Below are 72,089 nucleotides of genomic sequence, written 5' to 3'. Positions count from 1 at the left end.
GTGGACAGGCAGGGCCCCTTGCAAACTCCTCCCTCAATCTTCCCAGCACCGTGGTCTCAGGTGGTCATACTTCTCACATGACCACCTGTGCAGGAGAAGGAAGGGGGAGGCCAGGGGCTAGATCCTGGGCTGCCACCCTTTCACTTCTTCCTCATCCTCTTGGTTCAGGTTTTACCAAAATCTGAGGAGGTGGAGAGATGGACTCTGTGGGAGGGAATTGAAGAAAAGCATGAGGTCCAGGAGACCCTGCCCTCACCTGTAGAAAGTGGAATCCACCACCTGTGTTTTGTGAATTAGAAACCTCATCTGACCAGGCAGCCACAGGTTTGCCACCGAGCCAACAGGTCACCAGAGGGGGGTGTGGCATAGCACTGAGAACAAACATTAAACAAGCATGGAGTAATGGGCAGATCTGTTGGAGGGATTTAGAGAATCAGTTACATTTTTTATCTGAGTCAACACCAATGGGTAGCCTGGAAGACCTATCAACAGGTTTGTTTTCTAAACTCACATTAGGAATTGTATTGCATTAGCTTTACAAATCTCAGTCAAGACTTGGCTGCAAAGAGGGCTAGTCTACAGGCTCTGCAGTAACATGGTGTTAGACCTCCTTCCCACATGGGAGTGAACATGCTGCTGACTGGGCTGCCGTGCCCCTCTCATGGCCATACTGGAATGCAGGTGACAGTCTCTTCCTAGAGGAGAAGTGGGACCCCAGCAGCGGCACTACCCTATGGTTTGCTAGAAAAATATAATAAAATAAATAAAAATTTTAAAAAGTCACAGCCAACATCCAGGACCTTTCACCTGCCCCAGCTGGCTTCCTCGTGATCACCTGAAGCCACGGGCACCTGAGCTGCCTCTCCATATGGATGCCTGCTGCAGACACCTGGTACCTGAGTCAGACTTGCCCATGCCTTCCAGAGGACATGGTGGACCAAGAGGGCCACTGCCTCACTTGCTGTCCCTGTAACACAGAATGGAAGGGGTCTTGTCACTCTCTAAGAAGAGGATTTTTCCTTTTACTGGCTGCTTGCTCTGTGAGACACTGGACTCAGGAAGAAGAGGCAGGTTGGATTTCTCACCTCCTGTGTGGGCACCGTGTTACGCTGGCGGGAATAGGCAGAGTGACTTGGGACTATGCCTCCTTGAGGGGGTGAGTGAGTCACCAGCCAGCAGGGCCCATCATGAGTTCAGAAATGGGTCATCAGCTCTGAAAACCAGGGGACGGTAGGTTCCATCCCTGGGTGGACAGGGGCACAAAGAGTTGGCAAAAAAAAAAACCCAAGCACAAGCAGACTCTGAGGTCAACTCCACGGGGCCCCGTGTCAAGTTCAAACTTTCAACATCAGAAAGGAGTGAGGCCAGCAGGCAGAGGAGGAGAAAAGACGTTTGGAGGGAGACAGGAGCCGCCCCAGTTCCCATAGAGCACGTGATCAGCTGTCTCTTTCCTGCAGAGCCCCAGTGACCAAAAGCCACATGCAGGCCTCTTACCACACCTAGCTGAGCACCCAGGACTCTCAACACAGTGGCTCCAACTCACCTAAGTTGGAGGGCAAATGACTTTTGGATCCCTTCTCCTGGGATCAGCCAAGATGCTGTGAGGTCACTGGGGGGCCACCCAGCCCCCGGCAATGGAGACTTTCCCTGAAGACATGAGGACCAGTCCAGCTGAGTTCTTCTGTGTCGCTGGGGTATTTTTAATCCTCTCCACTTAATCTGATTTTCCGTTGGCATGCTTTCAGGCAGAATTTCCTATTAAAATGTGCTAAAATTGTGTCTGAAAGGCATGATTACTGTACATAGAAAACTCTTCTCCAAGGCCCTGGGACCCCTCAGGCTGCACAAGACTCCACAAGCACATGAGTCTGGTCAGTGGGTGAGAAGCTCTGGCAGAGAAAAGAGGAACAGAAGGAGAGCAGGCCTTCGTTATTCCCTCCCTTGGGCCAGGCAGATGCAGGGGATGGTGGACATTCCAAGTGACCCTAATGCTGCACGTTCTACCCATTCTTTGAAGAACATTAAAAGAAAATGCTGGAGTTTGGATAGACCCAGCTGGACAAGCCATTCTTTTTTGACGTGGATAATAAGCCCCCTGCTAAAATGTACAAAGAGAAGGGTATTACCATAGCATTGAATCAAAGCAATGGAGTGAAAAGAAATATACACTTTGTGCTCAGACACAGGTTCCTCATCCACCCTCAGGTTTTATGGCCAGCAAGAGAGCTGTCCCCAAGTGAAGGGCAGTTCTCAGATCACTCAGGTAACAGGTGGTTCTCAGCTCACCTGAGTGCAGGTGGTTCTCTGTTAGCCAGGTTAATAGATGATTCCCAACCACCCAGGCTCTAGGTGGTTCTCAGTCACCCAGGTAACAGCGTGGAGCTATGATGTCAGGTGGGGGAGCCAAACTCTTAGGCAGGAAGGATCTGATAGCAGCCCAGCTCTCTCTGCCCTGCAAAGGATCACTATGCTCAATCTCTAATTTTAGAGCTCGGCATTTAAAAGATCATGTGCTTTCTAAAGTGTTTATTTTCTCTGCAGTGCTTGCGGCCTGATTGAAGTGACAGCCCTGTGCTGTTCCCTCTGCCCACACCAAGCCTGCTGCACTCTGCAGAGGTTATTTTTTACCTGCCTTGAAAAGGGAGTCTGAAATTAACAGCATTCAAGAACTGATTTTTTCATAATCTGGTTTCAACCTTGACTTCTGGAACCTTGAAAATATGTGGCCACTCAGGAAAAAGCACAGGTGTCCCCTTCCCTGCCAGGCCTTCAGGGCCATGGGATTCACCTCTTAAAAAGGTACTTTCAGAAGAGAAACCCAGCTCTCCCCACCTGCATGCCATCAACCCCCAGGGCACAGCCTTCCTCCGGCTCATGGATTCTGAGCCCATCCTGCAGGACTCTCAGGCCACCTCTGTCCTATCTCTTGTTAGCTCCTGCTCTTGGCTTCCCACCAAACTCCAGGACCCCCTCCCTCCTGCTGTAGCTCTCTAGGCTCTCCCAAGGGCATGGCTGAATGCCCACCTTTTGTTCCCTAAACAGAGGATTCTATGGTCTAGTGTTCAACAGAAAATATGGAATGGCAGCTTCTGAGAGGAAGATCAGCCCCTGCTCAGCAGAGAGCTCTAGTCCAGAGAAGGCCAGCTCCATTCCCCAGGGCTCAAGGTGAGGTGACTGATGACAGGAGAGAGAGGTGGAGGAAAGCAGTTCACATTGGTGATCAGAAAGCAGAGACAGATTCCAGCTCCAGACACAAAACATATCCCCCATAGCCATGACCCCAATTAACCACTTCCTCCAGCCACACCCCACCTGCCTCTAGTCACCACCCAGTTAATCCCATCAGGGATGAATTAACTGATTGGGTCAAGACTCTCACAACCCAATAATTTCTCCTGAAATGTCTTTCATTGTCTCACGTGTGAGCTTTAGGGAGACACCTCATATCCAAACCATAACAAGGGGACTCACTCTTTTCTATGAAACCCACTCCCATGGTATCAGCATCAGTCATTCACTCTGCCCTGTGGCCACTCACTTCTTGTTAGCTCCACGGCCCACCCTGTTGCATTGGAGGTTAAGTTTCCAACACGTTAAGCTTTGTGCATAGGGTGGGGTTGGGTGGTGCATATTCAAGCCATAGCATATGGGATGGAAGTGGGCCCTATCCCCCAGGAAAAGAATGAATCTAACACTATTTCCATGCAGAGGTAAACCTCTAAACTGACCTGGAAGATGGAATGAAAGTCTGACGACAAACCTGTGTGGAGACCACATCTGCATCTGCAGGTTCTAGGCCTTCATTTCCTGAACCTAATAATAGCATGGAGATCCCTGGCAAAGAATTAACTTCCCTTTTATTTCTAATAAGTTCCACCCTTTGAGGGGAATCTTTGGAGTTTGATATATGCACAGTTTGCCCCAAACCTTCTTAGCCAAACCTCTTCTGTCACTCCCAGAGCACTGTAGACTGCTAGACACGTGCATATCCAGAACCTGGAGGTGGCTGGCTCTCTGTTATTGTTTTCTCTTTTATTGAGGAAAACAGTGCTATGCTTTCTGGGCCTAGGGCATTATTATTTTATGGCAACCAATGGCCAAAGTTTCCAGGTTTGCTCACAGTCACTTTTTAAAATATCATAAAACAGCCCCAAGCCATGGTGTACACGTGTAATCCCAGGAACTCAGGAGGCTGAGACAGGAGGATCACACATTCCATGCAAGCCTCAGCAACTTAGTGAGGCTATAAGCAGCCTAGTGAGACCCTGTCTCAAATAAAATATAAAAGGAGCTGGGGATGTGACTCAGTGGCTAAATACCCTTGGGATCACTCCCTGGTATCCCCTCCCCCCCGAAAAAACCCCACAACCAACAGTTATAAAACACATCATTTTGTAGGTTCCTTATCTATTTCACCTCACCAGGATATCACGGAATTCTACCAATAATTTAAATTCCTGGTACAGTTACATGACCAACAAGATCAACCAGACTTCTAGAAGTCTCCTGGAAATGTCAAGTGCTCTTGTTAGCTTTGTAGAAGTGGCTCAAACCCTCTGAGAACATCATTCACTTCCAAGAGAGGAGTGGCTGCAGGAAACCTGCTCCCCCAACATGGCTACTTTGGCTCTGTCTGGTTACCTCTTTGAGTGATACTGTGTATCTCTGGGGTGCCTCTCTCTGTTTCTGTGTATAGCAGTGGAGTATATTCCGTTAGCTTCCAGTTTTATTGGTGGGACTGAATTATTTATAGCCAGAGTCAGAGATGCCAAAGCAATTCACAATGTGTGGTGGGATTCCTCTGTGGTCCCACCCAGACTGGGGGTGCAGGCGAGAAGACACACAGTGGGGCAAAGATGTTCCACATGTCCTCATGCTACAGCCATAGGGGATGCATAAGAACCATCTGAGATGTGTGTTAATTGTAGGTGACCTCCAAGATCTGCTGAATCAGGTGTTCTGGGGGTGGGCACAAGAGGAGTGCTGTTGGTCCCCACTGGGTGGGCCACTAGCCACATGTGGAGAATCACAAGCCAGCAGAGGGACAGAGAACATTCCTCTCCACAGCCTGGATCATCTGGGGACAGCACTGGATAATAGTGCTAGGAATCCCACATGTCTGTTTCCCAAGGGCTCTGGAATCTCTAAAGCCCCTGACATGATCCCAGCAGCTCTCATACTTGTTCCAATACCCCACCAATAAATGACGAGGAATGATATAAAGTCAAGGTCTGTGGGACTTAGCTGGCCTCCCAATAGAATTACATATTTTATAAAAACAGATGACAAATTTAGGAACAGGCAAAAAATCAATGGAAGCTTCAGAAATGTCAGAGTGTGGGACTATATAGGATTCATTGCAATCATAGGTATTACTCATATGAGAAACGGGGAAAGATTGCAAGAAACTGTGTTAGTCAGTTTTCATCACTATGACAAACACCTGAGGAAAGCAACTGAGAGGAGAAAAAAATTGATCTTGGTTGATGAGTTCGGAAGCTTCAGTTCTTGGTAAGCTGGCTCTAAGGCAGAAGTATCATGGTGGAAGGACATGGCAGGGGAATGCTCCTCAGTTCATGGCAGCTGGGAAGCAGAGCAGGGTTGGGGGGAGAGGTCAGATCAGGAATAAGACATATTTCCCAAGAGTACAGCCACCATGACCTGCTTCCTCCAGCCACACCCCACCTGCCTGCAGTCTCCACTGGCTCCCAGTGGCCCACTCAAATTATTAATCCTTCAGAGGGTTGATCGATGGAGGAGGTGACAGTCTTCAGGATTCAATCACTTCCCAAAAGCTCTACCCCTGGACATTGCTGCATTGGGGACCATGTCTTCAACACATGAGTTGTGGGGGGACATTCCACATCTAAACCCTAAGAGGAGACATGTCCTTGGTCCTTCCTGGCAAGTGAGCCCAAGGGCATCTGTGCTGGACCACATCTGAGGTTGACAGTAACTTTCAGGGAGATGAAATCACCGACTGATGGACACTGCCCTTCATCCTGCTGGTCCAGTAGAGCCTGTTCGAAGGAAGCTTGCTCAGCCCACTGGCCAGGATTGCTCAGCCAAAGACCGGTAGAGTCGGAGCAGAGGAACTTGTCTCCTGTGCTCTTCACCAGCCCTGATGGGTCAGTCCTCTCTTGATGCTAAAATCAACAACATTTATCCGCTCACACTGAGGTGAGTGAGGTAGGCAGGTGCCACTCACCTGGGGGGCTTTGAGTCAGGGTCTCAACTGTGGTTTCAGTCAAGGTATAGCTGGATTTCTTTTTTGGAGCAGGGTACTGGATTGAACTCAGGGGCACTCAACCACAGAGCCACATCCCCAGCCCTTTTTTGTATTTTATTTAGAGACAGGGTCTCACCAAGTTGCTTAGAGCCTCATTTTTGCTGAGGCTGGCTTTGAATTCTCGGTCCTCCTGCCTCAGCCTAATGAGCCACTGGGATTAAGGTATTCACCACCACCCACAGCTGTAAGCTGGATTTTAACTAACAGCCAGTGATACTGCAATTGAAAATAATAAATATATATTGAGTAACAAGAAATACATATGAGCAAGAAAAAACCTTTGTGTTTTCCCCCTTTATCAGGCACAGAAATACTATATTCTTCCATTCATATAAAATTTCCAGAAAAATCAATCTGTTAGAGACAGAAAGTCACAATTGTCTGGTGCTGCCAGGCTGTGGGGGAGGTGATTATTACAATGGGTAGAGGGCTTCCTTTAGGGATAGAAGCATTCTAAAGTTAGATCGTAGTGATGGTTGCACAACTCCATAAATTTACCAGAAATCATAGAATTATGCACTTGAAATGAGTGAAGCTTATGGGAAATAAAATATTTCTTGTAAAAAAAATTAAGAGAAAGACAAAGAAAGAGTTGTTCGTCAGGCCATAGGCATCTGGGGCCCTCACTGGAACTATGTGATTTGTATCCAAGACAGCCTTCTCTAGCTGGCCGGAGGAACCTGGCTGTTGGCAGGAGGCCTCAGCTTCCTGCCCTGTGGCCTCTGTGTAAGGTGGCCTGAGTGTCCCCACAATACAGCAGCCAGCCTCGCCAAGAGCCAGGGATCCAAGAGAGAGAGACCACGCTGGAGACTGCAATGTCTTTAGTAATCTCATCTAGGAAATTACACACCATCACTGTTCACAAATAATTAAACTCAAAATTATCCGGGGCCCTCCAGAGAAACAGAAGCTATGGAATGTGGTCCTATATAAAGGGACTTATTTGAAAAAAAAAAACTAGCTCACATAATGTGGAGGTGGGCCAGCCCCACAATCTGCAGGATGAGTCAGCAAGAGGGAGACCAGATAGTCAATCATGTACCCCAGACCATCTGTGAAGGCCGAGAACTGGAGGAGCCAATGAAGCAGGTCAGTCCGACAGTCAGAAGGCTCTAGACCTGCCTTCAAGTTGGAACACTGGTGTTTTTCTTTTTTTTTCCCATTTTATTAGGAAGAACTGATCCTTCAGTTCAAATAAAAGAACTGATGTTTTCATTTACATTTTTAAAAAAAATAAAAAATAAAAACACCAACATCCCAACTTGAAGGCAGCCAGGCAGGAGGAATTTCCTTTCACTCATGAGGAGGTCAACCCTTTGGTTTTATTCTGGTCTGCAACTGATTGGACAAGACCTAACCACCTTGGAGAGGGCCCTAGGCTTCCCTCAATGTACCCTTGAAATGTTACTCAAAAATGTCATTCAAAAACCACCCTCGCAGGCACCCAGAGTAATGTTTCACCAAATACCTGGGCTCCTATTAGCCCAGGCAAGTGGACCCCTAAATCAACTCTCACACCCTCTCCTTCTCTACATCAGCGTGGACTGATAACAGCTCTACGCTCCCACAAAGGTATTTACCCACCCATCCTCCCCCATGTCAACAGAGGCCTTGTCACTCTGCCTGTGGTTCCTGGAACCCCCTCAATCCTTAGTTGTCCTTCCTACCACCACACACAACAGTAGAGCGCTACTGGGTTTTGCTGAGATGTTTAAAGATTTTAAATAGTAGGAAACATCATGCTTTCCCTTCCAGAATGTTCTGTGTCAAGAATCCTTAGCCAGCACTCGGGCATTTGCGGTCTGTTATCAGTGATCAACTTGGACATCACACCTACAGGGCCAAGTTCATGGCTCCCAGTAGGGCCAGAACTCTTCACCATCATGAGCTCCATTAAAGCATTTTCTTATACTATCCTCAGAGAGTGGACATAATTATGCTTTCTGAGGCTACACAGGTCCAAAATCACATTTCATACTGGACCTTGAGTTCCATTTTTTCTTAGTATGATTTATTTGGGGAACAATCTATTTTTAAGGGAAAATAAAGAAACTGTCATTTTTTTTTTTATTTTCCAACATTATTAAAGAAGATTCTGATGTGAATCTTCTCCATTTTTTTCTTGTAGATAAACCTGCTTTTTAAAAAAGTTTCTGAAATTTTATAGGTTTATTTATTTTACTTAACCAGGGAAATCACTGGAATCCATGTAAAGATGTGCCTTGACTCCGTGAGACTGTCGGGGTCAGATCTCTCTTGCATGGGTTCCTCAATGACCCCCTTGACCATCGGTCCCTCTCTCCAAGTCAGACTCCTGATCCTCGGAGGTGGCATCTGGAACCTGGCATCTCTTGTCTTCCTGTTCATAATTCCCACTGGCTTTTTCTGCCTTCTGCTTTGTTAGACGTTTGTTCCATTTCTCTTTCAATCCAGAGATTTGGGCTTCATTTACTCCTCTGCCAAAGTCTTCAAACTCAGAATCCATGTGTTTGGGGCTCATAAAATCCTTTTGTGATATGAACTCATCTCCTCTTGTTCTTACCCAAGTTCACAAACTGTCCCTTCTGTTTTGCCTGAAGAGATACCACAAATCTTCATTTCTCTCCCCCAACTTTATCCTTCAGTGATAAACCTACCCAGCACCATTGAAATTGCTTTGCCCACCCAAAGCAGTAAGGTGCCTATAGAAGAGGGCGTGGGGAGCCCCAGCTGGGTGACCAACCAGGAGCTGTCCAGGGAGGTGCTGCTGTGGGAGGCAGAAGGGCCAGTCACTCCCCACAGCAGGAGGGTCCTTGCCAGCCCCCCTCAGCCCACATGAAATCCTTGGGCCAAATTTAGGGCCAGCCTCTTGCCCTGTCTCCTTGGAGGACATTACCAGGTGCCACTTTCTTTTTCTTTGTTTTTCATTCCTTTTTTTAAAAAAAAAAAAATTGGTTCTTTTTAGTTATACATAACAATAGGACTTATTTTGACATCATGATAAAAGCAAGGAACAGGTTTTGTTGTAATTTAGTCCTCAGTACTTTGCCTTTCCCTTCGGCCTCCTTCCCCGATTTCCTCCCCTCTACTGATCTTTTTGCTATTTATAGATTTCTTTTTTTTAAGAGAGAGGGAGAGAGAGAGAGAGAGAGAGAGAGAGAGAGAGAGAGAGAGAGAGAGAGAATTTTAATATTTATTTTTTAGTTATCGGCGGGCACAACATCTTTGTTGGTATGTGGTGCTGAGGATCGAACTCGGGCCACACGCATGCCAGGCGAGCGCGCTACCGCTGAGCCACATCTTCAGCCCCAATTTATAGATTTCTTAAATCAGTGTGTTGTGGGTATCCAAAGGTGGTGAGATTCACTGTGGTATATTTATATGTCAACATACAGTGAATCAAGTCAGATCCATTCTGCTGTCTTTCCTTATCCCATCTTGCACCCTTCCCTCATTCCCCTTGTCTACTCCACTAATCTTTCTTCTATTCTTTTTTTAATCTACCCACCTCCATTATAAATTAGCTTCCACATATCAGAGAAAACACTTGACCTTAGACTTTTTAGAACTCGCTTATTTCATTTAGCATGGTGTTCTCCAGTTCCATCCATTTACCAGCAAATGCCATGATTTCATTCATCTTTATGACTGAGTAATATTCCATTATGTATTGTGAATTATGCTTCTATAAACATTGATGTGGCTGTGTCCCTGTAGTATGCCGATTTTAAATCCTTTGGGTATTCACCAAGGAATAAGATCACTGGGTCATAAGGTGGTTCTATTCTTAGTTTTTTGAGTAATTTTCAAAACTTTCCAGAGTGGTTGCACCAATTTGCAGTCACACCAGGAATGGATGAGTGTACCCAGTTCCCCACATTTATTGGCTACTTGCATTCTAACTGCCATTCTGGACACCTTCTCCCAAGTGGACCCCTGGGTGTTCCACTTTATCATGAACAGGAATAAAACGTACCATTTGGGGACAGCTTTGCAGGGAAGCGACCTACCTACTCTTCAAAGTGCCAGTATTTGAAGGGATTTGATAAATTTAGCCTTTGGTAGGAAAATCTTGTAAGCCTCAGTTTTCCACATTTTCTCAGAGTACTTTGGCTTCTGAAGATACAGCCTCCACAGCCCCAGACCCCAGAGGCCACCCTATAAATCAGTGTGATTGAGTGTCATTCTCTCTAATTTGGATCAGGCTCCTGCAGGGCTCTGATTACATGAGGAAGGAAAATGTCGCAGAAGACAGTCCTTCTGGGAAGCCAGGGTCCAGGGAGAAGGAGGGGCTCTCCTCAGGGCTCTGCAGGGGAGAGAGGTTCCTCTCAGCACTCCCCGCCATGTTGGATCACAGGTGGGCCACCCCAGGACAGGGTGTGCTTCAAAAGGAGACCTGAGAGGTCATGCTCTGGGCTCCAGGGGTGAACAGTGGTGTTTTGATGTTCGTTTTCTGAGGTTCACAAACAACAGAGAGGGTCCATCTGTAGCTTAGCCAGAATACAACCACATTCCTGCCCCCCAGAAGATACTGCTGACTCTGTTCATCTGATTATCATCCCACTAGAGGGGTTTGCTGTAAATCTGACAATAAGTGAATCGCACTGTACCCTTCTCTGACCTTCCAGCCAACCATCGATCCTCTCCCAGAGGAGGGAATGTTTGGGGGTATGTGACACACCAACATTGTGCACATTGTCACAATCCTTGGAGAATGGAGGCAGACAGAGCCAGGCTGTTCATAAGGCGTGAAACGTGTCCTGAGCCTTCCCAAAGCAGTCAGCTCGCTATGGAGGTCTGTGTCCACTTCTTCTTCTGCCTGTGCAAATTGATGATCTTCAAGAACCTTGAAGCCCCTTAGAAGCTCCTGTGGGGCCTTCAAGAAGCTGACCACAAGGTGTGTGTTGTTAACCAGGCGTCGGGAGATCTGCAGGCCACAGGTTCACATCCTGATGTTAAGCCAGGCACAATGGCGCACACCTGTGATTCCAGCGACTCAGAAGGCTGAGCCAGGAGGATCGCAAGTCTGAGGTCAGCCCCAGAAACTTGGTGAGACCCTGTCTTAAAATAAAAAATAAAGAATGATATGGATGTAGCTCAGTGGTGGAGTACCCCTGGGTTCAATCCCCGTGTGCTGCAGGGGTTCAGACTCTGGGAAACAGATTCGGAAACCGGGCATTTGGAAGAAGATACAAGGAACAGTTGGGGTGGTGGTCCTGCTTTATTTGAAGGTGGCAACAGCCCCCTGAGTCTAATAGGCCTTTTTTAGGTGCAGGGCAATCAAGGAAGAACCGATGCCAAGGGATGGTATAAATCAGCGCATGATCACAGGAAGATATTTACGAACTTGAGTCCAGATGCTGAATCATAGCTGGCCGGACATCTCAGTGAGGGAGCCTAACCATAGCCATCTTGGGCCTGCCCCATACCCTGGCACTGCAAAATAAATACACAAACATCCCCATGTTACGAATTTCAGTAGAGTCAGGATTGTGAACATCCTGTCATGAATTGGGGTGCATCTCTCGCCTCTGCTGTCCATGCATGCGAAGCTCTCAAAGTTCATGACGAATATGCATCTCAGGTGGTTTGGTTTGGAAAAGTTTACCTCTCTAGGAAGTAAGAGCTTTTCCAGAACCTCACCCTGGCCCAGGTGTTCAAAAGTCCACTGAGAAGTTCCATGTACTACTTCAAAATGTGGCATGCTTAGTTTGATTGTTTGACAGAGATAAATAAGCTTGCCCTGCCTCTGCCTGCTGTAGTCCAGGGGACGGTGGTGTCCACCAGAGTCTGCTGGTGCACTCAAGAGGAGCGTGCACTGTGGATTCATCTTTACACCTGTGTGTGCACAGGCAAGGAGTGTGTGCAGAGCTGGAGGTATGTGAACGTCCTCCAAGTGGGATCCACTATGTGACTGGGGTCATCACGGAGACCATTTTTGTATTTGCACAAAAGAGAACGAAGAAGAAAGAGGAACTAGCAAGAGCCTCACTCACCTGACCACTTAGCTAAGGGCACTTGGGGGACCCCACGCTTTTCCTTCACCAGTCACTTTCTGATTCTGGTGGAGGAACACAAGATGGAGTGGCTTCTGAGTGAATTGATGAGGTAAGGGAGCTGGTGCTCAGTTAAACTGCATCCAAAGAGATGAGTGGGCCTGAGTGGGCCTCCATACTTGAGCCATGGGCCCACAGGAGGATCTGCTACCTAATTAGTATGTCAGTTAACTGAAAGCCTGACTTAGGAGTATAGAGAGGTCCTGACTTTGACTTTAGTGGTTCAACTTCTCTTTGGCCGAGGCATGATATAAGGACTGTTGGGTGTTGTGTCTGTCCGTATGATTTGGGAGATGGATTAATCCAGTGTATCCCACTAAGTATCAGTCTACAGGCCCTTCCACATGGCAGGAACCTCAGAGAGGATCACCTACCCCAGTGGCCTGGACTTTCCACACGAATCTAAGTTCTCCCTGAAGACTATCAATAGGAAATCTCCAACTCTGCAGAAAAGGACAGATTCTCTCTACTCTGACAACCAGCAGTTAACACAGAAGATTTCTGCAACCAAATGTGTGTGTGTGTGTGTGTGTGTGTGTGTGTGTGTGTGTATGGTGTGGGGGTGATCTTTCACATGAAGCATGAAATCAGTTGTACAGAGTACACCATCTGGCCGTGACACCATCTGGGCTTCTGATCCAATTCTGACACTGTCAACTGGAACAGAGCATCAGACGCTGCAGGTTTGAGGACTCAGTCCCCAGACCCCCACCCTCCACTTCAGACATCAGTCCCAAATCCCTACCTGTGACGCATGCTGCAAATCAGGGTTCCCACAGCCCTCTGCTCAGTTCAATTAATTTGCTAGAGAAGTTCATGAAACTAGGGAAACACTTCCTTACATTTACCACTTTATTATAAAGGATGTTGATGAACATGAAGCATATTGATGAACACCAGGTGAGGAGATGCCTAGGGCAAGGAACAGGAAAAGGAAGAGCCCCTGTGCCACTTGAGAGCTATTGTCCCCCCAAACCTGAGTGCATGTATGGAACTTTCATTACACAGGCATGATTAATCATATCATTGGCCACTGATATAATTTTTTAGGACCAGCTCCCATTGTGAAGCCACCTAAAGACCCTTGGTCACTGGTCAAGTCATTATCACATAAAAAGACACATCACTTTGAAGATTTCCTGGCATTTGAAAGAATGGGTTTTAGAACATGACAGAAGAAAGATTCTGAGATGTCCTCAATTTAATGACAAAGGCCAGAGGATGGAAGGGGGAAGAGATAAGGGGAATTATTGAGTTAGAGACTCAGGCCCAACCAAGCTGGATACAACCTTGACTTAAAGTCTCAGGTGGCCATCCAGCCACCAGGTGCCACCAGTGTCCAGACCATTAACCCCAATCAATCCAGAAGCACCAGACTTCACACGGGACTGTGCTCCTGTCCAGAGCCACTTTGCATCATCATGCCCCCCTTACCTGCATCCATCGCAGGTTTAACATGAACCAAAACATGAACCATTATGTCCCCCACCAGTCTTTCCATGATAAAAGTGCTCTGGGTGGCCTTGGTTCAGCACAGTGACCTGCTCCTTTTCTGGCAAGCATCTGTGGTGGCTCAATAAACCCTCTCATTTCTGGGAAGCCTCACTCTCAACAATATGAGACCAAACAAAAAAACAAAAAACAAAAAAACAGTGCTTTTACCATTACATAATAAATGCAGAGGGGAGGGGGGGTTGATCACCTGCCCCTCAAGCTGTGCACCATCTTATTCCAGTTTGGTCTGCGGAAGGCTTTGCAGCTTTAGCTTAAACCGTGACCCAGGAGTCAGAAGAATGGCCAGCTGGTAATGAAGTCATTGACACAGAGGATTCTCCTCTCCAATCTAAAGTGACCCTCCTGCCCCTCCCCTGCTCTCCTGCAGTGTGATTTGCTCAGGACAGAGTCTCCTATGTGCAGCTGGCTCTGGACAGGCACATGGACACATGTCTTCACTCTCATGGCATGAAGACAACCCAGCCCTGAGGCCACATCCCCACAAACCCCATGTGTGTCCCCTACAAACCCGTGTTCCCCTACCAACCTGTGCTGGAAATCAAACTGCCTTCCCCAGCATGGGAAGCTCAAGAAAATTACAGAAAGAGTAATTTAAGTAGGATTAAAATGTTTACATAGGAAATCAAGTGTTCTGTTCCTATCAAGCCACTGATGTCCCCAGACTGGACTGAAGGAATAGCTCTGATATTTCCACAGCACCTAGAAGCTGGTCTGACCAGTCCTCATGTGAGGTTGGTTAAGTGAGTGTGATTCTGGCCACTTTGTTACAACAGCTTACTGTCTCTTTTAAAGAAAACTTTCTTCTGGATATCTTTTTCTTTTCTTTCTTTCTTTTCTTTTGGTACCGGGGATTGAACTCAGGGGCTCTCAACCACTGAGCCACATCCCCAGCCCTATTTTGTTTAGAAACAGGGTCTCACTGAGTTGCTTAGAACCTCACTTTTGCTGAGGCTGGCTCTGAACTCACAGTCCTTCTTCTTAGCCTCTCGAGCTGCTGGGATTACAGGCAGGTGCCACCACATGTGGCTCTTCTGGATATCTTAAGGCACCTTATATTCATTAAGGCACCACTCCCTAGTGAGGTACTTATCATCCTGCTCTTCAGATTAATGCAGATGATGATTAGAGCTGAAGGGAGGCTGTAACAAGATTTGCTGGCCGGCAGTGATACCCACAGGCATCCTGAGATTGGTTTCCTTCCCTATCAAACTGTGAGCTAGTGGCTCAGCCAGGATGAAGCTTTGTTTCCTCCCATCACCACCCCCAGCCCCAATCCCAGGATGGAGGAGGTTTTAAGCCAGCAGCGTTATGCCTCTCAAGAAGTTTGAAGAAATGAAAGAGATCCTCCAGGCCTGGAGGAGAAAGGCTGGTGGCCGGAGGCCCATCCAGGAGGCCGATGCACCTCTGTGAGTCTTGCCAGTCTTCCCATCTTGTAGCTTTACCTTCAAAGTTCAGAAGATGGAGATCTTAAAGCCACATGACTGTTTTACAGCTTGAAAGGAAGCCAACCAGGGCAGAGGGCTGCGTGTGACACAGGGGGCCCTTCTGATGAGCCAGGAAGATGGGCATGAAGGAAATCTGGCAATTAAGATGAAAAGCCAGACAGTAGGAGAGGCAGAAGACATTACCTAATAAACTAGGGGGGAGGAGGAGGCCCGTCAGAATCCTCCCTACTCCTCCTTAGCATCTCAGCTGCTCGCTCCATAAATGGAAATAAAAGCCCTCTGAGAAGGCAATGATTTGCTTAGAAAACACTCATTTAAAACATCTTGCAATTATTGACACTATCATTACATCTTGGCAGTGCCTGTGTATTATCACCTCCCCTGTGTGTTTGCTGTGAGAAGAGTCTCATTGTTCAGGAGGGAAAATAAAAGTCCCAGGATAATGTGCATGGAATACATGCCTGGTGATATGAAGTTGATTTCCCAGGAAGAAGGAAAGCCTGGATGTCTATTGTCATCTACCTTGGTGGCCTGAATGTTCTCTCTCTCTCTCTCTCTCTCTCTCTCTCTCTCTCTCTCTCTCTCTCTCTCCTCTGGGCAGCCATCCAAATGATTCATATTAAATTCTAGCTATGTTCAGCACAAAAGTCATCTAGCATCAGAGGATCAAAGTTGCATCAACCAACAAGCACTGGGGAATTGATAAGCAGCTAAAATTAGGTCATGGCAGAGCAGTGGCTTTTGATGAATGAAGTGAAATTTAGCCGCGGTTTTGCTATTTAAAGATCAGTTACAGCACCCTTTCCTGTAGCCGCAATGAACACACAACAAAGTATTGTGTGTCTGATTAAATGTTTGATCATTGCTGTTGGCCCCCGCCGACTGTGGTGGAGACTCACGGGCTCCTTGGAGTGGGTTCAGCTCTCAGACAGAGCAGGAGAAGGCATCTGAATTCCCACCTCCAGAGCCTCTCAAAGGCTCTTTCTGCCCCCCCCCCCGTCAGGCAAATTCTGTAAAGTTATTTTAATCACTTTTATAAGCATTCCATCCAGGAAGCACTTCAGTCTCCAGATTCTGACCCAACTCAATGTTTCCAAATTCTTCACCAACTTAGAACAAACACGGCTTCCAAGTGCCAAATGTGTTCTTCAGCTGACCCAGTGGCCACCTTTCGTTTGCTTGCTCTTTCCTGCATTTTGAAAAGCACACCCTTCAGCAATGTCGGACATGGCTCCCTTCTCCTGGTCTGTTTGACACTTGTCAATACCAGAATGGAGACTCAGCAGCCCTAAGAAGATGGAGTCAGAAGCCCATGGAGGACGATCTCTCCTGCACACGTGCTTGCAAAAAAAAAAAAAAAAACTGTTACTAGTGGTCTCTGAAGACCACAGCCCCAGAGGCCACCACAGCCTTATGCCAAGGGCACTTCAATAGGACAGCCACCCAGCAGCTGCCTGTTAAACTTTGGACTGACTCCACCCTTGTTACTGAGCCTCGCTGCCAAGGATAATTTTTTCAAAACAACTTACATAACCTGCCCTGTTTTACCATTGGAAGCCCTTGCCTTTCTCATCTGCCTCTCCGAAAATGCTTAAGACCCATCATGACACACATGTTCCAGATAGCAATCTGCTCATTCCCAAATAAAACCATTCCACTTTTGAGACCCATGTCTTCCGTGGTTCTTTAGGTTGACCATTTCCCCATGAGCTAAAGACTTGTTTTTATTAGATTCGGGGTGGTTGTGATTGAGCCCCTGACCTTTGTGCCTAGTGGTCATCAATTCTTTTTACCTCTGTGTCCAGACTTGGAGCTGCCCATGAAGCCAAAGAGGATCAGGGTGTTCTGCCTGGACAGAGCTGGGGTGGGTTACCATGGGCCCACAGATGTCCCCCTCAGTCCCCTCGGGCAGCCAAGCTCACCCACACAGACTGATGGATTGCTGAACTCCCAGTGTCCAGAACTGAGAATCCACCATGGGAGATAAGTCAGCAGAGGAAACATTGAAAACCAGTCGGGAGGAAAGTCTAACCCAAATTCAACGCAAAGTGCCCAGTGGTAAACACACCCTGGGTGGGGAGAAAGGAAGAGCCCTTGGTGGGAGACACCAGCCAGGGGAACAGCTGGGTCTGAGCTTGGGGAAGGCAGGGAGAAGAAGGCTGCCCCTTGAACAGGAGTCAGCTGGAGCCAGGCAGGGCAAGGAAGGGCCAGCCAGTGGGGCTGCCCACTTTCTACAGAAGGGAGCCATGCAGGGGTCCAGGGAGAGCCAGTGTTTGCACAAGGCCTTGGGAAGGGGAAAGTGTCTTTTAGTTGAGGTCCCTTCTGAATTCCAAACTCACCAAATCCATGAACATAAATAAACAATTGTTGCATGCTGCTGTGTCTTTAGGTGATTAGTTATGCAATTCATTGTAACTGGAGCAATCCTGAATAGGAAATAGTACAATTTTCAACTTGCTAATGAGATAACCAAGATGAGAAGCTCAAGGTCTTTCAAGGTAATACAGCTTGAAATGGTAAAAGAAAAGTAATTTCACTGTAACAATTTGTTATCAAATGCAAATCACAAGACAGATAATATGGTAAGCCATCAGGGACATAAAGATGACCCTGGGGGGAGCCTCTTTGTATCTGCGCCTATGGTGACCACAAGTCATGGGCATTTTTGCCCAAGTTCTGTGTAAGTAGATATATGGATACATTCCAAGAAGTAGCATATTTATTTAAAATTTCACAAGGTAGTACATCATTTCCCCCACAAAGAGATGTCAACAATTCACTCTGCCCTCAGCACCTATGTATACGTGAGCAACAATATGGGGCATATGTGTTTTTCCTTCCCCATAATTGCAAAGCTTTCAGATCTGATGCAATTATCTTTAAAACATCATATAATATACTTAACAAGGAAATGTTGAATTGTAACTTCAAAACCTGTTTTATTCTCCTCACACAATGGAAGGCTAGGAAAACAGCAATTATGCCAACTTCCTTTTTCTTCTTTTCTTTTTATCTCCAAATTCTTGCTAACTACGCAATTACAGTCAGTCCTCTGTATCCACGAGCTCTGCATTTGAGGATTTGACCAACTCAGATTGAAAATATTTGGGAAAATAATTTTCATTTATATTGAACATGTGCAGAATTTTTCTTATCACTATTCCCCAGATAATGTGGGATAATAGCTATTACAGAGCACTTACATTATATTGTGCACCACAAGTAATCTAGAGATTTTCTAAAGTGTGAAAAAGTATGTGCAAATGTTTTGTGAAATTACTACATCATTGTTTACCAGTATTCAATTATTTTAATTGTACAAATTTATGGGGTATGGTGTGATAATTGGTCATACATGTATAATGTGCACTGATCAAATCAGGGAAATTAACATTTATGTTTCCTTGTCATTACTTTATGTTTGAGCTTTTGAGCTCTTCTTTTGTAAATATCTTTTAAGTGCATAGCATGAACTTTTGAAAATCCATGGATTCTTGGTACAGGAGAAGGGAATCCAGGAACCAACTTTCCATGGATACTAAGGAATGGCTGTATCTCTAAATTGTCATGTGATAGTATTTGCATTCTGCTCTATATTTGGAATTTCCACACAATCCAGCCCTCATTGGACACTTACATGAATTCTGTACCCACCTCTCAATTTCCCAATTCATCCCTTAAGTTAGCACCGGTCTAGCTCTAGGTGCTTGGTCAGCAGGACTCTGGTAGGGCATACCATGGGTCCTTGTTTGCTGTTCTCCTAATCCTGACAAGCTGACACTCTCCATGTAGCCACATCATGCCTGCAGGCCTTTCCTTGGAGACCTAGCTCCCCAGGAGCCATTCCTTTCCTTGTCTTTGCCTTTCATGGAGAAGCATGCATTTGATATTTTCTTCAGTCTCAAGCACGACTCTGTGTACGTGTTCTTCACCTGTCTCTTGTTGATCAATTAATTCTCAATTTTACTTTTGCCTGGGTCTTTGTTGGCTCTTTTTTGATTATTGATAGTCTTTATGTGGAGTATCAACCACAGTAGACCAGATGTGGCTGAGGAACATTGTTGAGAAGGACCTAGGAGAGTGAGTCAGGTTCATGTGAATCCTGGATCGTGGAAATTTTACCAAATTTCCAACCCTGGGGGTTGTCTCAGCAAATCACCACACTGCCTGGTCACCAGCCCTCAGGATGGCCCCAGGGGCATTCACTCTACTCTGGAGACGTGGCAGAGCTCTCCACCCACCACAGAGCAGCCTGCCTCCTCCAGAGATGTCTGTCTGTCTTGGCTCCACCCAGTCCTTGCTTCTTAATCCTTCATGTTTCCAGGGCCACATGAGCCCCGGTACCATCTTAGGTCTGCCTGGTCTCTTCCACCTCCCACTGTGCCCTCCACTTTAGACAGCTCTTCTCTTCAGCTGCGAGTTGGAGGTGTGGCAACATGGTCGTGTCATGGAAAATGGAGTTCTCTCTACTTAAAGTTCAGTTCTCCTTTGGAGGTCTCCTTATTGTTTGTGGTTGGTTTTACCTGATTCTACCACCCTCAACTGACAGATCAGGACTCACCCTTCTTTATTCTCCAGGTCACTGAGTTTCAGTGTCAAACATTACTTTTTAAACCTTTTTGCAATTGAAATGCAATGTGATGTAGAAAGCCAAACATCTGTGCAACTTGATGCAGTTTTGCAAACTGATGATATTCATGCAACCAGCATCTTGAACACAAAAAGAACTTCACTAGCACCCCAGTTCCCATCCCCCTTTATCCAGAGGCTTTTAGATATTCAAATTGTCCACAGACACATACCCCATGTGATAGCATGTATATTCTTACTATTCTGTAATGGAAGAAACATATAATGGCCCAAACTCAATACATTTAGTTAACACTGCTATAATTTATGTGTCACAGCCTCAAATCCATACATGTAGTAGTTTATTGTTCCATGGTTAGTATTTAGGATGCCCACAGACAATGCTTGGTACCTGAATGGATTGCATTATCTACAGCTTCCAATACAACTAGATAGACAGATGTTCACTTCACCATAGCAGCAAACTATCACAGAAAAGCCAAGGATGACAGAAATTAGAGAAGTCAAATGACCACTGCTCCTTGATTTACAATGGGGCTACATCCAGATAAACCCCTTGGTAAGTTGGATATATCACAAGTTGAAAGTGCTTTTTTATTTGTTTGTTTATGTTGGCAGTGCTGAAGATAGAGCCTAGGGCTTTATGCATGTTAGGTAAGTGCTCAACACTGAGCTCCATCCCAGGATTTCATGCAGCATTAAATGCTTCAATACACTTAACCTACCCAATGCCATGGCTCTGCTTTACTTACATTAAACACACTCAGAACACTCCTATTAGTCTCCAGTTGAGAAAAATCAACTAACACAAAGCCTATTTTATAGCCAAGTGTTGAATGTATCATGTAATTTGTTAACTGCTGAATTAAAAATGAAAAACCAGAACAATGGAATGAGTATGCCTTTGACCAGGGTAGTTAGTAAGGTGAGAACTGCCCAGGTGAAGCAGCTCAGGTCACTAAGCAGAGGAGGTAGATAAATTCAGAATCACTCTGTTAATACTAGACTAGGCTTGTGTTTGGAAGGTGAAGGAGCAGGCAGCAGGGAATGTGCTTATGTACCTACAGTGTCTTCTGATGCCACCAGCTCAGTGCTCTCTCCTGTCACCAGAAAGAAAAGGAGCCAGGGAAGGGAAAGAGAAAGGAGGAAGGAATGTCAGATGGGGGCATTTAAATATTCAGCCCAAGAAAGCTCCTGACAGCCCCAGCCCCACATCATGAGGAATTCGGGACCAGAGACACTGCTGTTGGATTTTCAGGGGTAGGTGGGGAACTTTCCACATCCTAACTCATTCTCTCCCATTCACAGCTCCCAAGTCCTGGGGAGTCTCAGCTGGGCATTGCTACTAGTAAGCCATCTGGAAATCCTGGAACTTAGATTCAGTGGTGAACGTCAGATACATGGCTTTATTCTCAGATGCCAGGGACATTCAGGGAGGCAAGGGTGCAGTCCAGCAGTGTGTGCAGATGCTTGACGGCCATGGCACAGAAAATACCTGAGGCTCCCTGGAACCCCTGTCTCTGAGGTGAGATCCGAGTGGCAGTAGAACCAAGCAGACAATGCAGGCAGAGAGCAGAAGGCTGGAATGTGCCAGGCAGAGAGAACATAGTGCAAAGGCAGGAGGGAGCAAGCCATGTTTTCAGAACCACAGAATTTCAAAAATGCCTGGAATGCAGAAATGTAGAAAATAGGCTTTAGACTGTGTGGGTTCCATCAGAATAGAAACAGAAAGCACACACTGTTCCAAATGGAATGATGACATGAAGACATTTCTAATTTAGAATGGTCTCAGGAAGGTTAGTGGCTGGGAGTCTAGAAGCAGGGACACCACACAGGAGGGTGGAGCAGCATCCAAGGAGGCAGCAGTTTACCTGGGCAGAGAGAGGGCACAGACTGGTGTTGGAAGTACTGCTGGCAGGACCCAGGACCTGACCAGGTGAGACGAGAGGGAGAGGTCTCCTGGCTCCTGCTTTGGAGCTCTGGGGGCACCTGTTGGGTTGAAAGTGGAAAGTCATCAAGGGAAATGGGACTGTCAGGGTTGAGCACCACTGTGGTGGTGTATAAATGATGGGTGTAAGGTCCGAGCTTAAGACCCACAAGCACAAGCCACAGGCTGATTGCTGACCCTTGAAGCCACAAGCAGGGGCAGGGTGACAGCTCCAGGTACTCTGTGATCTGAGAAGACAAGCAGCCCAGGGTGAAGCCTAGGAGAGCACCCACATTTAAGGAATGGAAAAAAAGATAGAAGCTTGCAACAAGTAAATGAGAGGAAGGAGGAGACGCTAGGGTCTGGGTTAAGGGACATCTTCTATCCTGCCCCCTCATGGGCATCCCTGAATCATACCTCATCTACCTTCCACCAGCCTCACTGGATGGGACAAGGGGGTTCCAGCATAGTGTTTGTAGGGCAGAACCAAGATGGCTATAGTTAGGCTCCCTCTCTGAGACTTCTGGCCAGCTGTTTCAGTACTTGGTCAAGGTTATAAACACCCTAATTCAGCATTTGGACTCAAGGTCACAAGCATCTGCTTGTGAGCATGCTCTCATTTATGTGACCTGTTGCCAATGTGCCTTCTTTGTTGGCCTGCATATTAAAAAGTCCTAGGAATGTGTCATTCAGCAATTTTCTTGTGGTGGATTAATCAGAGTGTACTCACACCAACCTCGATGGTGTACCCTACTACACACCCAGGCTTCATGATAAACCATGGCTCCCCAGTTGCAAACCATAGCATGTTACTGCAGTGAATACTATAGGCCGTTTAACACAATGGTGAGTACTTGTGTATCCAAACATAGAAAAGAGCAAAAATACTAGGTGATAGAAATATTTCAGCTCCATTATAATCTTATGGGACAACCATCCTGTATGCAGTCCATTGTTAACAGAGATATCATAAACAGGACATGGCTATAAAACTATTAACAATGGGGCATGTGGAATGGGCCCAGGAGATCTGAGGTGGGAAGGGAGATTCATATCCACCACAAACTCAATCCTACCGTTAGGACTTTTAGATTTCCATATTCAAGAATCATTTCTTATGCACAGGAGAACCTAGTTAGTATTAAAATGTGTTCTTAGAGTCCAAAAATTCACAGGCTTTTGCACAAAAAAAAAGGTTCAGGCATCTATTATCCAGCCCTTGAGCTAAGCACTCATTAAAACACAATGTTCTTCTGTATCATCAGTGATGTTAGAAACACCAATCTAACTACTAAAAGTAAACAGAAGCAGTTTATGTCTTTATGGAGGTTTAAGGATGACAGAGAATGTTCCACTTCAGAACACCCACTGCTATAGTTTAGATCTGCAATGTCCCCTCAAGGCCCAGGTGTTGAAAGCTTGATCCCTAACCTGTGGCACTATTGGCAGGTAGTGGAACTTTTAAGAGGTGGAGCCTAGTGGGAGGAAGTTACGTAACTGGGAGTGTCCTTAAAGGGGATGCTCAATATGGGATCCTGGTCCCTTGCATTTTTTGCTTGCTGGCCACCATGAGGGGAACAGTCTCTTTCACCATGTAATTCCACCATGATGTTCTGTGCTGCCACAGACCCAAAGCTACAGGGCCAATGACTGTGGACTGAAACCTCCGAAACAGTGAACCAAAATAAACTTTTCTTCTATAAGTTGATTGTCTCAGGTATTCTGTCACAGTGATGAAAAGCTGACTACCACACCTACCAAGAGTCCTTGTGATAAATGTAATGCCAAAGGTCTTGCTGCTGCACCTCATCCCTCTCCTAAGGCCTCTCTCTTACTCTCTCTTATTCCAAGAGCCTCCATAGACCTCCACTGCCCACACTGGTAAGTCAGCCTCTGTGAAGATAACCTCCCAGTCTCCTGTCCGTCATCCTGAATAATGAACCATAGAGACCAGCACTGAACACTCAGTCCAAACAGTTGACCAACAATCAAGCAAAACTCTGGGCCTTCTCACAGTGGTAATTGGACTATGGACAGTGACAGTTTCTTCTCATGTGCCACCAATTCACTCCACTTTTCAGTGCCACTCCTTCTCCCACAACAAGAATGGCTTTGCTGAATGATCTCCTGGGGATAATATTTTAACTCTTTCAATTAAACCACTTATTGACTTAAGGGTCAATGTTTGCTTACTATAATACAGAAGCTTACTTAATTAAAAAAATTACCCTTGGGTAGAAACATAGCCTGAGTTTATGCAAATTATATGAAATAGTGACTCATATATAGGGATGAGAGATAGCTACACCCTGCAAAGGCTAACAAAATTTATCTAACCTCTGGGGGCATGTGTCACCCCAGACTGCCACATCAGGGCTTCAGGAGGTGGGACAGGATGCTGGAACTTTCCACATCTCCCCAGGCACCCCAGCAAGTGAGTGCAGCCAAGATGACAGTATGGAGCCCTTAGCTGTCAATCAGAGCCTTCTTTCTTCCCAAAGTGGATATTTTAGAGGCTACTTCAGATGAGTCAAACCTACATTTCCCCAACAATCACAGGTGCTAACAAATTAGGAGAAAAATCTTATTTAGGAAGAGTTCTCAAAAAGTGTGCTTTTGGGGTCTCTTTATCTCCTTCTAGCTAAAGTGGTGTTCTGCATTAGCTACTTCTGGACTTACTCTGAGAGCAAAAAGAATTTTCACCCAGCATCCACCATTGAGCTACTCCCCCAGGGGATATCATGAGCAGAACCTCAGCCTCAACACACTCACATTGACCCAGGGGAACAGAGGCACTCTGGGTTCCATGCTGTTTCTAACAGATTATAGCAGTACATTTTCTGCTGCTTTAACAAAATACCACAGACTGGGTAATTTACGAAGAGCAGAGGTTTATTTAGCTCTTGGTTCTGGAGGCTGAGAAGTCCCATTTCATAGTGCTTCTTCTTACTGCATTATAACATGGTGCAAGGCATCCTCTGGTGAGAGAAGAGCAACTATTCTCACTCAAGTTTCTCTTCCTCTTCTTAGAAAACTAATAATGATGACATCATGGGACCCTCTCTTACCACCAATCTAATCCTCTTTATCCCCCAAAGACCCAGTCCCATAAATTTATGAATTGGGGGTGTTTAAGTTTCTAACACACAGGGTGGGGATGTGGCTCAGTGGTAGAACATTTGCTTAGCATTTCTGGGGCCCTGGGTTCAAGCCCCAGCACCACCAAAAATAAATAAAGAAGTTTCCAACACGTGAATTCTGGTGGACATATTCAAACCACAGTGTAATCCCACTGCCCTTGTGCTATGTAGGATGGTGAGGGGAAAAAAAACACAATGGCCATTCAAAAATAAAATGTATTCATCTATCCAAATAGTCATTGAAGTCTGACTGTGTGTTGAGCACCCTGCTAGGTGCTGGGGATGAGACTGTGAATAATGAAAACACTCTTCTAGTCTCCTAGGCATATATGTATATATATTCAATATTTTTTAGTTGTCAATGGACCTATATTTTATTTATTGATATGGGATGCTGAGAATCAAACACAGTGCCTGACCCATGCTAGACAAGTGCTCTACCCCTGAGCCCCCACCCCAGCCCCCTCACTGTATTTTTATATTGTTACATGACTATTTTAAAGTCCTCACTACAGACTTGTAAACAAAGTCATCACTCATAGTAAGACATGTTGTGAGAGAAGCAAACGGACCCTTGAGATACACAGTAACTGGAGGGGCACTGCCTCTGCCCAAGCATCCTACTGAAAGGTAAAACGAAGAGTCACGAGGGGAAGGCAGGGAGTCCTGGGCATAGAGAAGCAAGGTGAGAGTGAGATCCTAAAAAGACTGTGACTTCACTGGGGGCACACACTCGCCCTTTCTTGGCTTGCTCATCTTGAAGCCAAGCCCCTAGGAGGTGAGCTGTTGTATGGAGAAGCCACCCAGCAGGGACCCATGTCCCCAAGCAACAGCCAGGGAGGACCTGCCAGCAGCTCAAGATGAACTTCAAAGTGGACCCGTCTCAGGGCAAGCTGACCCTCAGTCATACCTACATAGCCTCGGGGGTGACCCTGAGTCAGTAGGCCCAGCTAGAAGCACGCCAACTCCTGAGCCACAGAATCAGTGAGACCATAAATGATTGTTGTCTAAGCTGCTAAGTTTGGCAGTGACTAATTGACAACCAGAGAAGCCTCTCCAGTGACATTCTGTTTCCATTTTACCTTCCTCCCTTTCTCTTCAATTTGGCTTCATTGTCCCTTGGGCACAGAGTCTCTTGGACTGGTCTCAGCTGGAGACTGTGTTTCCACTTGGTGTGACCTCCGGTGAGGCTCCTGCACTCTCCTGGGTGACCTAGTGGTGGGTCCCATACACCACCTGGTGTCGTCTCAGGGGGGCACCCGCTCACTCAGCACAAGGCTGCTATTCTCTGCTTGGCCTCTTGTCCTGGGTACTGGGCCCTACCTACCACCTTATTGTCTTCTCCTTCCTCACCTCATGGACGCCAAGGCCAGGAGCTCTGTGGTTGATGGTGATCTGTCACCACCTGTGCATTTTGGGGTCTGCGGGCATGGCTTGTCACCAGGTTTTGTTGCCCATGTTGGCCACGGGTTCTTGATTTTGTGACCTCACCCCTCTCTTTTTAAATGCATGTGTGAAATCTAGAGGAACCACCTCTGTGGTGCCCACCCTGAGCCTCTGGAATTGAAGCTCACTTGGCCCCTCTTCTGGGAGGCAACACCAAGGCATTGAGAAAAGATCAGGATGATTTCAAAAAGCTCTTTCTAGGAAGGAAAGGAAGCCTACACTAGGGTTTATAAATATTTGGTGCTTCATTTTTATAAATGAAATGTAGTGCTTACCATGTGGAATTACTCTGCCTCTCATGTCCCTGAATACATGTAGGTCAGTGTCCATGACTTTCTGTCATGGACAAAGAAGGGATTTTATGGTTGCTGTTGAGAATGTTACTTATCAAAAATTAGATTTTTCTTCCCTGGTCTGTCAGGGTGGAGAGCCAGTCTCAGGACTGGCGTACACACAGGCAGATCAGAGTCCAGTTTGTCAAAGGTGTTGGTGCTGGAAACCAGAAGCAGCTGGTGCTCTATCCTAACTCACAGCTGCAGTGAGTGAGCACATAGACCCAGACCCCAGGCAGGGCCAAAGGTCTGAAGGAGTCCATTCAGAGCTAACAGGCCTTCTGTGTTTAGTTGTTTATTTTGTGTTGTTACAATTCCTTGCTTCTCTTTGCTAGAGAGGCTTCATCCTACTGTGCTTTGCCCACACCTCTCTGTTAATGGGCTTTGTGAGCTTGATCACATTAGGCTGCATTCCCTCCCACAGAGCTTTCCCAGTACAAATGGATGGGCCCTGAGCCTCTGATGGCCGAGTTTCACCTGACCTCGGGTTATCGGCTAACCTATATTCTGCCTGCATTTGTGAAATATTATCAGGTAAAAGAGCTTTGGAGAGCCAGAAAGATTGGGCAGGTGGCTCAAACCTTGGCAAAAGAGACAGCTTTAAAACCACACTCAAAAGCTAGTCAAGGTCCCCACAGTTTCCAAGGCCCCCAGTCCCCAGGCACAAACTAGAGCAGGATGTCTACATCTCAAAAAAGCTCCACGTGGGAAACCAGGGGTGAACATGACAAGAGAATGAGGCAGACATTCTCAAGAGCAATGAGATTATTATTATTTTTTATAATATGTACACATATTAGGCTTTTTTCTGTTGTTATAACAAAATACCTGAGGCAGAATATACTCTAAAAAGAAAAGAGGTTTATTCAGCTCACAGTTTTCAGGGACAAAAGTTCAGACAACTTGGCACTGACTCTGGCGAGGGCCCCTCTGAAAACAGAAACACATGGTGGAGAACAACATAGTGGAATCACATGCAGAAGAGATCACATGGTGGGATAGGAAGTCAGAGACCATGGAGAAGCCAGTCTTTCTTTTTTAAATAACAACTCACTGTCACCATAACTGACTCATTCTGTGACACCAGTATTAATCTCTTCTAAGGGCAGTGCCCCCATGACCTACTTCCTCCAATAGGCCCCACCTCTTCAAGTCCCACGACCTCAACACCACCACTGAGGACCAACCTTGGGGGATACTCAAGCCATATTCAAATCATAAATCATATGTTTTGCTTTTTAAAATGTTTGTTGCTTTTGTAATTATTTACATAGATGAATTGGAGGTGTATGCATTGAATGAATATTAAAAGAACTATGCCTTTAGAAATCGATGGAGAGAGTTCAAAGAGGCAGATAAACAAGACAGCCCCCCTAGGAGGCAACACATTAAAGACAGAAGGAGTTAACCTGAAAGTGTGGTGCTGTCATCTTGTGACTTGTCAAATGTTTGATCCCTGGCCACATTTTGCTTGCTCATGGAAAATAAGATATTTAGCAAGAAGTGTTTAGAGATGGAACATTTCAAAGTCTCATCAAGATGGATGGAGGGATAGATGGATGGATGGATGGATGGATGGATGGATGAATGGATGGATGGTTGTGAAAGTGGATGAGTGGTTGAGGAGATGGGTGCATGAGCAGGTAGATGGATGGATATATAAGTGGGTAGATGGATGGTTGGATAGACAGATGGGCAGATGAGTGGATACAGAGATGGATGGATTGACATGTGATAAAGAGATATGACAAAGAGTTAGTTGCAGAACCTGGGTGGTAGGGATATTGGTGGTGCCTATGCAGTTCTTTCAACATTTTGCATATCTGAAATTCTCACAATAGATGTCAGGGAGAACACCTGTGACTGAAGGTCCCACATGGCATGACTCTGGAGAGACCTAAGGGACTCATTTAAAAGAAAGACTCCTAAGATTCACCCCAGGCCCACTTCAGAGTTTCTGAGAGTTGGACCTGGGAAATAGCACTTATCAAGCTCTCCCTGGGCTACTGGAGAAACCTACAGTTTTAAAGCCACAATGCAGACGTCACCCTGGGGAAGCTCATCTGACTTAACCAGGAACGGCTCTGCCTCTCACCACACACACCCACAGCAACTGCATCAAGAGTGGCTCCCGGACTCACACTCTAACCACAGGCTCCAATCCAGACCATCTGCCTCCGGATCAGCAGAAAGGTTCGAGTGTGTGTCTGGTGATGAGTAGGTGAGAGCAGACCCTGGAGCTCAGCAGTCACAGGTGGGGGTTAGTGCTGTGAGCGGCCTTAATGTGGAGCTCCTAGAAAACTCCAGACCACTTCAAGGGAGCCTGTGGCTGAGCCTCCACAAAAGATGCATACAGACATTAAATGCCAGGTTTGGGTCCCCACTCAGGAATGTCACCCTGTGTCACCTGCAGGATCAGCTGTCTAATTTTTTTTTCAAGTGCAAAGTGAAAGTATGGGACCTCTTTTAAAAAAATTTAGTTGAGATGGACCACAATACTTTTATTTTTATTTATTTATCTTTATGTGGTGCTGAGGATTGAACCTGGTGCTCACACGGGGTAGACAAGTGCTCCACCACTGAGCCATAGCCCCAGCCCCAATATTGGACCTCTTGTTCAAAGTTATTACAAAATTTCAAAATGTTGAAAGCAAAGCATGAAAGCACAAGATCTTCCTGAGCAGGAACACTGAGCTGCTTGCTGACTCTATCCTGTGCCCTGGAGCTGACTCTGGTCACCTGAGTTACAGAAATTGGCATTTGCCAAGCCAGTTAGTGGTGGCCTAAGTCACACAATGTATATTTTTTTACATCAAAATGATATGTCAAGCTGTGCACAGTGGCACACACCTGTAATCACAGTGGTTCAGGAGGCTGAGGCAGGAGATCACGAGTTCAAATCCAGCCTCAGCAACAGCAAGGCACTAAGCGACTCAGTGAGACCCTGGCTCTAAATAAAATACAAAATAGGGCTGGGGATGGGGCTCAGTGGTCGAGTGCCTCTGAGTTCAGTCCCCAGTAGCCCCCCCACAAAAAAATATAATATGTAAAAATATATATAATCACACATTCTGTCTAAAATCTCCAAAAGTAAAACTAGTTTTCTTAAGTTTCTGGGTTTGTGGACAGCTTGTTTTTTAAGCTAAGCATACTAGATGTTGGCATTTTAGTATCCATTCAGTACAATTTTATTCAACGCCAAGGATGTTTCTAGACTGTGGAGATACGGTGAAAAAGAAAGCGGATGTTTTCCAGGGAAGTCAACAGAGAAAACACACTCACACACTCACACTCACACTCACACACACATGTCCATTTATCAAACAAGTCTCTGGGGGCAGTTGAGGGTCAAAGGAAATCCAGAGTAGGCCACAAAATTCGAACACAAGGGGTTGGCATCAGGACTGTACAGGCTTAGAAACAGATCATTGGCTCTGTTGCTGTTGCCACCGTTACTATTTTGGATTTTATGTATTTACTTCAAGCCAGGGTCCTACTATATTTCTCAGACTGGCCTCAAACTCCTGGGCTCAAGCAAACTTCCTGCCTCAGTCTGCTGAGTAGCTGGGATTATGGATGTCTGGCCTCACCTCTGCCTTTAGATTTTATTTTGCAGTGATAATGTCATAGGCAGTCGCCCCAGGGGTGTGCAAAATCATACAAATCCCCGTCTCCCTGGCCCTTGGGGTTTCAGCCAGAGTGATATCCACCTGCATTTCTGTCTGAAGATGTGATCTGGCCCCAGGGACTGGCAGAATTTGGTGAATGAATACCCCCAGCTCACTCCTTCTTCAGAAATCATTGCCCCGAGAATAGATAATGCTTGATTCTTAAGACTTATGGGAGGATGTGGTGCAAGACCCTCGTGGTCTGACCTGGGTCTCCACTCTTCACCTCTCACCCATCTCACTTCCCACACCCACTCTCCACATTGTTGATTTTTAAATATACATGGAGACACAGTATTTATACATGTTTATGAGGTCCAGTTTAGTAGTTCAATACGGTGTGTAATGATCAAATCAGAATACTTAGCACTTCTGTCTCGTCAATTGTTGATCTTTTCTGTGTTGGGAACTTTCATGCTTGTCTATTAATTTGAAATATATCAAGGATTGCTGGAGACAAAACTTACAGAGAACCCTAACTAATGTCCTGGTTTGTGCCCATCATCCAACTTCTTTCCCTCCTTGTCCTCTCTGCCCTGAGGGATGGAACTGGAGGTCCTTAAGTTAAGTGCAACAAGCCAGACACAGGAAGACAAATACCACACCTACTCCTTCTTTGGTGTAAAGTAAAAAGCCCTCAGGGTCTTCCCTCCTCCATGCCCACAAGGGGTCTCTGGGATTGCCTCTCCAATAAACAACTTACTTTCAAATCCTATCACAGGGTTGACTTCTGGGGAAGATGAAACAAGACGTGGTTCCTAAAGCACTCTGTGACAAGGACAGGGGAAAGAGGCTGAGGAGAAAAAGACATTGGGAGGGAAAGACCAGGGAATGGCGCCCTGGAAGCCAAGAAGGAAGGAATAGCCAGCCATGTGGAGCCCTTCATCAAGGCCAGCCAGACAGGGGGCTGATGGGCCCAGAGGTCTCACTGGAGAAGTTCACATCAAGAACATGGGTCAACAGGAAATGTAGATGGCAAGTCAGGTGGAGAGGACTCTTGGAAGAAGTTGTCTTGATCCTGGAGGACGGAGACGGGCAGTGGCTTTGAGGGAACATGGGATAGAGACAGGAATTGTCAGGATGGGAGAGATCTGAGCATATTTAGGTGTGTCTTGTCAAGATAAAACTGAACAGGCGAGGCTGTGTCCACAAAAGTGTGTGAGTGTAAGCATGTTTTCTCTGTTGACCTCACATTGGTTGTGTGAAGCCTGGGGAAAGCGAGCAATGCTGGGGTCCAGAAATCAGGAGAAGCAGAGAGGATGACAGCACAGAGGTAGACAGATGGTGGAATCAGTAACCTGGCCATGTAAACATGGCCTTCAAGTTATGCAGGAAAGAGGAAAACAGGCTCAGTGCTCAGAATCCATGGGCCATCAGATCCTGGGCCTCATAAGTCTACAAGCATTGTAAGAAAGATTGTTTTGTGTTCAATGTTTAAAAACCTAGCATTCGCAGGGGTTCCGGGACTTAGGGACAAGTACACAGCACAGATCTGGGTCCCCCCCTTTTAGCCCCAAAGGCCTGTGTTCTAGGCTTTGAGGTGACCAGCTGGACCTTGGCTACAGTTCTGTTATCTCCAGCTACATGACATTGGGCCAGTCAACTCTCCCACTTGGGGCTCGGTTTTCTCACTTTCCTGCTCACCTTATTGGGTTATCAGGAAGATCCAATTACAGAATCCAAACTAGTGTGCACACACATTAACCAACGTCGATTCAACTATTCACACAACCAATAGGTCCTGAGGTCTCAAGGGCTGTGCCAAGTGTCTGGCATGAAGCCACCCACCCCAGAAACCCATAAAGTCCAGCCCCTTAACTCAGCGGGGGGACAGATACGCAGTACTAGTACCCATGTGGAGGCAGTGACTAAGGTCTTCCCAGGGAGACTGCAGACCAGAGTGGTTGCTTGACTATGCAGGAGACAAAATACACAGGAAGGGGACATGAACACTTCAGTTTATATATAAAAAAGCACCTTAACACGTGGTGGTTTAAAATACTGTTTGATTATTTTATGACAATGATTGTTTTATTATTCTTTCATAGGGTCCTGGAGCGGACTGCGTTCAGTGAGGCAGGTCTTGCTGCCTTCATGAAGTGGCAGGCATGTGGAGGCTGAGGCTAGACTCATGCAGAAAGCCCCCTCGCTCTTCTGTCCATGGATGGATGGTTCATGCCATCAATGGTCTGGGACTTCCATGAGGGCTGTTGCCTAGAGTATCTGCACATGGCCCTCCAACGTGGCCTGGGATACTCATGACCTTTTGGCCTCATTCTAAGAGTAAGCATCCCAGGTGCTAGGGGTTGAATATTTGTTCCCTTCAAAATTCATGTCAAAAGTAGCAATTTAACACTATTAAGAGGTGGTACATTTGAAAAGTGTGTAATCCATGAGGACACCACTCTCCTGGTTGGGATTAGTGCCATTATAAAAGGGCAAGCTCAGCACTCCCTTGGTATCTATTGCCTGTAAGCCTTCTGCCATGGGGTGCCATGGCAAGGAAGCCCTTACCCTATGCAGCACCTTAATCTTGGACTTTCCAGCCTCCAGAACTGTGAGCCAAAGACATTATGTTCATCAGAAAGTCTCAGGTGTTGATAAGACAGGAGGCAAGAACCAGGAGCTATATCAGCTTTATTAATCTCCCTGGGAGCAACAGCATCATTCCCCTGTACCTGTTTGATGGTCATTCACAAAGTCAGGTCAAATTCAAGGGAGCACACACAGCCTCCATCACATAAAGGGAGGAAAGTCAACATGATTATGGCAGTGGACTAGAAGTCCTAGCTACAGAACTCCACAGAACTTGCAATCTTTAAATCCAGTTTGTAGAACTGGCTGCACTAAATATGACTCTTCTCCTCCAAAGAAGGTACTCACTATAGATCCTCCTCAAAGCCCAGAAATCAATCTATTATAGGTAGCCTTGGCTAGACACCATCTTGGCTTAGGGGCTGGCAGTTAAACCTTGACCCTGTCAGAAGCCTTGGGCCAGTGCAGGCTTAGAAAATGTGACACTTCCAAAGGAGAGCAATAATTCTCAGAAGTAGATCTTAATTAGAAAGAAATCTATGAATTACCTGGAAAAAAATTTAAAATGATCCTAAGTAAATTCAGTGAGATGCAGAATACAAATTAATAATTCAAAAAAGTGAGAAAAACAATTCAAGATATGAAAGAGATATTTATCAAAAAGATATAAGTGATTAACATGAGCCAATCAGAAGTCTTAGAACTAAAACTTTAAATCAATAAAATAAAAAATACAGTGCAGAGCTTCACAACAGACTCAAATAAGTAAAGGAAAGAATTTCTGAATTCTTATAAACAACAATAGGTGTTGGCGAGGATGTGGGGGAAAAGGCACACTCATACATTGCTGATGGGACTGCAAATTGGTGCAGCCAATATGGAAAGCACTATGGAGATTCCTCAGAAAACCTGGAATGTAACCACCATTTGACCCAGCTATCCCTATCCTCATTCTATACCCAAAGGACTTAAAAACAGCATACTACAGGGACACAGCCACATCAATGTTTATAGTTTCAGAATTCATAATAGCTAAACCCTTAAACCAACCTAGATGCCCTTCAATAGATGAATGGGTAAAGAAACTGTGGTATATATACACAATGGAATATTTCTCATTATTAAAAGAGAATAAAATTATGGTATTTGCAAGTAAATTGATGGAGTTGGAGAATATCATGCTAAGTAAAGTTAGCCAATCCCCAAAACAAAGGCTGAATGTTCTCTCTGAGAAGTGGATGCTGATCCATAATTGGGGTGGGGGGATGTAGAATGGAGGAACTTTGGGCCAAGGAGGAGGGAGAGGAGGGGAGGGAACATGGGGGTAGGAAAGATGGTGCAATGAGATCAACATCATTACCCTAGGTATGACTGCACATGTGGTGCAACTCTACATGTTGAACTACAACCAGAGAAATGAATAGTGTGCTCCATTTGTGTACAATGAATTGAAAAGCCTTCTGCAGTCATGTATAACTGATTAGAACTAATAAAAAATTAATTAAAAAAAAGAATTTCTGAATTCTAGGACAGATCTGTTGAATTAACCCAGTCTGGCAAAAAAGAGGGGGAATATTGGAAAGGATAAAATATATGAGATTTATGGGACAACATTAAGTGAACAAATATTCCCATTATGAGAAATTCAGAAGGTGAAGAAAAGAGGAAAAGCATCGCAAACTTATCTCACAAAATAATAGATGAAAAATTTCCCAAATCTTCAAAGAAATCTAAATATCCAGTTACAAAAAATCTCAAAGAACAACAACTGGATTCAACCAAGGCACAGTATAGTTCAAATGTCAAAGTACAAGACAAAGACAGCATCCTAAAAATAGCAAGAGAAAAAAACACCAAATCACCTACAAGAGAAGGCCCATTAAACTTATAGCAGATTTATCAGCAGAAATCTCATAGACTGGAAGAGAATGGAATTATATATTCCAAATACTGAAAGAGAACAAAATTGCCAACCAAGAATTTGTTGTTTTTTAGGGCCTCCCTAAGGGGCTCAGGCTGGCTTTGAACTCATGATCCTCCTTCCTCAGCCTCCAGAGCCACTGGGAGTACAGGCATGAGCCATCATGCCCTGCTCAACCAAGAATATTGTACCCAGCAAAGTTATCCTTCAAAACTGAAGCATATATAAAACTTTCCTAGAAAAACAGAACCTGAGTGAGTTCCTAATCCCCAGACCATCCCTGTAGCAAATACATAAGGGAGACCCACACTAGAAATGAAGGGATGAGAACTATCATAAAGAAAACATGAACATGCACAACTCACAGAAGAACTGGTGCATAAAACAGGAAGAGAAACAAATCTTAGCACTACAGAAAACTACCAAATCACAAAAATAAATAGTAAGAAAGGTGGAAAGGGAAAAAAAATATAAAACAAGCAGAACACAATTAACAAGGGACAGGAGGATATTTATACCTATCAATTATAATCTTTAATGTAAGTGGATTAAATGTGCCAATCAAAAGACACAGCCTGGCTATGTGGACCAAAAAAAAAAAAAAAAGAATTCAAATATGCACTTCCTATAAGAATCACCCTTCACTGGTAAAGGTCCACATTAACTAAAAGTGAAGGGTTAAAAAATATATATATCACTTAAATAAAAACCAAAAGTGAGCATGAGTAACTATGTTAACATCAGATAAAGCAGACTTTAACTCAAAACCTGAAAGATTGGGAGGCTGAGGCAGGAGGAGAGCAAGTTCAAAGCCAGCCTCAGCTACTTAGCAAGATTCTCTCTACATAAAATATTAAAAAGGACTGTGGGTGTGGCTCAGTGGTTAAGCACCCCTGGGTTCAATCATCCCTAGTACCAAAAAAAAACCCTGTAAAAGATAAAGATGGTCCTTATATATTGATAGAAAAATAAATTCAGCAAGAAGATATAACAAATGCAAATAAAATCATTTATGCACCTGACATGGGGCCACTCACATATATAAAGCAAATATTATTAGATCTAAAAGGAGAGGTTGACTCTAATACAATAGTAATAGGGGGCTTGAAGACTCCGCTTCCATCACTGGAAAAATCATCCAGACAGAAAATGAATAAAGACTCATCCATGTTGAACTGCACTATAGAGCAAATGGACCTAATGGACATTTACAAAACCTTTCTTGCAGCAGCAACAGTATGCACATTCTCCTCATCAGCACTTGCAACATTCTCCAGGACAGATCACGCATTAGGCCCAAACAAGTCTCAATTTAGAAAATTTGAAATCATCCCATGTGTCTTCTCAGACCACAACTGAATAAAACTAAAAAGCAGCCACAAGAAGCATGGGAAGTATAATGGCACATGGAAACTACATAATGTGATCCTGCATGACAAATGGACAGTTGAAGAAATAAAGGGGAAATTAAAAGGCTTCTAGAAACTAATGAAACTGACACAAACTAAAGTCTGTGAGCTACAGCAAAAGCAGAAGTAAGAAGGCAGTTTATAGCAATTGATTCATATGTCAAAAAACAGATCTCAAATAAACAAGTGAACAATGTACCTCAAGTACACAGAAAAGCAAGAACAAACTATGCCTAAAATTAGTAAAAGGGGAGAAATAATAAAGATCAGAACAGAAATAGATATAATTAAAACTAAATAAAATACTATAAAAATAGATCAATGAAAAAAAAGTAATAGATTCTTGAAAGGGTAAACAAGATTGATGAGTCTACAGCTAAACTAACAAAGAAAAATTAAGACCCAAGTAAATAAAATCAGAAAGAAACAACTGATGCTACAGAGATACAAAAGATCAAATAAACTAACATCAATTCTTATATGCAAAAAAAGGAAAACCTAGAAGAAATGGATAAATTCCAGAACATATATAATCTACCAAAATTTAATCCGAAGAAAATTTAGAGACCAATCACGAGTAATGAGATTAATGCAATCATTAAAAATCTCCAATCTGAAAAAAAAAATCCAGGATCTATGACCTCGTTGCAGAATTTTACAGAGAATTTAAGAACTTATTCCAATTCTTTTCAAACTATCCCAAGGAAAAAAAATCAAAATAGAAGAAATTCTGCCAAACTCTTTTTATGAGGTCCACATTACTTTGACACCAAAACCAGAGAAGATATGTCAAAAAATAACACTAGAGACCTGATCCCTGTTGAACACAGATTTAAAAGTTCTCAGTAAAATATTAGCAAATTGAATCCAATCATACAATCAAAAAATCACATGCCATGATCAAGTGGGGTTCATCCCAGGAATGCAAAGATGGTTCAATGTATACAGATCAACAAACCCCATACAACACGTTGAGTGAAGGACCAAATCCACTTGATCATTTCAAAAGATTCGGAAAAAGCATTTTATAAAATTCAGCATTCCTTTATGATAAAAACTCTCAACAAATATGTGTAGAAACAGCATATCACAAAACACTACAGGCTCTCTATGAGAGTGCTTTCTCCAAGATTGGGAACAAGGTGGGATGTCCCTCTTCACCACCCTTTAATATGGTACTAGATGCCTTAGCAAGAACAATTACACCAGAGAAAGAAATACAGAGCACCAAAATTGGAAAGGAAGATATTTAACCATCCATATTTGCAAATGACATGATTTTATATGTAAGAAAATCCAAAGAATTCATCAAAAAGCTATTAGAACTTATTAAAAAAATTCAGAAAAGTTGCAAGATATGAAATCTAAAGACAAAAGAGCAGGATTTTTATACAACAATAAGAAGTTTGCTAAAAAAAAATTGACAAAGCAATCTCATTTACTATAGCTACAAGATTAAGTAAAATTTTTAGAAAAAAAAAAAAACATTTAACCAAGGAAATGAAAACTCTCTACTGTGACAATTATAAAACACTGATGAAAGAAATTATAGAGGATGCCCCAAAAAGTGCTGAGATATTCCCCTCATTCATGAACAATAAGAATAAATATCATTTGAAGGACCACCCTACTCAAAGCAAACTATAGATTTAATGCAATTCCCATCAAAGTACAATGATTTTCTTTACAGAAAGTGTGTCAAAGTTAGCTATGCATATGGAGAAGATTAAAACTGAATCCTTTTCTCTCATTGAACACAAAAATCAATTTAGAACAGATCAAACACCCAAATGTTAAACCTAAAACTCAAAAATTACAATAAGAAAGCCTAGAGAAAACCTTCCAAAACCCTGAGATAGGCATGGTTTCTCATCTAGGACCAGAAAGGCATAGACAACCAGAGCAAATATAGACAAATAGGATATTATATATATATATATATATATATATATATATATATATATATATATATATAGTGCAGCAAAGGAAACAATCAACAGAATAAAGAGAAAAATCTTCAGAATGGGAGAAAAGATTTGCAAACTCTTCATTTGAATAAAAAGGTTTATATCGAGAATAACTAAGGAAGTAAAAAAGCTGGACAACAAAACAACAAACAATCCAGTTCTAAAGCGGGCTAAAGAACCCACTTTCAAAAGAAACATGCAAATGGCCAAGTTCATGAAATGCCCAAGCTCACTAATCCATCAGGGAAGGATCTGCAAATCAAAAACCACAATGAAATTTCATCTCACCCTGGTTAGAAGAGCTACCATCAAATGGACCAAAAAATAACCAAGACTGGCAAAGATGCAGAGAAAAGGGTATTCTCAACTACTGTGTGTGGGAATGTAAATCAGTACAGGCAGGCACTGTGGAAAACAGCTGCAAGACTCATCAGAAAACTTAAAATGGAACCACCCTGCACTATGTTGCATAAGCATGAAGCTTTGAGAAGTCTTTACTTACCCAATGATTTAGGAATCTTAATTATGATAGTGCTCTATGAAGTATCAATGTCTGGTCATTCAAGTTCCTCTCTTTGCTCTTCATGAAGAATTCATAATTGAATTTGGGAAAAATGGTAATTTTATGATAATCAAAGTCAGTCCCTCCATTTGTCATATTTCTTCACTTATTGAGGTCTTCTTTTATATTTTTCAATAAATGCTTGTAATTCTCTTCATAAAAGAGAAAAAAAAATCTCTAAGAATTTAAGCCATCATCACTAGGCATGAATAGTTCTCCAAGGTAAGGAACATGGTGATGAAGAAAAAAGTCTAAATGCACCAGACACAGAGCAGAGCTGCCAAGAGCTCTGCACAACACACATGCAGACACCCAAATACCAATTTAAGTACACAAAGATCCTGTGTAAAGACATGCAGCCAATACACACATTTGTCATGATGGCAACCAATATTTGAAACTCAAAATGGGTCTGAGGTCGGCTCTGACCATTGGCTCTTCCTTTCCTATCCAAGAGGCAATTCAGGTGGAGAGACACAAGCCCAGGGAAGGCATTAATGATGACTATGATGTCACTAATGATGCTTTTTATGAACCTACCACAAATGTCTTGCCATGAGGCGTTTGGGGCCTCTTGTGAGACAGAGCAAGTGAATGAAGATTTGAAGAAACCTTCAGCTTCACTGGAGAAACTCAGAACCTTTCTTTGCCCCATGCTAAAGATCTGGCATTAAGCCATTTAGTTCCCATTCTCCCAACCACCACCCCTTTTTTTCTTTTGTTTGAGACAGTCTCCCTATGTTGCCCACGCTGGTCTCAAACACGTGGGCTCAAGCAAGCCTCCTGCCTCAGTCTCCCAGGTAGCTGGAACTACAGGCATGCACCAGCTCACCTGGTTTAATCCCCCCAATTCTTGTGAGATGGGTGTTAGGATAGGTAGATAAATGAACACGATAAGACACAAATAGGCCATGTGACTGGCATGGGTTCCATGGCAGAACTGGAATGTAGGTTCAGTTTCATGTGGCTCTGAGCACATGCTCTAACCCTCTCTCAAGGAACAACAAAGAAGGAAATCATTTATTCATTCCTTCACTTACCCAATTTCTTTGCAAACATGCACTGAACATACACGGGAGAAGACTCCCTTATTGGTTCCTGATTTAAAAAAAAAAAGTACAATGTGCTTGCAGGGCACAGTGGCGCATGTCTGCTGAAAGAATGAACAAGGCTCATCATGGGAGAAAATGCCCCTTTATTGAGGAACAGCTCTGTATATTTTTAGAGCTAGGGGTTATGACAGTTGAACAGTTTAACCGTTTGACTATTGGCATGGGGTGCTTTCTGATTGGTGGGTAAGGATCATGTGAGCCAGCAGGGCTCACCATTGGATGGCTCTTCTCAGGGGATGGGGAAGTTAGTCCTTGGAGCCGGGGCAAGTCCCAACACCTGCAATCCCAGTGGCTAAGGAGGCTGAGGCAGGAGAATCCAGAGTTCACATCATGAGGTAGAAGGCACAAGGGCAAAAAGAGACAAACACTTTATGAAGCCTGTTTGACAAAGGTCTTTCCCATGTTCACTGAGGCTTCACCATTATGACTTACCATTTTCTAAAGTCTCCATGCTTCCCACCAGCACACGGCTATCACTGTTCAACATGAACTTGTGGTGTGGGGCGGGGGGCATTCAGACCATGGCAAGAGGTGAAATAGCAGTCAGGCCATTTTTACTGTGACTTGGCTGGCCCATTCCAATGTGTGTAGGGAAAAATCTCAATGTGTTGTTGGTGGTAGGAACTTGAGCTGGAAACAATGTGTGACTTTTGCTGAGGGGGTGAGGGAGCAGCAGTTCTGGGTCCATATTGAGAAGCAATTGCTCAGTCCCTGTGGGCTGGGTTTGTGGGCTGAGCAGGGGAACAGGGAGGCCAAGTTCAGAGGGCAATGATGGCTGCTGGAACCCCAGCCCCAGGAGGGGCCATGGCAGAGTGGGATCAGGAGGGCCTCACCACTCCACATTTGCATGGCAGTCTCAGACTTTCCTGGACACAACCCTCACGGGGCCTCACTCTTCCACCATCCACCCTGTGACGTGGGCTGTTTGCACTTCTCCCTGCAGGAAATGTGGCTGGCTGTGGCACACCCCTTCTAGCAGCCATTTCACTGTGTATCCCCAAGGGATCCCAGGTTCTTGACCCGCAAAAGGCTTGATGTGGCTTTTTCAAACAGACCTAGCTGATCACCGGAAGTGCAGTTGCCTCTGGCTTTTCAAAGGACCCTGGTGGTGGGGGCAGGGAGTGAGGTACAAGACTCTCTCTCCCAAGTTGGCATTCCTGAGAAGGCTGTTGCTTCTAATTTAAATTCTCATTTTTTATTCTATTTTGAGGTCCTCTCTGGATTTTAGGAATGTTGAAACATGCCAGTTGTAAAGCCCCAAGTACAGAATGGTCATGCTGGCTAGGGGCAGGCTGCTCCAGAGGAAACAAATCACTTGTCAGGAGGAGCCTGCAGGCCTTTGAACAAAAGGTTGGAGGGGCCAGGGAGGCTAGTGGGTGATTGAAGCTGGCCTGATGCAGAGTACTGAGATGAAAGAGGCTTGGAGGCTCCGGAGCAACTCCATAATGCAGAGAAAAGTTAGTCTTTTAAATGAGGTTAAGTACCCCAAGAGTGACAGTAAACAGACAGGCAGCTCTTTAAGTGGAAATGAAGTACATTCAGTCTTGCCATAAAGCTGCAGACTTGAGCTGGGCAAAGTGGTTCCATTTGGGAGACAGCAAATTAGAACAGAGGCTCAAGAGCCTTTAAGAGGAACCCTTTAACCAGGAAAGAAGAGGGACGGGGGAGGGGATCAAGGGACTCATTGATTATGGCCAACTCAGTGAATGAGTCCCTGAGGTTTGTCCCCTCTCACTTGCCTCCACCTTTTGCAGCAGAGCTCTGTTGCGTCACTGGGACAACAGTCTGATGTTCTGGGCACATTTACTTCTGATGATTTTCCACACGTTTAAAGATATTTTGCAAATTGTTCTAAGAACCCCCACGAGGCTCTCTCTACACTCTTTTTAACCTCTTAACATGTCAAAAGAACATTTCAAACTCTAAATCTCCGGGGATCCTGTGAGGCATTTCTGAATTTGATTTTTTTTTCTTTCCAAGAGGAAAATCAGTAAATTAAAACTGTATTAAGCATCAAAGAAAATGCCATTTTTTTCCCCTTGGGTTAAAGACACACAATCAAGGCTGACTTGAGAGGCTGGCAGGGCTCCAGTTGACTTGGTCAGAAACCAAACCCCAAAGAGGTGGGAACTGAAGTCACACCCCCTCTCCTGCTCCATGGAGGTGAGGGAGGTGACAGCATTAGCTTGTTTGTCTTCCAGGTCAGTCTTATCCTGCCCTTTGCTCCCTAGCTCTTGACAGAATGGAGAGGAGGGAAGAACTTTCACAGGCAGCTCTACTGCCAGAACTCCCCCAGGGCCAGTGGAAAGATGGTTTCTCTTCCAGAGCTTTGCAAGTTGATGAGACAATGAGCCAGGGAGAAACTGGATTTAAATTGTTTAAGGATAAAGCTGTTGGAGATTTTCAAATTGGAGTCTGATATCCTTTATGTATAAAAAAGCCACTGGCTTATATCTACTCAGAGCATGAATTCCCAAGGCAGTAGAGTCTGTCTCTCTCTCTCTCTCTCTCTCTCTCTCTCTCTCTCTCTCTCTCTCTCTCTTTCTTTAAAGCAAAAGTAACTAAGTATTTAAAGGACTTTAAAAGTGGCCTGAAAATTCATAAACTCGAATTGAAAAATAAAACTCATTCCATTCTAAAATTAGAAGGTGGGGGGGGAGTCCCTGGAATCCAAAATAAGTTGTTCAAACAAGTATTCATATTGGATCGAGACTCTGTTTCCAATTTGTTTTATTGATCCTTGGTGACCTCTGAGAAGAAAGGGCTCATTCAATTTCCCCTCAGTATAGGTAACAAACCAGGTCCCAGAGAGAGGGGACAGTCCTCCCAGAACATGTCACACACCACAGGACAGGGGGCAGGGCCTCAGAGCCTCTTCCTCTCTTGGAATGCAAACTGTGATTCTGGGAATGTAAATTGCGTGGATGATAATTTCATGCTTTGGCTGTGGGAAGAAGCATTCGGGAAATGTGCCTCAGGCATATTGAGTTTGTTGAAAAATGAAGAATGTCACATGTATAGTTTGGCCACCTACTTGGCAATGGTAACTTCATATAGCATTGTTGTTTTTCTATGGGACCAGAATGATAAATTTGATAGTCAAATAGTTCTTGGAGAAGTTTCAGGGAGAAACATCTATATTCTATACTGAACCACTGTCTGAAGGGAACAAAAACAGAATATTCTTCTAGAAGGCATAGAATTTTGGTTAGGGCAATTCTGTTGAAAATCTGTTAAGAGATCCTCAGGCATGAGAGTTAAATAGCACACTAGTGTCCAGAGCAAATTGTACACGACACTGTGTCTGGTCCCCCCTCTGCCCTGCTGGGTGCCGGTTGAGAGCCAGATGGATGCGTCTGGGCTGGGGGTTGGCAAGAGCCAATGCACCGATTTGGTGGGAACAAGCTCTTCTTCTTCACTAAGCCACCAATCTTGGATTTCAGTACATTTGTGTCTCTTTTTCCTTTGGAAATAGAATACAATTTATTTATCAACTCCTCCTCACGTTCCCAATTTGATTGCCCCAAATCCCAACAAGTCAATTCTCATTTGAGTTTGTAATTCCCTGATTCTGGGTACTGTGAATGTTTATTATCCACCTGTGTTTCATTTCCTGTGAATTGTATACTTATTTTGTATAATTTCCCCATCCATTGTTTGCACAGTTCTCGTGGTTGTGTTGGAATGCTTCAGACATGGGGGATACTGTGTTTCATTATTTGCAAAATGTCCTCTCCCTCTTTGTTCCTTGTCTTCTCCAAATGTTTCAGAGTAGCTACTCTTGTGCTCTTTCTTTTGCATGAAAATTGAGTGTCAGTTTGTTCACTCTAATTGAAGACATTTTATTTGGATTTTGATTGTGATAAATTAATTGTATTATTTGGAAATAACTGAAATCTTTGTAAGATTGAGATATTTCAAAAGACAGTAAGTCTTCCCATTTATTCATATTTTATATATTATATTTATCAAATATATATTAAGAGAATAAATATACGGTTTCTTCTTTTTGTCCACCAAGGGAAAAAATTGTGTCAATATATTTTCTGATATTGAGCCATCCTTATACTCTAGGAAAATACCCTAATTATTTATGAAGTTTTATTTCTTTAATATACAATTAGAATCAGCCAGTTAAAATTTTATTGGTGATTTTCCTAAGTAGAATTGTTTCAGTCAGCTTTTTCACTTCTGCGACAAACAGATCTGACAAGAGCAATTAGAGGAGGAAAAGTTTATCTGGGGGCTCACAGTTTCAGAGGTCTCAGTCCATAGGTAGCTGACTCCGTTCCTTGGGATTCGAGGTGAGGAAGAACATCATGGCTGAAGAATGTGGTAAAGGAAAGCAGCTCAAGATATTGAAGCAGGCAGCAGAGAGAGACTAAGTTTACCTCATAAATATAGATCCCAAGGGCACACCCAGCCACAACCTACAGGCTGTCATAACCCAATCATTTCACCTCTAAACCTCTTACATTTTCTCACACATGAGATTTTGGGGGACACCTCACATTTAAATCATAGCAAGGTTCACAAATAAAACAAGCCTGATGTTTTTGTACTGTAATCTAGTTTGGATTAAGATTATACCAGTATGTCTTATTCTCCATTAACTGGAAAACAAGTATAAAATATAAGATGGGTCTTACTTATTCTTTGCAAGTTTGGTAAGCCACACATGAGGTGCTTGGGGGGCGAGTACTAGGGATTGAACCAAGGGATATTCAGCCACTGAGCCACATCCCCAGCCTTTTTTTTTTTTTGTATTTTATTTAGAGACAAGGTCTCACTGAGTTGCTTAGTGCCTTGCCTTTGCTGAAGCTGGCTTTGAACTTCCTGCCTCAGACTCCTGAGCTGCTGGGATTACAGGCATGCACCATGGCACATGGCACTTGAAGTGATTTGAGGGGAGAATTCTCACAATAAGGTGGATATTCTCGTGGGCTTACAGGCTACTTTCTGTTTTTAGTCTACCCTCCACTTCCCTGTGTTCTGTTATTAGTCTACCCTCCACTTCTCTGTGTTCTGGTTTGGATTAAGTGTCCTCCAAAGGCCCATGGGTTGAAGACTTGGTCCCCACACAGCCAAGGTGGTATTGGGAGGAGGTGAAAGCTGTAAGAGGTGGGGCCTAATGGGAGGAAGTTAGGTCATTGGGGGTGTGGCCTTCATTAGGGGTGTGGCCTTCATTAGGGATGTGACCTTCATTGGGGGTGTGGCCTTCATTAGGGGTGTGGCCTTCATTGGGGGTGTGGCCTTTACTAGGGGTGTGGCCTTCAAGGAGGTATTGGACCACAGCTCCTTTCTGTCTCTCTCTTTGCTATCACCAGATGAGTGGCTTTGAACCACCCTGTTCTCCCCACCAAGATGCTCTGCCTTATGGCCACAGGTCCAAAGACAATGCAGCCATCCAAACAAAGACTGAAATTTCTGAAACTATGAGTCAAAATAAACCTTTCCTCCTTTTAATGAATTTATCTTGGGTATTTGTTACCAAGACAGAAGGTGAATGCTTACCAACTTTCAGTTGTGTTTGTTCCTGAATTTATTTATGACAGGTTTACCTGTTGTGATCACTTAACTTAATGCTGTATTATGTAAACCATGAAATAAGTGGAGGAGAGTTTTTATTTCTGTGAAGACTAAGTTGAATGCTTTAGTAGGAATAGATAGGGTTGAATCACCAAGATCAATGACTTAGAATTAAATGTGCTAATAGTGGGTGGTGCCAGGAATCATAAACATCTATGTGCTTGCTACTCAAAGTGTGGTCCATGGACCAGGAGCCCCAGCATCACCTGAAAGTCTGATAGAAATGCCAAATGTCAGAGTCCCCTCCACATCTACTGATCACAGTCTGCCCTGTTACAAGATCCCCAAGAGATTTACATACACTTTAAAATTAAAGAAGCTCTGGTTCAAAAGTGTTCCACAATCATATTACAGTAAATGTCTTAGTATTCTCCCTCTGTGGAAATTGTTGATAGTGAATTATAGGTATGCCTATATAAGAAAGATTATCCAATTGACAAGCCTGTTTTCAAATACAAAATTCTGACTCTACTTTAAAAGACTGGTGAGTGGATGTATGTTTTTGTATTTTTTTTTAGAGAGAGAGAGAGAGAGAGAGAGAGAGAATTTTTTGATATTTATTTTTTAGTGTTTTCAGTGGACACAACATCTTTATTTTATTTTTATGTGGTGCTGAGGATCGAACTCAGCACCCCATGAATACCAGGGAAGCGTGTTATTGAGCCACATCTCCAGCTACTGTTTTTTCTGTTTTAAATGAAAGTAAAATGTAATGACATTGTATTTTAATTTCTCCCCTTAATGAACTTTTTTATTTTTCATTATTGGATGCAGGTCTGGACTGTGTTACATAAGAGAGATTCTTCTCTACTTCCTATTTTCTTGGATTAGCACCATTTTCATCTGAAGTTTTAAAAGTACTAGCATAGTTTTATGTTCAATTCTAATATTTTTTAATAATGCAGATATGGACAGTTTTTAATTTCTAATGCTTTCATTTTTGTCTTATTGCTGTTTTGTATTTTGGGTGTTGTTTTATACTTGTTCAGAGTAGTCACAGATTTGTTTAAATTATGTTTTTTCTCAAAGTACTATCTTTGGTTGTTTTTGTTTTCTGTTTCTCTGATTTTTACTTTTACTTTATCATTTCCTTACTTCCACTATCTTTGGGATTCTTTTATTATTTTTTTTCTGCCTCTCTTATTTTCTAACACCAGGATTGAAAGCTACCAGTGTTCCTCTAATGATTGCTTTGTCCACATCCTCCATGATGTGGGACTCACATGGGCATTTATTTCCAAATCCACAATGCATAGAGTTAGTTCTAGATTTCTTTTGATTTCAAAGGATCTGCCTGTTGCTATAACAGTTTATATAAGACTGGGAAATTTATAAAGAAAAGAGGTTTATTTTACCTCCCAGCTCTAGAGACTGGGAAGTCCAAGAATGTGGTGCCAGTAAGGGCTTTATGCTGCTATAACTCATGGTGGAAAGTGGGAGGGCAAGTAGGCATGCATGAAAGAGAGGGGCCATGAGGGCCAGCCTCCCTCTATAGCAACCTGCTTTCATGGTAGCTAATCCAGCCCCACAAGAGCTCACACACTCAAGAAAGGCATCCACCTGCTCATGAGGACTCTTCCCATAACCCAGGCATCTCTCAGGAGATCCCAGGACCTTGCAACACACTTATACAGGGAACCAAATTTTTTTTCTTCCTATTTTTATAGTATAAATACTGGTGAAATTTACACACAGTATAACAATATAATATGGCCACTCTCATTTCCTAGTACTTACCCCTTCCTCCCTTTTTTTCTCCCCACTGGTCTCTTTCCTCTACTAAGGAACTGTAAAGGTAAAATTTCCAAGCTGATTCTAAGCTGCAGAGCCTGAGTTAAAATGTAAAAGACCAGGCATCCTAAAGTTTCCAAAGTGCAGGGATTGGGTTAAAAAGTAAAAGACAATTGTTACAATCATACAAGTCTATTGTTACAATTCCTCTGCTATCCCCGGAACTTGTAATCCCTGTAAAGTTGTTAGAACAATGAGGGAACTGCCTAGTAAATGTCTCCATTGATTCCCTGGTTGATTAATAGCTAAGGGCTCTAGGTAGCATGACACGTACGCATCTAGGCCCCAGAACCAATCACTTTAAATGTGTACCCCACTTAGAAATGACCAATCATCTCTGCCTAAATTGTTCCCGCCAATGTATGCACTAATCCTGACTCAGGGTTGTTGTTCAATTTTCCCGCGCCTCATGATGATTTGTTCTGATGTATGCAAAGCCCCCCACCCTCTCCAAAAAGTGTACTTAAGCTCCACCTGATCTCCGCTCTGGGCTCTGAGCCGCTCTCCCTTCTTGAGTGGGCACAGAGTCCCAGCGCGCTGGAACAGGATCCTCAATAAACTTCCCCCCTGCGATTGCATGAAGTGAGTCTCTTGTGTGGTTTCTCCCCTCCGTCGCTCCGCTGCACCCCAACAGAACCAAATTGCAACATGAGTTTTGTCAGAGGCAAACAACATTTGAAACCATAGAATGTGTATTTTTAAATCTTGAAATAGAACAGTTTCCTAGCCTCTCAATATCATCCTTTTTTTCCTTCTTTTTTGCAATCTCTTTGGAATGTGACTGATATAATCTTTGAATTTTGAAGTTCACCAAGATGTTCTACTTTAGCAACAATTTTAGTAAATTTTCTATTGGTGTTTGAAAAGAAGATACGGTTTTCTTTGGCATAAAAGAAATGTGTCTGCATGTATGTATTTACACATATGTATAGATCAAGCTTGTTGATCATGCTATTTCAGTTTTATCATCCTTTGGTGTCTCACGGCATTTACCAACAGAGACAAAGCTGTCTTTTCCCCCTTCAGCTTGTGATGCTACAATATAGAAGATCTAGAGCTATGGCAACCACCTTGTGACCTTGAGGCATCTTTAATCATTTTGAAAGTTCATTCACTCATCCCTCTTTGGTGCATTCTTTTGTTTTTGTTTTTGTTTTAAGAATCCATCCTAGATGATCCAGGAGTGATACAGTGCCTGAGTCCTTGCCAATACCTATTGCTTTCCCACTCCTACTTTCTCTCCATTCCACTGACCTTGGACCTGCCCTTCCCAAACCCTCCTGCCTTCAGGGTACCTTCTGCATTTATTTTGTTCCAGATTGTCTCTAGTGGGATCTGATCCCCGTCTACCTCCTGTCTTTCAGAAATCATTACAAAGCTCTGATGTCAATCACTGAATTTTTCATTTCTCTGCAACATTAAAGATTTATTCTTTTTCATTTTTTCTCTTTTATCTTTTTTGTTGTGTGGGAAATATGACTGAAATAGTGGTAGATTTATGAACTCAATCACTCATCACAATTCAATTTTAAAAAATGTTAACAGTAAAATCAGTAATTCATTCTTTAGACATGTACCGGGCAATAATGGTCTCCAAATGATCCCCTTCAGGTTCAGGAATAGACTGATTGCATTTCTGCCCTTCCCCCCTTTCTCCCTTGGGCTGTTTACATTCCTTAACGTGTTAGGCCTTTTGCTGAACTATTTAAAATATGCATGATCTTCTAAGAAGGTCCCCAGCCAAAAACAGAGGAAAAAGTAGAAATATGCTCTGCACCAGAGGCTCGGCCAGTGGGGCATCTGATTGCTGCTCAACCTGGGTTTGCATGAGTGCCCAGGGGTGCCTTACTCCCGGCAAACTTGTCCCAATTCCTAGACAACATTTTATGTAAATAAAAACTTGGTCTCACAAGCACATACCAGGCAGATTTGTTTAAAGTAGAGAATGTACCAAAACTCAATGACAGAGCCACCAGAGTCTGTACCCCTGGCTCAGGCCCATGAGGTCAGCTTCTGGGCTCCTGAACAAAATCCTCCCCAGATCCTTCAGGATCAGGGCTCCGCAGCAGCCCAGCTAAGTGATTCAGGAGCTCAGAGCCAAAGTCCACCCTCCCATGTGACCCAGTGCCAGCCCTTGAGATGCCTTCTAGAGATGCCATGTCCTTGACCTTGAGATGGTGAACTAGTGCTGTTAGCTTCCTAGTGCTGTTTGGATGACTGAATGACATGCACAGGGATGGAATTCCATAGGCAGTGATCTTTGTTCTCATTGTGACCCTGGAGGACCTGTCTCTGTGACCAGCCTCACCTTCTGAAATGAAGCCTAGAAGCCTCCTTTATCAGTGGGAGCCAGCAGCAGCTCATACATGGCCCGTCTTTTCTACAGATAACAGTGAAATGGATAAACAGGTCACACTGCCTGATGGGCTGTGTATCTAGCTCATGCTTCACAAGCACCTATGCTAATTCTATGGTGTGGCTGTGAGAGGTCCCTGAAAGCTCCTGAGCTAATGCAGGAGAAGTGATTCCATCATGAAAGCAATAACCTACTCAGTGGATTAATCCACTTGATGGGTTAAAATCAGTCAATGAGGATGTGCCTTGGGGAATTATATATTTTGTTCCTGCTCATCTCCCCTGTCTGCCCTCTCTCCCTCCCTCCTCTCCAAGCTTTTCTTGGATGCCACTAACTGAGCACCTGAAGCCAGACTTAAAGTTAGATAGTAAGCGTAGTTAGGTAAATCGAATCTAATACCGAGTGAAATCTAAAATGGAGGCCATGCTGGGAATGACTCAGGGAAAACACAGAGGACAATTCATGGAATGTTAATTAAGTCCCAAAGAGACCCTAGGCCAAAGTCCACCTGGAAGAAGTGTTAATGAATAGCCCCAGGAGATTTGAAGATAGCCCATCCCAGAGAAGTGATAAGCCCATCCCAAAAGTCCTTCCTGCTCAGACTACTTCTTTGGCCCACTGGTGTCCCACCCCTCGGGCCTTCCAACCTACATTCCATCACCAAAACTATAAAAAGGGGAAAAAACCGCACTTCCATGGATTCCACCTCCTGGGTCCCCTTCTTCCTCTGGGAGAAGTCTTTTTTGCTGTCCTTTAATAAACTTCCAATTTCTACTCCGACCTTGCCTCGGTGTGCTTCTTTGGCGTTATTCTTCAACATCGGGGAAGCAAGAACTCATCACTGGTCAACAGCGGTAACACAGCTTTCCTCCACCATGCCCTTCTGCCATGATGTTCTGCCTCTCCTCAGGCCCAGAGCTAGGAAGTTATGAAGTTTCCTAATCATGGTCACAGCTTACACGGGTGTGTTTCTGTTGGTACCATCTGTTTGTGCATACAGGTGGTCCTGCACTTACAATTGCTCTACTTAACCATTTTTTGATGAAGGTGTACCCACAAGACCATTCTATTTTTCACTTTCAGGACAGTCATTTGAGAAATCATATGAGATCCTCCATACTCTACTATAGAGTGGGCTTTGTGGTAGATTGTCTTGATCAACTGTAGGCTAAGAATCCTGAGCAAGTTCAAGGTAAGCAAGGCTGAGCTGTGATGTTCGGTAGGTTTATTGTTGTGAGTGCACTTTTGACTTTGGATATTTTCGATACACTATACTATGGATTTATTGGGATGTGGCCCCATGATAAGTGGAACAATATTTCTGTGACTATATATATGGAGGCAAGTATGTACGCAGGTATTTCTACGGGTGTATGTGTGTTCATGTTTTGTATGAAGACATACCTGTGTATCGGTGTGGTGAGCCGTTCCTGTGAACTGTGGCCGCCATTACAAGATGGTGCTGATAAGCGCCATGGCCTGTGATAAACAACTCCTTATTTTGGGAGAGTTGGCACATAGCTGTAAAACACCCTATGAGAAAGATCCACGTGGCAGTTGTGCATTGGGGCTTGATGTGCTTTATCAAGGCTGGGGCCCTCAGGTGAAGTAGAAGAAGTAGTGGTAGAAGTAGAAGTAGAAGTAGAAGTAGAAGTAGTAGTAGTAATAAAAGAAGCTTCCAGAGACACATAATTAAAGGTCTGAATAAACTGCTGAGAGAAGAATCTTGTGTCGTGTCCTCCTTGCTGGCGAGGGGTCGCGGCATATCGGTGTGTGTGAATATGTGTATATCTGTAGGTAAGTAATGTGTGTAAGGCTGTATGACGTGCACTTGGTCCTGTATATATTTATATCTGTCTTGGGGGCACAGTCATCAGGGCAGAAAGATGAGTGTCTTATTCCTCCAGTCCGTCCTAACTCTCACAAATTTGTCAGTTAAAAAAAAAAATTCAGCACAAATCATTGTCAAATACAGCTATGCTGAGACTCATCACCACAATGTCCAAGGGGATGTTCCAACTGGCTTCTCAGGGTTTGCATTAGCATAAATATTACATTAACAGGACTGCTTAGCATGTGCTTATCTCTCAAGAGACTCCAACACAATCCTTGAAACACACAGGCTTGACAAATGTGGATCACATTTAAATAATATATCAAGACAACTCAGTTCAGTGACTGGCAGCCGGGGGGCAGGGAGGCCCAGACTATAATTTATTCTTAAATAATTTATTACTAAAATATTTATGGACCAGTTTCCTAAATTGCTTTATAATCTATATGGGAAATTATCCTTTAAACATATTCCATAAAATGAATGTCCTTTTAAAGCCATAATCAATTTTCTTTCCATCTCTTTCATTAATTCTCCAAGTTGTCATGAGTTATAGACTCTTCCCTAAGCTCTTCTTTCCTCACAAATTACTATAAAATTCAATTATGACCTAATATTTGGTACATTGTTTAATTGGAGAAGCTGCCTAGAGAAAGCTAAGCAGAAATGTATTTACTTATTATTATGTTTATTAAAAATTTGGTGGCAAAGGCTTGCTAAGCCAAGGAGGCATATTTTAATTGTGTGTCCAAGATCCTCATACACAATAGGCAGGTTGCATGAAATGTCATTGTCTTTTCAGTATTTTCACAGACCTGTTCACTTGGTATGAGATATGTAGCAATAGGTGGTTTCCAATCCATCATGGTATCCATTCTTGTTCACTTGGGAAAAAAGAAAAAACAGAACCTACTTGAGCCCCTTCAAGTAGGATGCACAAGAGGCATTGACAGGGCTTGGGACACCTTTCGAAAGCCAGCTGCCCACTCCTCTCTCCCCAGGGAAGGCAACATATGGACGAGGTGATCTGCACCCCCCGTTGCCATAGAAAACCAATTCCATATGTTGGTCAGCAAAAACAACAGTTTCCCCTCACTTCTGCCTTCCAGATGCTGCCAGGGAGCCTTTGATCTCCAGGCACATGGGTCACCAGGATGATGCAGGTGTCAGCCTCACAACCTCAGGAGGAGGCCAGGTAGGTCACATGCTGATCATTCTACCCACCCTGACCACATAGTAGGTGCCACAGCTGACACTTCCTGTGTTATCAGGAAGTGCCCACCAGGAGACCACATTCTCACAAGGACACTAACATCACCCCTAGGAGGCAGTGCTAACTCTAGGCAATCTAGAACCTCGGGTGTCCAAAGTGGTAGTTCCCAGCCACAGATGGCCACGGCATAGCTGAACTGGCTGATTCTGAACTGAGACATATTCTAGGTATAAAATGCACACCAGACCCCAAAGCTTGGGTACAAAAGCACCCCAGTTGTTACACTGATTACACATTTGAATTATAATATGTGGGGTTTACAGGATTAAGTAAAGTCCATTATTAAAATCAACTTTATATAAGCAGAACTGATAGATAAAATGTAGTATGGATTTAACAGTGAAATATTATTTGTCTTTAAAAAGGAAAGAAATTCTGACATATATTACAATATGACTGACCCTTGATGATATTGTGCTAAATGGAATAAGTCAATACTCAAAAAAAAAAAAAAACCAACACTGAATGATTCTATTTATGTGAGTCCCCCAGAGTCCCCAACCTTGACCCTCGCCTTGATTTAGAAGAGGTGTGTGTGTGCATGAACAGATCAGAATCAACAATACACATGTCAAATGCCAGGTGTCTTCCCACTGCATGCCAGCTAAATAAAATGTTGCTTTTGATGCATAATCTTTTAAAACTAAAATTGTACTTATTTTTGCTAAATAGGTAGATTTTACTGCTCATTTCCAGAAAGTAATTATGTGAGATTATGTGTTAATCAGCTTCACTACAGTAACCATTTTACTTTTTATATGTATCCCATAGCATCATTTGGTAAACCACAAATGTACATAATAAAACATTTTTTACAATATTGTTTTGAACATATATTAAATTTCTGTATACATTTGGACCTATCTCAAGTCAACTGCTTGGTTTCATTTTTTCCTGCCAATTCTATTCTGTTGGGTTAAAGTAGTATTATATTGTTTCTATCATATTTTATATTATCTTACATTACATTGTTTTACCTTATTATATTTTTTTACTTTAGATAGAGCAAGATACCCAACTCTATATTCCTTGTCTAAAATTTTCTTAGCAATTTTTACATATTTATTTTTCTTTAATAAATTTAAAATACTTTCTGCTAATTCAAATAAAACCTATTAAAATTATACTGGGAATTGCATCACCTTTGTAAAATAAATATATAAAAATTATTAATGTTTTCAGTATATTATAAATATAAATAATAAATGTAAAATTTATAAGATTTTTGCAAATGTATTTATCAAAGATTTGTGTTTTTAGGCTCTAAGCACTACTCTTCATAAGCCCAGGATGCCTCTCCATGTATTCAGTAACTAGTTTACACCCTACAAAGATATTTTATATATTTCTTCTGGTGTGTTTTGCATATTTTGGGTGAAAAAAAAGAAGTTTTTAGAAATTTTATGTTTGGGGAGATATTTTATTCTCATGAGAAAACTAGTTGTTATTTAAAAAGAAAAGATCTCATTTTTTTTTCAGCATGTTGAATTTGTTTCCAGCCACTTCTTTCTGTATTTTAATTCTGTTGTTTATTTTAGCAAAAGCCCTTAAGTTTTCTTAACATATGTTCTTATCATCAGTAAAATAGAAGATCAAATTCACTGGACTTCTGAGGTTTACTTCACAAGATATAAGCTCCTTAAAGGCAGGATTTTTATTTAATTCTTCAATGACATATCTCAAGCTGGCAGGCTGGGCACATACTAAACACTCAGTACTCAGAAAACTAAACTTAGTAAGTACTATTCATAAGGAAGAAAGGAAGTGCTGAGAGCCATAGCCAGTAGAAATGGCATTTTTAGTTGAAAGGTGACACCAGCAAGCCATTGAGATGATAATGATGATGTTAAGATGTGCATTCAAATGGATATTAGACCCCTGCTATCCACCTAGGCCTGCTACTTTGGAGCTCTTGTGGGAACTCCCGGAGAGTTCCCATTGGTTGGGGAAGTGTGGTAGGAGGGATTTCCGGAGGAGAGATTTTCGGGCCACGTGTGTAGCATTCGCTGGAGTTTTGGAAATAAAGTTTGTTCCTGTGTGAGTGGCTGCTGATTTTGTGCCCAGGCAGACTGCAGCAAGCAAGGAAGGAAGAGATGGAGAGGAGAGATAGGAAGGAAGGGAGGGAACAAAAGAGAGAGGGGCTCCATATTTCACTGTCCACAGCCATGTTCATCTTTGGGTTTTATTTATTTATTTTTATTATTATTATTTTTTTTTTTGTATTTTCCCTGGTCCTTTATTTTATTTTTTTTCTTTCTTTTTTTTTTAATTGGTTGTTCACAACATTGCAAAGCTCTTGACATATCATATTTCATACATTAGATTGAAGTGGGTTATGAACTCCCAATTTTACCCCAAATGCAGATTGCAGAATCACATCGGTTATACATCCACAGTTTTACATAATGCCCAATTAGTAATTGTTGTATTCTGCTACCTTTCCTATCCCGTACTATCCCCCCTCCCCTCCCCTCCCTTCTTCTCTCTCTACCCCATCTACTGTAATTCATTACTCTCCTTGTTTATTTTCCCATTCCCCTCACAACCTCTTATATGTAATTTTGTATAGCAATGAGAGTCTCCCTTCATTTCCATGCAATTTCCCTTTTCTCTCCCTTTCCCTCCCATCTCATGACTCTGTTAAATGTTAGTCTTTTCATCCTGCTCTTCCTCCTTGCTCTGTTCATGGTTGCTCTCATTATATCAAAGAAGACATTTGGTATTTGTTTTTTAGGGATTGACTAGCTTCACTAAGCATAATCTTTGGGTTTTAACAAGTCTCTTGATCATACATAGACAACAAGCCATGGGGCCATCTTGGTGCCTCGCCCTTGACATCCAACCTGGATTAAGGACACTCATGACAGCCTCTGGCATCTCCAGATGTTAACAAAATAGGTCCCTGCCTCCAAATTCCTAGGCCTGTGCCTTCCTCCTTCAGCAATAACATGGAACAGAAGCTGGCACCTGCTGAGCACCACTCTGTGCCACCCAGTGCTGGGTGAATGCTCTGGATACTCTTTCCTGCAAATGTCCTCAGAGCCTGTGGTGGGACTTACTCTGGTTCTTAGGCCTGTCTTCCTCTCACTCCTGGTGAACATTTTTATTGGACTTAATGGTCCCACAGAGGAAGCACTGCTTCTTTAACTAGGAAGCACACCACAAAAAAGTAGATTTTGTTCCACTGTCACATTCTCCAAGTTAACCCGACCTGCTTCACCAAAATTGCTTATTTATTTATTTTCTTTAGACAGAAAAACTAGCCTCAGGAAGACAAAAATTTCTTCTGTTGAGTGCAACCCAAAGTAACACTGTCAATTCTGAAATCATTTTCAAAAGTAACATTTTAAAACTCTGAGAATTCCTCAAAAAATTAAGCATAGAATTTACCACATGATCCAGCTAAGAATTGAAAGCAAGGACTTGAGCAACTATTTGCACACTCGGCCTCATAGCAGTATCATTCATAATAGCCAAGAAGTGGAAATAAAACATGCCCATTGACCAATGAGTGAATAAATGAAGTGTGACATAGACATACTTGGAATATTATTCAGTCTTGAAAAACGGATTGGAACTTGGATGGATGCCACAATGCAGATGAACGTGGAAGATACTACTGTAAGTGAATGAAACTAGTCACAGTAAGACAAACACTGTGTGATTCCATTTAAATGAGATAACTAGAGTAGTTAAATCTATAGAGACAGAAAATAGAATGGTGAGAACCAGGGACTGGGGGAGAGATGGGGAGTTGGTGTTTAATAGGAGCAGAGCTTCAGTTTGAGAAGATGGAAAGTGCTGGAGAAACATGGTAATGGAGTAACAATGAAATAACATGTACTCAGGGCCACTGCTTTGTATGCTTCAAATGATTCAAATGGCAAGTTTTATGTTATGTCTATTTTACCACATTGAAGAAATGTTTTGACCAGGACAATGTGCCTGGCACCTCCCAGTGACACCTGCAGGTCAGTGTTAGTTCAGAAGGAAGCAGTGGAAAGCATAGGTCTAGACCCAGGCAGCCTTCCAGCTCTGGTCTCAGAGTTTCTCAGCAGGGAGCCTCCCGAAGGCCAGTGGGTGGTAATTGGGCGTGGTGAAAATACGCAGAGTAACCCCTGGGATCTCAAGTCCTGGGGATTACTGACAGCTGGTTCTCTAGATAAGAGAAACCCACTTCTCTGATTGTTTTGTATCTAATTTCCTTTGAACTTTTAGATGCAACAACTAATACAACCTTGGATATTTCATGCCTTTCTCAAAAGCTACAGTAACCAAGAGAATGAGTGCTGGTATGAAGAGTGACAAATAATTTCATGAAATAAAATGGATAGTCTTCACAGGTATAGTCAAAGCGTTTCCAACAAGAGCATCAAGACAACCCACTGCAGGTGTTGCAGGATGATCAGAATGAAGTGGAGGCTCCTACCTCCCCCATTTACAAAGGAAACTCAAAGCGGATCATCTAACAAGGGGGAGAACCCAAGCCACAGGACTCTGGAAACCCTGTAGGAATGAATCTTCAGGATGGTGGGTTAGACAATCATTTCTTAGATATCACAGAAGCATAGCAATGAGAGAGAAAAAAGTATAAATTGGAGCTTTCCCAACCACAAACTCTTTTGCTACAAACAATAGCATGAAGGAACTGAAAAGACGGTGATCAGAATAAGATATGATGTATCGGAGACACACAGGACTGATATCTAGAATACATCGAGAGCTGAGATCCATACATATACACACGTCTATTTAGCATACACACCATATACATTTTATATATGGATCTGGCACTTCAAAGAAAGAGAAAGGTGGGATGCCAAACAAGAGATGAGTGGGGGTCAACTCTCCGTGTCCCTAGGATCACCAGGCAAAGGAGACCTGAGAACCCAGCATTTCAAGAATCAGTGGAAAGGAGTTTGCTAATGTGAGGATCTAGGAGGAAGAAACAGAAAGAAAGCCAGCCATCAAAGAAAGTGAAATCAGAGCATCTAGAGATGCCTGGAGTCTCACAGCAGGATGGCTCCTGATGAAAGGTGCACTGTGATAGAGTAAGGTGAATACGATGAGGGAGAAAGGGGACACCTTAGAAGGTAAAAAGCTTACCATATTTTCGCTACTTTTTAAAATTTGCTCCATTTTGTTTTAAATGCCAGTTACATCTCAATATATTATTATTATTATTATTTTTTGTACCAGGGATTGAACTCATGGGTGCTCCACCTCCAAGCCACATGCCTGGCCCTCTTTATTTTTTATTTAGAAACAGGATTTTGCTAAGTTGCTGAGGCTGGCTTTGAACTCACAATCTTCCTACCTCAGTCTTCCAAGCATCTGGGATTACAGAGGTCTACCAGCACGCCCAGCTCACTACATCATGTCCCACTTGTGGGTCCTAATGACATTTTGAAAAACTCACTGTGACAGGTCGCCTAGCATGTCCACAAACCACGCGTGCAGCCACCTCGTGCCTGGGGGGCTTCTGGGAGCGCTGTCCCTGTGTGCAGGAAAACCTCCAGAAATGTCCCTGTGTGCAGGAAAACCTCCAGAAATGCAGGCTGCATTCTCTGGCTGCATCTGGTGGAACAAGAGTAGGCATATGCAAAAGGTGAGTGGACATAGAGGGTGTGCCCAGGGAGCAGTGGCTCCGTGGGAAAGACCATGTGTGTTCAGGCTGTGCCCTCCAAGGACAGGAACCTATTGTGGTGTCCCTCCATTCAGAGAATCCTATGACCTATGTCCCATGGGGTGCCTGAGTCTTTGCAGGAAGGGAACATTGCTGCCACTAGTGCATATTTACCGCTGCCATCCTCAGCCTGAGGATGATATAGGAGCCTGGAGGCAGATATCCCTCCATCCTGGAGAGCCTCAAGTCCCTTCTGTGCCTTGGTGGTCTCTGCTTCAGCCCAGGTACGAGCTCAGGGCAGAGAGGGAGGTAGCTTTGGTCAAACTTCATCACATACAAAACCAGACCAACAGAACAAAATGAGGAAGAATACAGGAGCACTCTCATCCTACGTAAAAGGGCCATTTACCACCTGCACAGAGAAGGCCAAACTGCTTCTGGCCATCTGCCTTTCTGAATCTTTTTTTTTTATCTATTGAGAAAGTTTTTTTGAGAAATTGAAGAGTGGTGGGTACAGGCACCCTTTGATGCTGACTTGGTGGTTTACAGGTCACACACACACACACACACACACACAAACGTCCTAAGTAGAAATGAGAACAAACAACTTGGGGACATATTTCAAAAACGGTTCTTCCAGGTTCGGCATTGCTCACCAGGCAAAAGGTGAATCATTAGGATCAGAGAACATCACTTTTAATTTTCAGTTATATTTTATGGACTCTGTGAAATTCAGAGTGTTCTAGCAAGTTCACATGGAAATGTGTTCATGGGGCATCCAGGAAACAGTTCCAGGAAACATCACAGTATGTTTTCCTTCCTTCCTTCCTTCCTTCCTTCCTTCCTTCCTTCCTTCCTTCCTTCCTTCCTTCCTTCCTTCCTTCCTTCCTTCCTTCTTCCTGTCTTCCTTCCAGGAAGAAGCAATTAATGCAACTAAAGAGAATGGGAAAGGGCTTCCTGAAGGAGGGGATTCGCATTGGGATCTACAAGATCACCTTCATGAGGAAGGGAGTTGCAGGGTGTGTAGGGGAGCATTTCAGGCCTAGAATAAACAGGAGAAAGCAAGAAGACTCCAAGGACAAAAGTACCACCATTGATGAAAGATCTTAATTGGCTTATTTTTAATTCTAGAATCAAGCCATGCTTCGTTCTGCATAATATAGTCCTGATGGGTTGTGCTGAAGAGTTTGGTTTTATAGATAGAAAAGAGGAGAAATAAACAAAAATTAAAAAAAGAAAAAGAAAACTCAGGAGATGGAATCTTCATTTCAAAATTACTTTCCTGGTAAGGCAGGGACAGGGGAGAGAACTATAGAAAAATAACTGGTTTGTCCACATCAGGTTATTTCAGGTGGATTTTCATGTGAGGATTAAGGCAGAGAGAACTTCGGTATTATGCCAATTGAAACTGCTGGTCTGGGAAATTTGGCTGTTATCTCTCTGATCCTGAGTTCTTGGAAAGTCATAGAACAGCTTAGTTTCAGCCTGGTGACAGGGAACTTTAGTAGGAGTGACTCCATTTTGATTTTTTGACTGGTCTGAGGGGGCCCAGGGCAGGAGCCTCATCCAAAACAACGGCCTCCTGTTATTTGGTTGTAACAGAAGTTCCAGGGCTCCTGTGTGATTATAGAGGAGGTTCCAGGCAGTGTCCTGGGTGTGCAGGAGAAGCTGCATCACAGGTAATGCCTCTGCCTGCAGGTACTGAAGCACACCTTTATGGAGGCAGTAGCCCTCGGCTCCTGGGTAACGCAGACTGCAAAGCCAGTCCAACCCCAGCGTGGCGTGTTTCATGTTGGCTGGGAACTACATCCCTGCCTCCTCATTGTCACATGACATCTCTATTTTCTGTATTCAGAAGTAAAAATAATGGAAGAGAGGTGACAGGTGTCCCACCACTGACTCCTGGGAATGAGGCTTTGCTCCACCTTGGAGGAGCAGCAGAAGCAGAAAGCAACTGAGCCCTGGTCCTGGCATTCTAGCAGCTAATGAGTGAAATGTACCTCAAGCTTGTAAAATGTCCATTTCAAAAGGTAAATTCTGGTAGAGAGAGAAGATGGGAGGGGAGGGGAGGGGGGATAGTAGAGGATAGGAAAGGCAGCAGAATACAACAGACACTAGTATAGCAATATGTAAAAACATGTAACCGATGTGATTCTGCAATCTGTATTCATGGTAAAAATGGGAGTTCATAACCCACTTGAATCAAATGTATGAAATATATGTCAAGAGCTTTGTAATGTTTTGAACAACCAATAAAAAAAAGGTAAATTCTGTTCCTTGTTTGAAATAAGAATGCATGCACTAATGTCTCCTTCAAGACCAATACAAAAGCCAAAGTGGAACCTGATATCTCTCACTCCCCCATAGGAGTGTTTCCCCAGGGACAGCCCCGGTGAACCCCCAAATCCTCATAACCCTTTCTCTGAAACTGCTGATGGGGGTCAGGACTTACCACCCCAGAATATTCCACTTTGTTAAAATGGTCAAGAAGGTGTCAGATCTAACTGCTTCTTGGGGTTTTCTTTTCTTTTTCTGTGATATCTCTGAATAAGTAAAATTAAACTATTAACATCAAATGTGATTTAGTTTTTTAATATATATTTGTTGATAAAATATTAACTTCAAATAAAATTCTCTCTGGTTTATCTCTTACCAATTTAATTGACAGGGTCCCAGACACAGAACCTAAGAGGGTAGAAGAAATGCTTTCCTCCCCCACACCCATCCCCTGCTCCCCCAATGTTGCATCTGGATTGAACCTGTAACCTACTTTAGCCAGCCGAGTGTGGCCAGTGACTCTGTGCCTGGACTGTGCTGGGTGCTCACAGAGGGGGTGACTGCTCTTGTGCCCTTGAGACTCTGGAGCCACCCTGGAAGCAGGCCAAATCTAGCCCACTGCCTGTTGTTGTGAATAAATTGTCATCGTGGCCGGCCATGACCATCTTCTTGCACTGTCTGTGGCTATGTCACAACAAGAGAGACAGAAATGTGGGTGACAAGACCACATGGCCTACAAAGCTCAAATAGTTGGTTCTTGACAGGTAAGTTTGACAACTCCTGATTTGAAAAGTCGGTCTACCTGCTAGAGAGACTCCACAGAGAGGCCTTAGGACTACAGAGGGAAAGAGGCACAGCATTTCCCTGGTGATCAGCCTGGTTGCCATTGAACCACTAACAGGAGGGATCCCAAGGGGGACAAGCAGAGTTCTTTGACTAGTCCCACAAAACCCACGGAACTCAGAACAATGAAATGGTGTCAGTATGTCACTATGTCTTGGGCAATTAATTGCACAGCAGTGGATAACGGGGTGTCTTTTGGGGAGAAGGAGGACTAGAAATGGAGCCCACATGCTAGGCAAGCTCTCAACCAAGGAGTTGCACCCACAGCCTGTAGTGGATAACTGGAAGATACTCCCAAACTCACACACACACACACACACCCCACTGGGCTGTGACCTTGAACTTGGAACAGAAAGTCAGCCCATCCCTGAAGTCAGGTGCCAGGCCACAGTGGCATTAAAGCTGTCCACCATGATGGCATAACGGATCGCAGTTTTTATAGAGAAATAGCATCACTCATCATGAAACCAGCTACGGAACCACAAGACTTCTGTTTCCTTCACCTCGTATGTCACCCCTGCTCTCTGCAGCAGTTTGACCACACGTGGAGCTTGTGGGTTTTTGGCCTTTTTAAAGTGAGTATTATCAATATGAACACCCTGAAGACTGGGATGCTTCCCCAGGGTGAGCCCTCTCACTCCTCTTCACATAGAAGGTCCCCTCGGGTGTTCTCGCAGATCCGTGATTTTACTCTGGGTTTCTAGGATATCTTAAGTAAAGGTGCCCATTATCTCAAAATGACCATTTTTCTGAAGACATGGTGCACTAGGGATCTAGCCCACGGTCTTAGTGGTATTTTCACTGAAAAATCCATCTGATTATGTCCTTTCTTCAGAGACAGCACAAATCAAAACAAGTGCCATTGGTCACAGTTCCTCAGTCACATCTGGAGAGCAGGCTCCGTGGAGGGCCCTCCTTCCCCTGCAGTGAAAGGTCCTGTGGTTATTTGGGCTCCCTGACCCCATTAAAGGCTCTCTCTCCCTCGTCTCAGGTGGCATGCCCCAAAGATGCCCACGCCCTGGGATCTGGAACCTGGAATGTGTTCTTTTGGATGGCAGAAGAGACTCGGTAAGTGTAACCGGGGCAGGGACTTGAAAATAGGGAGATTGTCCTGGATCATCCAGGCAAGTCCAGTCAATTATGTGGACCCACAAAAGCACAGAACGGTCCCTGGCTAGAGGCATGGAGAGGGCAGGAGGGGTGGTCAGTCTGTTCAGGCTGCTATAGCAGAACAATGGAAAGGTATTTCTCACAGTTCTGGAAGCTGAGAAATCTGAGAACAAGGTGTCAGCACATTCCACATCAGGTGAGAATCTGCTTCCTGATTCAAAGATGGTGCCTTCTCACTGAGTCTTCTCATGACGGAAGAGACCAGGCTGCTCTGGGGCTTTCTCTTAAGTGGACAATGATCCCACCTCTGGGCCTCCACCCTCCACCTGAGGACCTCCCAAAGCCTCCACCTGCTCATACTCTCATGCTGGGGGTTAGATTTCAATACCTGAATTTGGGGGTGGGGGAGGTACATTCAGGCCATAGCAGGTGGCTTCAGAGAACAAGGATGCCAGTGACATCATGGGTTTGAGGATACAGGATGGCACTGAGGAGGGAGCCAAGATAGGCCCCTGCTGGCAGCCAGAGCTGGGATCAGGGGACCTCACATGCACTTTCCAGCCATGCTGATCAGACATGCAAAGATCAATCAGCTCTTCTTCCGGGGAATCAATCTCCCCATCCCTTTGTGGGGACATCCTCTCTTTCCAAGAAAAGCCAGGACTTCATGGTGATTCAGGAAGCCCCCTTGTTCCTGGTTTGCATACAGTTATCTCTAAGAATTAATGAGTTTGTTGAGAAAAGATACAAAAGTAGTCCCGACCTCTCCTTTCCCAGGACACCCACATTTGAAGTGCTGGTCCACACTGACCTGTTCACCAAGCTGTTCACCATTCTGGAAGTTTCCACTCCATGCTGTGTATAAAGGCTTCAGCATTTGATCCATGGAGTGGTGGCTGCACTATGGTCTAAGGAAAGGGCCCTTGTTCATGGACTGAGAGCTGATTCCTACGGCTCACAGGTGCTGTTGCCCAGATCACTGAAGGGTATTCAGCATAACCCAAGCCTGGTCTGCTGGTGTATGAGCACCCAGAAGAACTGTGACCAACAGGAGATGCATTCTCCCTGTCCTCCTAGCCCTCTGCCTTCTTGATTTCCTACCCACTGCCTCCCACACAGCTCGGCCACCACGTGCTGCCCCGTGAGCCCTGCAGCAGGTGCCTTTACCCTCCACAGTGTGTCTTCCTGTCTCCTTTCCTCCTCTCTGTTGCCCCAAGAACCTGGGCAGAGCACAGGACCACATGGTCTGAGGAAAGCCAGGACCCAGCAAGGCACACATGTGGATCATCTTTCCCCATCACGTCCCATTGGTCAGGGTTCTCCAGAAACACAGAACCAAGAGGATGTAAAGAGAGAAAGGAGTGAGTGCTGAGGACTCAACTGCTATATTAAGGAGAAGTCCCAAAATCTGATGCCTTGGAGCCATAGGAGACCCAGAGAAGCCTGTGGTGGTGTTTAGCTCAAGTCAAAGGCCTAGAACCAAGGATGCTGGTGAGGTGGACCTCAGTCCAAGTGTGGGAAGAGAAAATGCAGCATCTCCACTCAGAAAAGAAGGCAGGAAAGAAAGGAGCATAATCCCTCGGCCTTTTCTCCCCTTTCTCCATTGAGGCCTCAATTCTCAATGGAGAATGAAGTGAGGTCCCCACCCAGGAGGCCCATCTGCTTTGCTTAGTCTATGAGTCAAATTGTAATATCACCCAGAAACACCCTCCAGACATGCCCAGAATGTTTCAGGTAGACACCCCTCGCCCACACAGAGCGACACATGGATTTAACCATATGTGAGGTCACTTCCAGGATAGAGAAGCCGTCCAGGTAGCTCTCCTGCCGTGTTTTACATTTACTTAACAGCTGCTCTCAGGCTAATCCTGAGCTGCAGATTCCAAGTACACTATTCCAACTCCTTATAATGGCCCAGCAAAAGGTCCCCAAGTACTAAGGCAGAGGAAAAAATAGAGGATGGAGGGTGGTGGGGTGAAGGCAGAGGGGTCTCAGGCTGCCCAGGGGCACCACAGCTCTTCAGTCTCCTGCTGTGTAGGTTTTCTGTGCCTGTGAATGGAGGTAGCAGTACCTGCTATGAGTATCTGCATGGGGACTTTGAGAAGCTGATGGACTATGGGAGCCAGGGGTACTCTGTCCTTGCACTGCACAAAGTCTCCATAACCCTTGCCCCACCTAAGAGCAAGCTCCAGGATCAAGAGAGCCAGGGCTAAATTCCCTTGCACCAGGACCCCCAGACAATTGCCTCAGGAGCAGTGTGCCCTGCACCATGTGCTCATTAGCTCCTGCTCTAGGTGCTGGCCAGATGTGGTGGTGCATACTTGCAGGCCCAGCTACCTGGGGCTGCTGAGGCCCAGGAAGGGGAATGGGGAGGAGCCCCAGGAGGAGGAAGGCAAAGCACCCATCACACAGGACAGGAACTAAAGGCCCTTCCCACCAGCAGAAGCCCCAGGACACCCTGTGCAGCTGCCCACTCCCACCCCCTTGCCAGGCCTTTGCTGCACCATCTGTGGGATCCACTCCAGGGTCAGTGTGGAAGGCAAGGTGTGACAGTGAGGTGTGTCCAGTTACATACCTGTTTCAATGAAGCCCTTGGATGCGGCTTCGAGTTGAGCCAGGTGCTGGGCAGAAAGATTCCCAAGCACCACTTTGTTGGTTTCTTCCAAACCCATATTGTGACGTAAATTTCAGACACCACACGAACAACTGGAACAGTACAGTAAGCCTCTGTCCTCACTGCCAGCTTCAAATGGCAAAGGGCACCTGTGGTGTCATCTGTAGCCCATACTCGAAGGCATTTATAATGTATTGCTTTTTAGAACAGCTTGTTGTTGTTTATTCTTTTATTTCAAAACTGTGCCTTATCATGCTCATTCTGACCTTCATTGGTTTTTAAGTTTTTCAATTAGTTATGCATGACAGTAGAAGGCACTTTGACACATCACACACAAGTGGAGTATAACTTCTCACTCTTCTGGTTGCATGTGGTGCAGAATCCCACCCGCTCTGCAGTTACATATGCATGTAGAGTAATGATGTCTGATTCATTCTACTGTTCTTTCTACCCCATGCCCTCTTCCTTCCCTCACTCCCTTGTACCTAGTCTAAAGTAACTCTCTTCTTCCGTAGTGCCCCCTCATTATGAATTAGCATCTGCATATCAGAGGAAAGAAACATTCAGCCTCTATTTTTTGGGGATCAGCTTATCTTGCTTAGCATGATATTCTCCAGCTCCACCCATTTATTAACAAGTGCCATCATTTAGAACAGTTTTGAGTTCACAGGAAAATTGCAAAAATAGTACAGGTAGTCCCCACACCCAGCACCCAATTTCCCCTGTACCAACATCTTAGTGTAATACATTTGTTACAACAAACCAGTTGATATTGGTACTGTTAACCAAAGCCCAAGTTTATTCAGACTTACTGCTTTCCCCTTTTGTCTGTGAAGGATTCCATCAAGGACCCCATGTGACATCTGTCATCTTGTCACTTCAGCCCTGTCCTGGCCATGATAATTTCTCAGACTTGCCTGTTTCTGATGGCTGAGGAGCCTGGGAAGGAGGTTGGTGGAATGACCCTCCAGCAGTTGAGTGACCCACTAGACTGGGGCAATAGGTAGCAGACAGTGCTACCACAGGCCCCCCTGTGCAGGCCAGGTCTTGTAGGCTCCCGCCACTCAGGGAAAGTGGAGGGCAGTCCTGTCTAGGAAGAAGGAGAGCAGCAGGGTTCAGACCTCATCCTGCCCAGCAGGGGAGCCCAGGAAGACAATCCTCACCTAGCTAAGAAAGGACTTCTGGCTGGGCTTCTACTCCTGCCTGGGCTGATTGGGCCCCACTACCAGGGACACTGGGCATAGCAACATGCCTGCCTAGGGCCCCCCACAGTCTGATTACCTGCAATGGGCAGCCAGCTCTCCCAGGCCAGGAAGCCAGAGACATTCAGACCCAAGGAAAGAACCCAAACCCCTAGGTCACCAAAGGTCAGCCCTGGGGATTCTGAGAAGTCTGACAACCCAGCTCCTCCTGTCCCTACATCCTCAATGCTGGGCAAGCACCTCCCTGCCTGCTGGGCTCTCCTCGCCCCCACCCTCACCCTCTTCCACTTGAGCTGAAGCTGAGGCCCAGCTGGCTGGCCCCGGCCCTGGAGCCTGCACCCTGACCCCTGAGTGTCCTGGCAGCTGGCCATGGTTTGTGTAGCAGCTGCTTCTCCAGGAAGGTTTTGCACCAGCAGGCCCTGGAAGGCAGTTCCTCTGGGAGGAAGCCTGTGGGTCCAGGCAGGGTCCTGGCTCCCAGAAGCCCACACTGTGGACGTATGGAGCCCTGAGCTGGCCCTGACTGCTTGCCCATACCAGGGACAGTCACTCTCTTCCAGTAAAGGGGAGCTGAAGAGGGCATCTGGCTTATGGCAAAGCCCTGCTCTGACCACCCAGATATGAAGCCTGGGGAAGAAACTTATGGCTCAAAGGAGAATCTTCAATGGGTCTCCAAGCCTTTCTCTTATCTGTGGAGTGACCAGGAGCAGAACATTATATTCTGAGTTGACATGCCACCCCAGCCCAGCTGTCCCTCCAGGCTGCAGCTCTGCCCTGGTTAGTCCTGGAGCTATGTCTGTCCAGCCATCAGGGGTTCTGACCAGGGGCATGCAGGGCACATGCTCCTCTGTGAAAAATGGCCCCTGACCAAACCTATTCTTGGGAAGCAGCCCACGCCCTGCCACTAAATCCTCTTATGTTAAGTTATGTGCTTGCCTTTTTAGGGACCATATCTACTTTGGGCAGCTGTAAGCTCCTTAATGACGATGACCACTGTGGCCATTTTTCAGGCATGTCCCTCCCACACACTCTAGCCCTTGGTGGACACCAGCTGAGCCATGTGGTTCCCAGACTTGGATTGCAAGTTGACATCCTTGACAACAGGTGACCTTGTTAGCCTTCTGGATGACAGGGTCAGGTGCAGGAATGAGGCTCAACCACAGCCTCAGTCCACACCTTTGACAACTGAGCTGCTGTAGGATGCCCAGGGCCGGGTGCTGGGCTTAGCTCTGGGGTCCTGCAGGACACTAGGCAGGCCACTGACCCCAGAGGGGGAGTTCAGGCTCAGCCAGCTCGCCTGCACAGTCACAGCATGACTGGTCTCCACTCTGCCTGGCTTAGGGCCATGGGCCTGTAGCCCAGCTACCTAGGGGCCTGAGCTGGGAGGCTCGCTGGAGCCCAGGAGTTTGGGATCTACCTGGGTGACGCAGTGAGGTGCCTGCCCTCCTCCATCAGCCCCACCTCCAACTGAAAGCTGCCAGGACTGCAGGGCCAGCTCCCACTGCACTGGTCCTCTTACCCAACTGGGCACTCCTGGAGGCAGAGGCCACAGAGAGGGGTGCCCAGGTCAGTCAGCTGCTAGCTGGGCACATGTGGGCCCCTCCATCTGCCCCAGGGCCCTCTGAATCAGGGTCCCTTGCCCACCAGTGGATGGTGAACTATGGGCAGGACACGTGAGTCCCCCTTATGTGCCAGCAAGGTGCAGGCAAAACTGGTGCCTGAGAGCCTTCCATTAGCAGTGACTGCGGAAGATCCACAACCTGCCTGGGTCACCCGCCCCTGCTGTGGCAGGACAGAGTGGCTTGGGCTGTCAGGGCAGGGACACCATGAATAAGGAGGGGTCAGAGAGCTCAGGAGGGGCAAAGATGGAGGTGGGGAGGGAGAAAAGGAGCTGCTCAGTGCCCAGTCCAGAGCCAGGCCACCCTCTCCACATGCCCAGGGTTGGATTTCTTCCCTAAGATACTCCGATACTCCTAACATGCAGTTTCACAGAATGTAGTCTCAGGGGAAATAGGTCATTGTGGTTAAAATTGAAAAAAAGGCATAGGGAGAGGGGTGTCCTTGCCTTCTGGGTGTGTCCTTGGGGCCTGGGGGGATGAGGGAAGGTGAGTCTACAGGCACAAAACCAGAGGTGGCTACAACCACTGGAAACCTAGAGGCCCGAGCACACTCCCCTTCTCAGGAGGAGCCCCATGCTGCCACCTTGATCTTGAGGTTCCTCCATTGTCCAAGGTGCCCATCTGAGGTGTGTGGCAAAGGTAGTGGACCCAGGACACTAGCATGGCCCACAGGAAAAGGGAGGGTGGGGTTTTGAGGGGCATTGTGGGGGGTTTGTACCACCAACCCACTCTCACCTGGAAGCACAGGCTTTTGTGAGGGAAGGGGAAACTAAGGCACTGAAAGCCAAGTAGTGGGGTTCTGCAGAAGTCATTCCCCTGGCCCCACCACTGTTGGAGGCCTTGCCCTGCCTCCCAGCTGTCCAAGGAAGCTGTTCCCACCTTACTGGGAGGGGCAGAGTTCCAGAATCACCAAGTGCCCCCACAGCGAAGAGGAACCTGGTCTGACCAGGGGTGGAGACCCTAGACCATGGACAGCCAGCGAGAGGGCCTGATGGGTGGGTTGGCCAGGGGGCTTCCTGGAGAAGGGGTGCTCCAGGAGGCTGGGGTGGCAGAAAGGAGGAGCTGGGTGAGCCGGGTCACAGCTGCTGGCATGGGAGTGGCCACTGGAGAGGCCTTCCAATGACTACTGGTACCAGGACGCCCGAGCCCATGATGGCAGCAGGAGGACAGTGCAGGGCCATCTCTCCTCCATTGATTGATATGGCCCACGGCCCCTCTGCCCTGCCCACTCTGTGGGTGTGGGATGGCCTGCAGTCCTGTGGCAGCCATTCCGCCTGCCTAGCGAAGGCCTGAGGCCCCTCGTTGGCCATAATCACAGGCATATTATCTATGCCCAGCTTCACTGGAGAACACCGGGACCATGAGCTGCAGCCTGGAAGAGGAGCGAAGCCCCTGGACATCAGTGCCTTCGCAGGAGCCTGAACACAATGGGGCCTCTGCTCCCCACAGAGCCACATCCGCCTGAAGCTTTTCCTCCATGCTCCATTCATACAGGTCTTCACTGAGAAGTCATGATTTGAAGCCAACACAGTGAACCTATTGTTCCTGCTCTTCCTCGCCTAGCCTGGCCCCCAGGGCCTTCTACATTCCACTCACTTCCCCTCCTGCAGCCTTGCCTGCATCCCAGCTACAAATCCAGCACAGAACCTGCCTAGGCCAGCACCAGGGCAGCACTGGACCCCTGGGAACCACCCTGCTGCCCTGCTGCATAGTTGCCCTCCAAACTGGGTGCAGCAAGAACTCAGCTCCAGGGAGAGCAGGGCCCAGAGGAGCAGGGCCTGGGGAAGCAGGGCCTAAGGCATCAGGGCTCGAAGGGAGCAGAGGCTAGGAGAGCAGGTCCGGGGAGGGAGCAGGATTAGGGGGTGCAGGGCCCAGGAGAGCAGGGCCCAGGGTGAGCAGGGCCCATTGGAGCAGGGTCAAAGGGAGCAGGGACAGGAGCAGCAGAAACCAGGAGAAGCATGGACTAAGGGTGCAGGGCCAAGGGGGAGCAGGGCCAAGGGGGAGCAAGACCAGTGGGAGCAAGGTCAGAGGGAGCAGGACCAGGGGTAGCAGGGCTCAGGGGAAGCAGGGCCCAGGAGAAGGATGGCCCAGGGGAGCAGGGCCAAGGGAAGCTGGGCCCAGGAGAATAGGGCCAGGGGAACAGGGCCATGGGGAGCAGGGCCAGGGGATTAGGACCAGAAGAGCAGGGCCCATGGGAATCAGGACCAGGTGGAGCAGGGCCCAAAAAGAGCAGGACCAGGGAATTAGGGGCAGGAGGAGCAGGGCACATGGGGAGGAGGGCCAGAGGGAGCAGGGCCCAGGGGACCAGGGCCAAGGGGAACAGGGCCTGGGGGAGCAGGGCCAGGGAGATCAGGGCCAGGGGAGCAGGACCAGGGGGAACAGGGTCAGGAGGACCAGGGTCAGAGGAAAAAGTGCCAGGGGGAGAAGGGTGCAGGATGAGCAGTATCGGGGGAGCAGGACTTGGCAGAGGAGGCCCAGAGGGAGAAGGGCCCATGGGGAGCACTGCCAGGAGGAGCAGGGCATGTAGGAGCAGGGGTAGGGAGAGCAGGGGTAGTGGGAGGAGGGCCCAAGGGAGCAGGGCCAGGGGGAGCAGGGCCCAGGGGAGCAGGCCCAGCAGGAGCAGGGCCCAAGGTGTTCATGGCCAAAGGGAGTAGGGCCCAGGGGAGCAGGAACAGAGGGAGCAGTGCTGAGGGGAGCAGGACCAGGTGGAAAGGGCCAGGGGGAGTAGGGCCAGGGGAACAGGGGCAAGGGGGAGCAGGGCCAGGGGGAGCAGTGCCAGGGGGAGAAGGGCTAGGAGAAGCCAGGTCAGAGGGAGCAGGGACCAGAGGGAGCAGGGCCCAGGGGGAACAGGGCCCAGGGGAGCAGGGTCAGGGAGATCAGGGCCAGGAGAGAAGGGCCAGGAAGAGTAGGGCCATGGGGAAAAGGGCCAGGGAGAGAAGGGCGCAGGGAGAGAAGTACCAGGGGGTGCAGGGCCTGGGAGAGCAAGCCCAGAAAGAGCAGGGCCCATGGGGAGCATGACCAGGGGGAGGAGGGCACGGGTGAGCAGGGGTAGGAGGAGCAGGGGTAGGGGGAGCAGGTGTAGGGGAGGAGGGCCCAGGAGAGGAGGGCCAGTGGGAGCAGGGCCCAGGGGAGCAGGGACAGCTGGAGCTGGGCCAGGTGGAAAAGGGCCAGGGGGAGAAGGGTGCAGGGAGTGCAGTACCAGGGGGAAGGGCTCAGGGGAGCACACCCAGAAGGAGTAGGGCCCATGGGGAGCATGGCCAGGGGGAGCTGGGCACAGGGGAGCAGGGGGAGGGGGAGCAGTGGGAGGGGGAGCAGGGCCTGGGGGAGCAGGCCCAGCAGGAGCAGGGCCCAGAGGGAGCATGGCTAGAGGGAGCAGGGCCCAAGGGAGCAGGATCAGAGGGAGCAGGGCCCAGGAGAGCAGGGCCAGGGTGACAGTGCCAGGGGGAGTAGGACCAGGGGAAACAGAGCTAGGGGGAGCAGGGCCAAGGGGTGCAGGGCCAAGGGGAACAGAGGCCAGGGGGAGTAGTGCAAGGGGGAGTGAGGAGCAGGGAAACAGGACCAGAGGTTGTGGGGCCCAGGGAGATCAGGACACAGGGGGAGCAAGGCCCAGGAGGAACAGGGCCCAGAGGAACAGAACAAGGGAGAGCAAGGCCTGAGGGAGCAGGACCAGTGGGGAAGCAGGATGAGAGGGAGCAGGGCCCGGGGCAGAAGGGCCCAGGAGAGCAGGGCCATGGAGAGCAGGGCCAGGGGGATATGGGCCAGGGGAAGCAGGGCCAGAGGGAGTAGGGACCAGAGGGAGCAGGACCCAGGGGGAACAGGGCCCAGGGGAGCAGGGCCAGGGAGATCAGGGCCAGGGGAGCAGGACAAAGGGGAGTGGGTCCCAGAGTAGTAGAACCCAGGGGAACGAAGCCATGGGGGAGCAGAGTACAGGGGGAGTGAAGCACAGGGGGGAGCGAGGCCCAGGGGAGAAGGGCCAGGATGAGCAGGGCCAGGAGGAGCAGGGCCCGGGGGAGCAGGACCAGATGGAGCAGGGCCCAAAGAGAGAAGGACACAGGGACAATGGGG

Source organism: Ictidomys tridecemlineatus, chromosome 5, assembly GCF_052094955.1.
Source record: "Ictidomys tridecemlineatus isolate mIctTri1 chromosome 5, mIctTri1.hap1, whole genome shotgun sequence".
NCBI lineage: Eukaryota > Metazoa > Chordata > Mammalia > Rodentia > Sciuridae > Ictidomys > Ictidomys tridecemlineatus.
Note: the sequence above shows the minus strand (reverse complement) of the source record.